This window comes from Platalea leucorodia, assembly GCF_965183815.1.
Source record: "Platalea leucorodia genome assembly, contig: HAP1_HAP1_SCAFFOLD_305, whole genome shotgun sequence".
NCBI lineage: Eukaryota > Metazoa > Chordata > Aves > Pelecaniformes > Threskiornithidae > Platalea > Platalea leucorodia.
In genome coordinates, this window is record NW_028121269.1 from 12,356 (window position 1) to 83,361 (window position 71,006).

The window sequence follows — 71,006 nt, forward strand, 5'->3', positions numbered from 1 at the left end:
TATTTCCTCCCATAGTTTATCAGTTCCTGAGCTATCTCCCCCCAAGTCCACATCTTCCTCCCCCGCTGCCGCTGTTCCGGTGTTACTGTTCCCTCCAGGGCAGATGCAATTCGCTCTTCGTGAGGCACATTTTGGATTCTCCCCTGTAATTGGATCCCGATAGGTTTTAACGAGTCGGGGAGTCCTCTTATTAGCGGTGTCAGCCGCTCGGGGTCTACCGGTAACAACATCGGAGAGCTTAAGTTTGGTTTAAGTTCCCGGTCATACATCATTTGCAGGCATGCTGCCTTTTGTACGTTTTCTAGTAGTTGCTCAACCGAACCAGTTATAGCTAGGGGATCCCCCCTTTCTAATGGGTTCAGCCCCCCCGCCCAATATGCTGCCCTCTGGGTCAGAGACCATGGGGCCCGGCGATCGCCCGTGGTGAGGAAGACGCCGGGGCCCCAATACCCCTCTGCTTCTTTTTCTGATAGCATGATCCCGTCCCCCCCCGACAGGGATACCCTCCACACATATTCGGTTTCGGACTCCCTTGCCGTCCTAGCAAAATCCTTTCGGAGTTTAGCCAGTTCCGTGGCAGTAAAAGGGATTTCTTTCGTTACAACTTGGGGACGGTTGTCGCTATCGTCCTCATATATATATTCCGTTTTTACCAGCGGGCACATATGGGGGGGGTTATCCACCGTCTCCCTTAATTGCTTTAGGTCTTTCTGGGGGTAGATTTGGCGTACCCCTTTCTCCTCCAACATTACCTCCGCCTCAGCGAGGGTGTCTGCCTCCCTCAGGAGCTGAACCCTCAGCTCCTCCTTCAAAATCATATTTTGGCGCTTCTCCTCCTCTAGCGCCCGTTTGGTCTCTAGTAGTTGCTCTCGCAGCGGCGCTATCGCTGCTTGCAACGCAGCGGCCACAGCCTCCGATTGGCAGGGCGCTCGTTTCTTGTCCTCCACCGCCGCTGCCAGACACGCTCCTAACACAGCACAAACAACAGCCTTCCCTTTTCCCTTCTTCACCCTAGCTTCTTTATGCAAAACCGCTATTCGGTCCATAACACTTTGCAGTTGGAACCAGTGGTCCCGTGCCCAATCTCGTCCCGGGGGCGAGGGGCGAGAGCGGTACGTTTCTAAAAACTCATATAATTTCTCTGTCTCTTCACAAAAATCGCCTGCCTTTTGGGCAGCCATATCCTACAAAGGGGAGTTCGTCCCGGGAGGGTTAAACCTTAAAAAAAACCCACGTTTCCCCTATACGCTCCCAGGAGGCCAATCCACACACTACTACAAGACAAAGACGAGCCTACAAAGGGGATATCGTCCTGAGGGGGTCACACCGTACAATCCAAACTTCCCCTATACTCCCCCAGGAGGCCAGACCATAAACTACTGTAAGACAGAGCAGAGCCTACAAAGGGGATATCCTCCTGAGGGGGTCACACTATAAAATTCAAGTTTCCCCTGTACGCCCTCAGGAGCTCAAATCACAAACTGCTACGCGCGTTTCAGTACAAAGCTCTCAACATCCACTCCGTCCTTGCGCTTCGTTCGTCTCCGGCTGCTTCCCTCGCGGGAGAGCAGAACCGCGGATCGGAACTCCGCACTCGCTTCGTACTTGCTCGTACGTCTCGTTCACACACACTTGCTCAGCACACCGTAAGGTTGTATGACACTCTCGTCTCAAGGGATCCTGTCCGTGACGCCAATTAAAATGTCCCGATCCAATATCGGGAGAGGTTTCGATACGATCCCAAGGACGAGATTAAGACGCAAACGAGGTCAAATGCCGTACAACCTTTTTCTTTTATTAGAGGGGAGAAGAGAACGGAGGGAGGGGGGAGGGCAAGGGAGGAGAGGAAAAGAATTGGAGAGAGAGAGAGAGAGAAAGAGAAGGAGAAGGAGTTTGTCACCACCACTTCGAGTCCGGTGATCTTCCGCAGGGTCTTCGGTGGCCTCAGGTTCCGGCGGGGATCGAAGCGGGGGGGGGGTGAGCCTTGAGGGTGCAGGAACGGAAGGAGGAGTCTCGCGCGCGCCGCTGCCGCCCCCGCCGAGGGGCACGTGCGCTCCTTATATAGGGGCTCCCACGCATGCGCAGATCACAAATGTGTACGTGCAGCTCGCCACGGCCGTGCTGCCCCCGCCTCTGCTCTTTTCGCGCCCTTTTGTCCCCGCCTCAGCTCTTTTCGCGCCTTTAGTCCCTGCGCAGGCGCACGAGGTTGTTTTTCTCAAAGCTGGGGAGAAGAGGGTCTTCTCGAAGCGCTACGCTGGATGGCGCTACAGCGGCAATGTCGAGACAAAACCGCATTTGGTACCGGTTCTCTACACCCCCACATCCTCAAGCTCTCCTGCTCAGATGCCTACCTCAGGAAGTTTGGGTTATTGCGGTTAGTCTCTTTGTGGAATTTGGGTGTTTTGTTTTCATTGTGGTGTCCTATGTGCAGATCTTCAGGGCTGTGCTGAAGATCCCTTCTGAGCAGGGACGGCACAAAGCCTTTTCCACGTGCCTCCCTCACCTGGCCGTGGTCTCCCTGTTTATCAGCACTGCCATGTTTGCCTACCTGAAGCCTCCCTCCATCTCGTCCCCATCACTGGATCTGGTGGTGGCAGTGCTGAACTCAGTGGTGCCTCCAGCAGTGAACCCCCTCATCTACAGCATGAGGAACCAGGAGCTTAAAGACACATTGAAGAAGCTGATTCAATCAGCTCTTTTCAGCAGCATTAACCTGCTCGTGTCTCTTCAGAAGTGATTTCAAATTCATCTCAGGAACCTCCTGCACTTTGGGCAATTTATCTGTGATAACCGTGTCTGTCCATGCCTGCATCCACTCCACCAGAGGCCTGAACGCAGCCTGTCTGACCCAGAGGCCTGTTCACATGTGGCTGGCACAATGGTACAGCTCGCCTCCCATGTCGCATCTCTGGAATAAAAGGGGATTTCCTCAATGCTGGTGTCTGGAGGTTGGGCTCTTCTGCCAAAGCTGAGGTCAAGCTGAAGAAATTGCCCCCACAGTGCCATGCTGCTTTGCTTGGCTTCTCCATGGGATGAGGGGAGGAGGGCATGGGGCAATGTGTTAGAGAATGGGCCTGGGCTGAGCCTTCTCCTGTGGGTGCCCAGTTCCCCTGGAGATGGTGAATGATCAACAGGGATCTGCCTGGGGCATCGCCCCATGGCTTTCAGGCACCACGGCCCGGTCGCTCTGCAGAGCAGTACCAATAGCTCGGGGCCCTGTGGAGAGCACAGGGAGGGGGTAGGAGCAGCACGCCAGGCCAGCATGGACAAACTTCCCTGGTGAAAGGCTCTCTGGGGGCAGGGACATGCCTGGAGAAGAGCAAAGAAGCACCTCTGTGCTTCCAGGGGGTTATAAATGACAAAGAGAAATCTATTTCTGAATGCACCAGCTCGGGCAGGCTTTTCTATTTCTTAGGCAGCCGGAGCAGCCTGAGGATCCCCTGGGCCAGGAGTCTTTTGCTGGGAGAGGGGCTGGCACACAGGGGCTTGCTGGCAGTGGACAATAAGGATGTCTTGGAGACAGGAGCAGCCACTGGCTTCCATCTCCTCATGCCATGGCTGGCCCTCAGCCCTGGGGCTGACGGGTGGCTGAGACACCTCTCTGCCTCCCAGGAGCTACTGTGACCTTCAGGGTGGCGGGGGCTGTGGGGTTGAGTGTGCAGAGCTCTGCAGTACCCATCAATGGGCACTGCCATGGGGTCAGCCCAAAATGGGCTGCTTTTCTGGGCTGGACAGGGGGGAGAGTGGTAGGGGGTGAGAAGTGATGGGGAGAGCCAGAGAGAGACTGGGCTGGGCTGGAAAGTGCTCGGGAGAGGAAGATACTGAAGTTAGCTGAGCTGTCTGACCTTGCAGGGTGAGGTCTCACACCAGGGGTTGGTGCTGCAGAGCCAGGGCTCGTGGAAGGGAGCTGAGACTTGCAGACACAGGAGAGACGAGGCTGCTCTGTGCCTTTGGTGCCATGGAGAGTTGGGGCAGGTGCCCCAGGGCATTTGTAACCCCCCAGCCTTTCTCCCTGGCCATTTCCAGCACTGGTAGCACACCCCGAGTTCATGGGTGAATTGTCCTGTTTGGCCATTTCCAGCCTCCTGCTGGGCTCAGTGCTTGAATCCCTCTGCTTGAAGCAAAGGACCTCCAAGGTGGTCAGGGACTGGAGCACCTTTCCCCTGAGGAGAGGCTGAGGGAGATGAGCCTGTCCAGCCTGGGGAAATGAAGGCTGAGAGGGCCTCACTGTGGCCTGCCAGTACCTACAAGGACTTGATGGAGAAGAGAGAGACAGGCTTTTCACCATGGGGCATGGCGGGAGGACAAAAGACAGGGGGTGGGAGGTGAAAGAGATTAAGATTAAGCCTGGAGATAAGGAAAGTCTGTTTCAGTGTGAGCTGAGCCAAGCGTTGGAGCAGGTCACCCAGAGATGCTGTGCAGACTCCGTCCTTGGAGGTTTCCAGACTCAGACTGGATCAAGCCATGAACAACCTGGTCTGACCCTTTTTTTTCTGGCAGGTTGGACTGCAGGACTCCCGAGGTCCCCTCCAACTTGAACTGATCCTATGGTGTCAGCCCGCTTCTCTGATAACCACAGAGTAAATGTTTATGGGGCAAGAATCTTCCTGTGCTGTATGTGACCACCTAAACTAACATCTTAGCCAGTGAAAAGAGGCCGATACCCCAGTGTGACTCTCTCTCAGCAAAGACTGAGGGGTATCGCTGACAGTCCTGGGCAGGAACTGTCTTGGGGGCACAGGGCTCTGGGCAAGACACAAAATGACCTTTTTTTGAAATGCTGCTAGCCTGAAAAGAAAAATGTTTAGAAAATGTCAATAAACATAAAACAAAGAATTAAACAGAAAGCTGCAAAGCAAAGAAAATGTTTAAAACCACTTTTCAGCTTTTAAATTTTATTGTGGTTGGATGTAGGACCCAAATGCCTTCAGCTACAGGGACACAGACACCTCCTGCCAGTGCAGATGCCCTGGGAACCCCCTGCCCAGCTTCTGCCTGCAGATCCCGAGGGGCTCTGCTCTCCCACACGTCCTGCCTGAGAGCTGCCAGCCCCAGGCAAACACCTCAGGTACACCGAGGCCTCTAAAAGCCGCCCTGGATGTTTTATGGTCAGGCAAACAAGGTCTGCCCGGAAAGGTGAACAAATCTGCCACACTGAGAAAAAAATAGGAGCCCATTTTCACCAGCTGAAACAATTGAGTACTTTTAATATAATGGCAGGGTTCTCCCATCATGCCAGAGTGGGAAGCTGCAGGGAGTGCATTAATCATAGGAGAAAAAATATTGATCTCCTGTACTTGCATTATGGCTGCTCTATCTATTACGCTGCGTATTCAATCTCCCTTATCTTTCAGGTCTTCCCACTTCTCTTGATTAAATGGCCATGTCTAAGGGCATCTTCTCAGCAGAGGTAGCGGGACATTTGCCCTTCCCATTGCTCTCCCCCTCCCCCTGCTTTTTGTTCATTCAGATACCTCCCAATTATATCGTCGCTGCTTTGAGCTTCAGGGACTTAGAAACTCGCCCCATCTTTCAGAAGTCAAATTCACTCTCTAATCAGCTCCTTCATGGCATTTATATCTATCCCTTCCTATCTCTCTGTCAAAAACAGTTCTTGTATGGCTGTTGTCGTTGGCCATCTCCACCCCAGGACGTCCTACACTGTCCCACGCCTGTGCCTGTTTCCCTGCAGGCTGTAGACACACGATCCACTTCCCCACCTTGCTCTCATCCTCCCATGTCCCTGCCTGTACCAATATCTCTCTCTGAAACAGAAAGCCACGGGCTGATCACAGACAAACACCGCCACCACCAGTGACCAGTTGCACCACACCACTACCCTTCAAGTGACATTTCATCTTCCTCATGCCCAGGCTCAGGCTCCAAAGCCTTTCCTTCCTCATGCTGTTTCCTCTACAAAGGAAATCTTCATCCTCCCTGAAACCACCTCTCAGGTGACTGCAGGCTACTACAACCTTGCCCTTGGCCTCTATGCCATGAGGCTAAAGCAGCCCAGGTCCCTCGGTCTCTCCACACAAGCCATGTGATTCAGCCCCTTCAGCCCAGCTTGGCAGGCCACCTCTGGACCTTCTCCAGTTCCTCCCCACTCCTGCAGAACATGGAGCCCCACACCAGGACAGATTACTTCAGATGTGCCCACAACAGCGCTGAGTCAAGGTAACTCCCCTTCTCTGGGTGGTCACCCTCATCCTAATTCAGCCCTGTGTGCAGCTGGCCTTATTCATGGCCAGCATGCTCCACTGGCTCCTATAGCATCCCTTGTAGCGACCACGGCCTTCTCCTCAGGCTCACTCCTCAGCTGGTCAGCTCCAAGCTTGCCCTGATACATGGGGTTATTCTGCCCTGGATGCAGGACTGGCCACTTCTCCTTGCCAAACTTGATGAGCTTTCTGTTGGCCAAATCCCAGAGTTTCCCAGGGTCCCCATGAACTGAATCTTCCTTGTGTCAGCTGTTCATGTGTGCATGTAGGTGGCTCACCCTGTCCTGTGGTGCCTCTAACAAGATGACAGCATGAAGAATTGAAGGCCATGATGGATAATAAAAGGAGGTAGCAGTTTAACGGCCTTGCTGACCAAGGTAGGAATTCCCAATGCAGCCAGCCCAGAAACACCAAAGGAGGGCAACAGGCAAGCAAAGCCAGGGCCAGCGGGTAAAGGGAAAACAGAGGTGGGCTTCTTGAATGAGAGGGATTGAGGATGACCAAAGGGAAGAACTCAGGAGGGGGGAAACAGGGAATCAGAAAGCTGGAGGTGAAGCAAAGGGTACAACCAGGGCTGTTTGTGGGCACCTGTCAAGTAGCCCTCAGTCTCAGCGGGGAATCAGCATGGCTGGGCACACCTCTGATGGGCCTGCACAGGAATGCAGATGGCTTGGGGCGCAAACAGGAGGAATTAGGAGTCTGTGGGCAGTTCTTGAGCTGTAATCTCACTTAGGTATCAGGGACGTGGTCAGATAGCTCACAGCACTGGAGCGGGGCCATGGATGGAAGCTGCCTCTTTAGGAAGGATGGGGCAGGTCAGTGAGGAGGGGAAGGTGCCCTGTCTGTGGGCGAGCAGAAGGAAAGCATGGAGCTCTGCTAGTGACAGGTGAGGAGCCAGATGAGAGCCGATGGATCAGGATTAGTGGGCAGAGCAACATTACCACGGGTAATGTAGTTGGTGTCTGCTGTGGACCAACTGTATTAGGAAGAAGCAACAGATGAGGCCTTCTTCAGACAAGTAGAAGCAGCTTCTCATTTGCAGGCCCTGGTCCTTGTGGGGGACATTACCCAGCTGGACATCTGCTGGAGGGGCAGCACAGCAGGGCACAAGGCACTCAGGAGGTTTCTGGAGGGCACCAAGAACCTCCCGAGCATTCAGAGAGGGTGTTAGGAAAGCCAAAGCCCATCTCAATCTCAATCTGGTGATTCCATCTGGACATGAAGGGCATCAAGAAAGGATTTAACAATGATGCCAGCAGCAAAAGGAAGGCTCGGGAAAATGTGGGCCTGCTGCTAGATGGGGTGGGACCCTGGTGACAGAGAACACAGAGAGGGCTAAGGTACTCCATGCCTTCTTCCTCTCTGCGTTTACTGGTAAGACCAACCTTCAGGAATCGCAGGCCCCCAAGACCAGAGGCAAGGAGCAAGGAAGACTTACCCTTGGTGCAGGAGTCTCAGCTTAGGGAACATTGAAACAAACCGCACATGCATAAGTCCGTGGGACCTGAGGAGATGCACTCATGAGTGCTGAGGAAGATGGCTGATGTCCTTGTAAGGCCACTTGAAATCATGTTTGAAAGGTCAAGGGGATTTGGTGAGGTTCCTGATGACTGGAAGACAGCAAATGGAAACCTTATCTTGAAGCAGGGCAAGAAAGAGGATGCAGGGAGCTGTCAGCCTGTCTCCCATTCTACCCCTATACACAAGCTGAGCAAGTATGGACTGGCTAAGTGGAAAATGAGAGGGACTGAAAACTGACTGAGTCCCAGAGGGTTGTGTCCAGTGGCACAAAGTCCAGCTGGAGGATAATCACCAGTGGGGTAGCCCAAGGGTTGATACTGGGTCCCATTTTGTTCAGCCTTTCATTATAGTTCTCTATGGTGGGACCAAGGGCATCCTGAGCAAGTTTGTGGATGATCTAAAACTGGGAGGAGTGGCTGATACACCGGCTGGTTGCACTGCTGCTCAGAAGGACCTGGGCAGGCTGGAGAACTGGGCAGAGAGGAACCTCATGAAGTTCAACAAAGGGAAACACAGAGTCCTGCCCCTGGGCAGGAAGGACCCCATGGACCAGGACAGGCTGGGGGATGGCTGGCTGGAAAGCAGGTTTCTAGAGAAGGATCAGGGGGTCCTGGTGGACAGCAAGCTGACCACAAGCCAGCAGTGTGGCTGTGTGGCAAAGCAGGCTGACAGCCTCCTGGGCCGCATTCAGGAGAGGTTTGCCAGCAGGTCAGGAGAGGTGATCCTGCCCCTCTAGTCAGCACTGGTGAGGCCACATCTGGAGCGCTACATCCAGTGCTGGGCTGCCCCGTACAAGAGAGACATCGACTTACTGGAGCGAGTCCAGCAAAGGGCCACAAAGATGATGAAGGCACACAAGCATCCTTCAGGAGGAGAGGCTGAGAGAGCTGGGACTTCTTAGCCTGGAGAAGGGAAGGCTCATGGAGATCTTATCAATGTGTATCAACACCTGATGGGAGAGAATGAAGAAGAGGGAGCCAGACTTTTCTCCGTGGTGCCCAGTGACAGACAATGGGTAGAAACGGAAGCACAGGAGCTTCCATCTCAACACAAGAAAACACTTTTCTCCTGTGAGGGTGGTGCATTGTGGGATATCTGAAAAGCCAAGGACATGGAGTGAGCAAGCCAGACTCAGACTATGTGGACTTAATCTGCATTTAACGCAAGAGGAATTCAAGGATGCTGCGAAGGTCGACTGCGGTTTGGAAGACATGAAACAAGCAGATTAAGAGGAAGAAACTATTGGCTTGCAATGTTGAAAGCAAGATATGGGAGAAGCGGGCAGTGCATATGAACTATTGTTATGAACGAATCAGAATATTGCTAGTAGCGCATGAACAGCATATTGCCAAACATAGTTAACCAATTAGCGATAAGTTTATGCATGATCAGGAAGGCAAGAAACTATATCAACTAAGCTGTGTATGTAATAAACCGACATTTTGCTTGATCCTATTGATCGTGTGCTGTGTCCATGACTTCCGCGTCAGCAGTGCATCACTGGAACAGATTGTCCAGAGAGGTTGTGGAGCCTCTATCCATGGAGATATTCCAAACCCAGCTGCAGCCTGTATTGGGCAACCCCAGGAGGTGCCCTAGTCTAGACTAGACTAGGCAATCTCCACAGATACCACGAAGAAGAGTCAGAAGGAACCAATGGAGGTCTCTAGTGCCACAATCTGCTCTGAGCAGGGAGAGCTTGTCCCTTAGATCAGGCTGGTCAGTGTTTTCTCCACTTGAGTTTTGGAAATCTCTGGGCCCCAGACCCAACACTAAGCAACTATAAAGGTGTGGGTTTTTTTCCTTAAACCTCATTTGAAAATTCCCCTCCTGCTTCTTGTCCTTGTTGTGTCTTGCCCTCCTCTTTCCCTCCTGACTGCTAGACAGATCCTGATGCCTACTCTGACCAAGGACAATCACAACCTTCTCTCCAAGCGTGGCAACACCGGGATCCCCTGCGGCTGCACTGCCAGGCATTGGTGGACAGCTCCAAGGAGAGAGACACCCTGGGGATCCCTGCATGAGCTCAGAGGAGGGCATGTGGAGACACCCAGCACCTAACAGAGAGGGAATGTGGCAGTGCCTGTGGGCTGACACTGAGGCAGAGCTGGAGGCAGAATGGGGGAGCCGAGAAGACCTCCAGCAGCTCCTCTGCATACCTGCTCAAGGAGTAATGCCCTTGGTGGTGCTTCTGAGAGAGGATGGTGGCATGGGAGGGGAGGTACTAAGAGCTGTGGTGCAGGGCACCGGGGCTCAGAACTAGGTCTGGGCTTCCCAGCAGGCAGTGCCAGTGGCTACAGCCCCCAAAGAGCCCTGACCATGGAGAAAGCAGCAGCGCGTCTCCTCCCAGCTGTGGAGAGCTGCTCTGGCTACAGAGAGGCTACTGGGAGTGCTGTGGTCAATCCTGGCTGCCCTGCATCTCCCAAGCCAGCGTGTCTCTTGGGTCCCCAGAGCAATTGCACTGACTGGGGTGACAGCCCTGCCTGGCTAGGGACTGAGGGGAACTCTGGGTTGAGTCATGCTTCCTTCAGGGCAAGCCCTGACGCAGGGTCCCAGCCTCCCTTTCGATGCCACCCTTGAGGAGGGGTGATGGCACGAAGGGATGCGCAGTTGTGAGCACCAGTCCTTCTTCATCCGCTTCCCAGGCCTGGTGGAGCTCCCGGACAGCAAGGACTTCTGGCTCTGCACCATGACCATGCTTTAGGGGACCCACACCCTGGGCATTGTCTTGGATTAGGTGAACACTGGTGTTTTTGACTCTGAGGCAATTTCCAGCCCAGGTCATCTCTGCTCTGATCTCTCCTTAATCCTCCTCCCATCTACCTGGCCGTTCCTCGCCCCCTCCCCACCACCCCTGCAGGGTCCCGAGCTGGCGATGCTGCTCTGCAGAGTGATTTGGCTGTGGTGCCTGGGGTCACAGGGCAACTCCATAGTGGCCTTGCTGCTCAGGGTGTGGGGCAGCTGCAGCTGGATGGGGATGGCTGCTGCTCATCTCCCCACTGCACGGGGGAGATCCCGTTTTATTACAGAGAGGCTATGGGGCAGTCAGCTCTGCCCCGGTGTTAGACACGCTCTTACCCAGGCTCCAGGTGAGACAGAGCAGGTTCATGCCTCTGGGGAAGTGAGACAAATCCAAACATTTCTCTAGGAACACAATAACCACAAGTAACAATAATGGTAAAGTTAAATGATAATGACAAAAATAATGATAATACACCAAAGCACCAGTTTTGGATGGGATATCCTGGGAGTCGTTTGCGGAGAGAGATGGAGAGTTGATCACTATTGCAGAAACTTTTATGTAATCCTAATTCCACCCTTGAGCTCGTGGTTCCTCATGCTGTAGATGAGGGGGTCACTGCTGGAGGCACCACTGAGTACAGAGCTGCCATCACCAGACCCAGGGATGGGGAGGAGATGGAGGGGGGCTTCAGGTGCTGATAAAGAGGGAGACCACGGCCAGAGGAGGAGGCACGCGGAAAAGGCTTTGTGCTGTCCCTGCTCCCAAGGGATCCTCAGCACAGTTGTGCACATTTTCCCACAAGACCCAGGAGGGTCCCGCAGCAGTTTTTTGGAGAAGGGTTGTGCAGCCTGGAAGCACGTGGAGGTGGGAAAGTTCTCACGTCAGGCACAGACACTGAAGCTCTGACACCACAGTGACCCGTTCTCTGACAGCGGTTCCAAAGGAGCATTTTTACCTCACCACGAGCCTTCCTTGTGCTCATTTGGGTCACGGCCCTGGAACACGCCAGGAGCACAGGCACCACCGCCCCTGTCATTACGTACAGGGAGGCTGCCACTTGTGACAGCCTGATTCCCCACGTATTCTCGTACTGCACTGTGGTTGGCTGGCAGCCATTTCTTTGACACCGTCAGACCCATGTGTTCCTATGCAGCCCTTTGATTGGCTGCCTGCCTCCTTTGGACAAGGAAGTGCTGGGATAGAAAAAAATGTACATTTATGTACAATAGATACATTTTTAGAAAGATACCTAAAACTGAGTCTACAAATAAGTATAACTATATTTTTATTTATTTATGATTAGAGACAGTATTTTAAATACATATACTTCTATACACAGACATGTGTATGCATTTATATATAGATATATGTAAAAAATTATAAATGCAGAGAAATTGAATCTATATAGCAATTGCAACATAGGTATCAAATGGATAAAACCTTCTTTAATAAGAGCTACTGGAATAATCAGAGTTTAAATGTGAGTAGAAAGCAAAGTACAAGGGTGGGTCAAGGTCCCCCACTTTACCAGGCTGCAGAAGCAGCCCAGACATGTCTGGGGTGGGGGGAACCTCAAGAGGGTGGGGAGGACACAGCCAAGCTGGAACATGCCCGAGGGCTATGGCCCCCTCCCAGGAGGCCACCAAGGGGACCTTGGCACAAATCCTGTCAGCATACAAAGAAGAGCCCAGTGTTGTGAACCAGCCTAGGAGGCTCCCACATCCCAGCCCGGCCCAGCAGGATGGCCACACGGGGTGAACTGGGGAAGACTCTCAGATTTTCTCTCTGCTGCAAGACACAGGCAACGCTGTCTGCGAACATGAAAAAAACAGGACAAAATGCCAACTTCAGAAGAATATGTGCATGGGGACCATATGGAGAAGACTCACAGAGGATCTGAGAAAAGACCATGTGAACGAGAGGAACGAGCCAATGAGCCCATAAACAGCAAACTGGATTTTGAGGTGCCAAAGAGAGGGGAAGGGTGCTGGTGGGGAACTCCCTTTCCCCAGGGTTGGGGGGGATCTGATAGCTACCTGTAAGACCAGTGTGGGGTGTGGGCTGGTGATACATGTGTTTCCTTGTCCTGAGGTTGATAACCTGGTTGAACGTTTCAAAAAGCTCTGGCTGACTGAGTGAGGGGAGAAGTCAGGAGTGTGCTGGGACTTGTCCAGGTCCACCTGAGCCAGACCAGGCAAACCCAGTACGCTGTGTCTATGTCATGTCAAAGGATGGGGAAGGGAGTGGTGGTGGTGGATGGAAATGTATTGAATACTGTAGGGCCTGAGCGGGATGCACACGGTATGGAATAAGGGGTGGAGATTGTACTGGGTCTGGCTGGGATGAAGTTAATTTTCTTCTTAGCAGCCCCTGTGGTGCTGTGCTTTGCCTTGGTGGCCAAAACAGGTTTGACAGCAAGCTGACATTGTAGCTATTGCTGAGCAGTGCTTGCACAGCATCAAGGCCTTCTCTGTTTCTCGCTCTGCCCCAACAGCGAGGAGGCTGGCTGTGGCAAGAGGCTGGGAGGGGACAAAGCCAGGATAGCTGACCCCAACTGACCAAGTCGATATTCCATGCCATATGATGTCATGGTCAGCAATAAAACTAGGGAGGAGGGTGTGTTCTCCATAGTATTCTTTACTCAGAGACTGTCCGGGCATCGATCTCCTGCTGTGAGTGCTTACTCCTCCACATATTAAACTGTCTTTATCTCGACCCATGAGATGTGTTTTCTTGCTTTTGCCCTTCCCGTTCCCTCCTCCATCCCGTTGATGGGGAGTGAGCAAGTGACGGGGTGGGGGCTGCCGCATGAGGTCACTCCACCATGTCAGCACATAGCAAATAGGTTGGTATGTGCTTGAGCAGATGATTGATAGGCTGAGAGCTGGCACGTGGCTTGTGTAAGTGGTTGTGAGATTACTGATGCCTTAGTAGCTGATAGGCCAAAAGCATGCACGTGGCTTGTGTTGGAGCTTGCGAGGTCACTTGTGCCTTTGCATCTCATAGGCAAGTAGATAGCAAGTAGTTGGATACGTGGTGGTCAGGTCACTGGTGCCTGAGTAGCTGATAGGGCAGGAGCAGGCCCACAGTTTCTGTAGGTGGTTTTGAGGTCATTGGTGCCCAAATAGCCGATAGGCCAGGAGCAGGCCAACATCAGAGGTAGATGCTATGACATCATCTGTGGCTGAGTAGCAGATAGGCCAGGGGCTGTGTATGAGCTTGTGATGTCACTGGTACCTGAGTAGCTGATAGGTCAGGAGCTGGCACATAGCTCGTGTAGGTGCTTCTGATGTCACCAAAATAATGTTTAGACCACGCCCAAATACGACTTTTTGAAAGAAACATCATCAGCAGAAGTCCATACACCGCACACACATGTGACAGTGTAACTCATGCACACGCAGCATTGGCAGGAGCAGGGTGTGAGGTCACCGTCAGTATAACCCATGAGCGCACAGAGGTGGCAGTAGGAGGGTGGCAGTGGTCACATCACCAATGGCACCCCATGGCTGTGGGGCTCGGTGCAGCGCGGCCGTGTGCTGTCCCAAGGGCATCACGGGGGCCGGGAGCTGCCGGGCCCCATGTCTGTGAGGCCGAAGGAGCAGCCCCTGCAGCCCTGGCTGGAGCAGTCGGGGTGGGGGTGGCTCTGGGGCACCGCCGGGATGTGCCTGGGCACGGTGCCAGGAGGAAACCACAGACTTCCTGCCCGGGCGCTGCGGGGGGAGCGCGGCGAGCGCTGCGAGGCCACGGGGGCTGTGGTTTGTGCACCTGCAGGCTGGAGCTCCTGATCCGCCTGTGGGGAATAACGGCCCCTTGGTGACAGGCTGAGAGTCAGGGACATGTCTGAGCCTCTGGGCTGTGGGTCTGCTGCCAGGGCAGGGACATGAGGAACCTTCCTTGGGGCTCTCCAGGGAAGGATGGGTGAGCCAGCACTCCTGGGATGGGGCTCTGGCCTGGGCCCTTTCCCAGCTGCTGCTCCCAGCACAGCGGGGTCTGTGGCAGGGTCAGGGGCTCCTTCCTTCCCTTCCTGACACAGCCTCTGGTGCAGTCCCAGCCCTGTGGTTCCCATGGCACGGGCGTGGCTGGACACTCTCACCTTGGGCTCTTGGATGTGCCTGGCATAGGAGATGCTCAGTGCTCCTGGTCAACACAGCAGGGCTCAAGGGATGAAAAACCCATTTTCCCCCCCCACAACCAGCCCTGTCCTGTGACAGCCCCCCACCACAGTGACGTGACACCTGCAGCAGAGCCGTCTCTCATATATGGTCATGAATGGCACTGGAGAAGTTCATTGGAGGGCTGGGCTGTGTCGGAGGGGAGATAGCTCCCGATAATGTCTAAAAAGGTCCTGCTGCTTTGATTGGCTCGTCCTGTAGCTGGGCTGGGATCTGCAGAGATATATTGCCCTCCCGTCATCATTGTCCCCGTGAGTCCCCAGGAGCTGTGGCAGGGAGTCTGGCACGGCAGAGATGTGCTGGCAGGGCAGGAGGCTCCGGATGGGCACAGAGGGACTCCTGTCCCCTCAGATGCTGTGGCTGCTCCTCTGGGTAGAGCTGTGCAGGGGTAAGTGCCAGTTCCATTGTCCCACAGCCCAGGGCCAGCGGGTACCAGCATGGTCATCGGGATCTGTCTGGGAATGAGGTTGCTTTGCAGGTGCTACTGAGATGAGGGTCAGAAGGTGCTCAAGTCCATGGACCCTGTGCCTGCCTGCCTGGGTGGGAGAGTACCTCCTTTTCCAGGGCTCCGGTCTTGAAGGCAGCCTGTGCCTGCCTGGATTCATAGACGCCCTGTCCTGAGGCACCCTTTTGGGACCCCCTGTTGCCCAGCACTGTGCCTCTGGAGGCGGTGGTGGCCTAGCTGGTGACAGCAGCACCCAGAGATGCCCAGGGCACTGCCAGCCTCTGGGGTACCCCGGAGGGTTTGTGTGCTGCTGACTGCCCCCTTGTTGCAGGGGAGCCCTGACCCCATGAGGGCAGTTTGTGCCCCGCAGAGAGAAGGGGACAGGGACATCTGCGTAGAGAGACATCCTTCCTGGGGGGCCAGGCCCAGTGCAGAGGCCGGGCTGACACCGGGGGCGAGGAGGGGATGTGGGTGGGGGCATCATCGGAATCGTCTCGGTGGGAACACAGAAAGCCCTGGGGGTGGGGGTGGGTATGGATGGTGCCGGGGCAGGCGGTTTGCATGGGAAGCTGCAGGCCTGGGTAGAAGGGGCTGTCCAAGGGGTGCTGGGCTGGGGAAGAGAGGGTGCCCTGTGCAGGGCTGGGCACAGTGTGCAGGTGTGTGTGGGCAGGGGGCAGGTGGCCGTTGGGGTGGGAAAAGGTGCCTTGTGCGGTGGGATGGCGAATGACCCAGCAGGGCCAGAACTGCCCACAGCCAGCCTTGCGCAGCCCATGGGGATAGAAGGGACCCCCACAGTGCCCTGGGGGCAGCCTGGAGGGGAGAGGGCTCCCACCCTGGCACCTCTGACATGGCCTGGGCAGGGGCTTCCCCCAGACCCACAGTGCTGGGGCTTGGTGCTGTGCCTGACTGGTCCCATGTTTGTGTTTGAAGGTGCTGCGGAGGTGAGGCTGGTGAATGGCAGCAGGCACTGTGCTGGGAGAGTGGAGGTGAGACACGAAGGCCAGTGGGGGACCGTGTGTGGTGACTACTGGAGCATGAACGATGCGGCAGTGGTTTGCAAGCAGCTGGACTGTGGGTCTGCTGTCGGAGCTCCTCAGTATGGACACTTTGGGCAAGGATCTGGCCCCATTTGGATGGATGATGTTGGCTGTAATGGCACTGAATCTGCCCTCTCTGACTGCCCACACAGAGGATGGAGTAAACATGACTGTGATCATAGGTGGGACGCTGGAGTGATGTGTTCAGGTAAAGGGACAGCTTGTTCCTCCCCTTTGGGGATGTGATGGGGGAAGGGACCTTGGGTGTGCCCTCAGGAAGTAACAAATGGGCACCAGAGCACTGCTCTGGGACCATGCTGGGCAGCACAGGGTGCCTTGTGCAGCAGCAGGTTGTCTGGGCGGTGCCTGGTGCTGCAACAGACACATACCCTCTAGTGCTGTAATGCTGTGGAGAAGGGGTGCAGGGGGGCCTGGATGTGTTTGTGTCACCAACACTCCACCAATAGCTTCCCCTGGGATGTGCAATGGGCCATTTGGTCAGGGCTTGCTTGGAGGTGATGCAGGATGTGGCCGTGTATCTGCCAGAGGGCTCTGGGAACTCCCAGTTATTTTGGTTTTTTCCAGGATTTGTCCGGCTGGTGGAAGGGAAGAGCCGCTGCTCAGGACGGGTGGAGATCCATGACGGGGACCAGTGGAAAACTGTCTGTGATTCCCACTTTGGTCCCAAAGCTGCTGACGTGGTCTGCAGGGAGTTGCAGTGTGGCGCGGCCCTGCCTGTGGCTGGGGCAGCTCACGTTGGAGAAGGGATGAGTCCTATCTGGGATGGAGAGCTGCAGTGTGTGGGGAATGAATCCCTCCTCGCCTCCTGCCCCAGGGGGTCCCCCAGGGACCAGCCCTGCACCCATGCGAACAGCGCTATAGTCACCTGTACACGTAAGGACTCAGGGTGGGGTGCTGAGCACTGGGGAGAGCTCCAGCCTGAAGGGGGGCAGGTTGTGCCTGTGGAGACAAGGGAACTGGGGTGTCTGTTCCCGCAGGCTGGCAGAGAGGTGACCTTCCTGGGGGATCCTAGACAAGGGCAGGGCTGGGCTGGTGCCCAAGGACAAGGAGGGGGCATGGGTTGGGAGGGCTCACTGGGATCATCATGTTGCACCAGAGGGGACACAGAAAGGACTGCGGGTGGAGGATGAGCTGGCAGATGCCCAGGGCAGGCTCTGGTGCAGGGGATCTCAGGGCCCTGGGGAGAAGCAGCAGTGTGGGCTTGGGGGAGCCCTGGTGGGGGCAGGTCTCTTCTCAGGGTGCTGTCTGGGGAGGGGTGGGTGCCCTGGGTGGTCATGGGCCAGGGGCAGGTTGCAGGGGGCCATTGTGATGGAAGGAGGTGCCAAAGTCTGTGGGGCCACAAATGACCCAGCAGGGCAGGAGCTGGGCATCCCCAGCCTTGCACAGCTCGTGGGGATAGAAGGGGCCCCTGCAGTACCCCAGGGATATCCTGGAGGGGAGAGGGCTCCCATCCTGGCACCTCTGACTGCACCCGGGCAGGGGTTCCCCCAGACTCACAGTGCCGGGGCTCGGTGCTGTCCTGACTGGTCCTGTGTCAGTGTTTGAAGGTGCTGCGGAGGTGAGGCTGGTGAACGGCAGCAGGCACTGTGCTGGGAGAGTGGAGGTGAAACACGGGGGCCAGTGGGGGACCGTGTGTGGTGACTACTGGGACATGAACGATGTGGCAGTGGTTTGTAAGCAGCTGGGCTGTGGGTCTGCTGTCGGAGCTCCTCAGTATGGACACTTTGGGCAAGGATCTGGCCCCATTTGGATGGATGATGTTGGCTGTAATGGCACTGAATCTGCCCTCTCTGACTGCCCACACGGAGGATGGGGTGAAAATAATTGCCTTCATGCTAGTGACGCTGGAGTGATGTGTTCAGGTAAGAGGACAGCCTATTCCCCACCTCTGGGGCTGGGATGGAAAAGAGACCTGGCTGTGCCCTCAGGGAGTAACAAGTAGGCACCAGAGCATTGCCCAGTGTGGCCAGTCGCACTGCCGAGCTGAGGCTGTCATTGCTGGTGTTCCCAGTCCCTGGGAAAAGCCCTTAGGGAGCCTAACCTAAGGTGCCCACACTCTGCCTAGCCCCTGAGCTGGCCCAGATGAATCCCCCACCCTGCCCTACATAGTCTGTTGATTCCCATCTTTCTCCTCATATTCACCCAGGACCTGCCTGGCAGTGCCAAATGCCAGGTCCCCCCATGCCAGGGGCACCAAGAGCGACTCATGTGGCCACCCACGGTACCGGGGAAGGGCATGGGATGGTAGCTGCTTTGGGGTTTTCCTCCCTGGCAGGCACAAGTCCCTTGGCTGAAGCAAAGGGGTTGCTCGGAGAGGAGGAGCACTTGGCCTGGTCTGCGGAGCAGGGTGGCATGTGGCACCTCATTCCTCTCCCAGGGTCACCCCATGAGACCCTGCCCGTGGGGATACGGTCCCATCCAGGAGCGCTGACCTGCTGCCCAGCCTCTTATGTCTGTCCCAGCCCCTGCCTGCCTTGCACTTCTGGATTTGCCAGCATTGACTGGCTCTCCTCTGTGCCTGCCCTTGCACTGGGAGCTTGTGTAAGCCCAGGGCTGCTCTTCTGTCCACTCTCCTGCCCTCTGCCCGGCTGTTGGCCAGGGACATGAGCATCCAGCAGTGCACTCTGGCCATGACTGGGGACCTTTTTCCTGGGCAGGTGCTGGAGCAGGGGGCTGGCACAGACACCGACTGCAGGTTCAGCCTCACTATGCTTGTGCCCAGTGACATGTCCCATCTAACAGCAGTGCCCAACAGCCCAAGACCCCCTTGGGAACAGGGCATGTTTCTGGTGGCACCAAGAGGTTCCTCATGCTCCTCTGGCCCTGAGCTCAGCGGGGCAGAGAGCGCTTCAGAAACCAAGAGTGCCTGGGCTCATTTCCCTGGACCCCAAGTGCTCTGGGTGCTGCAGTGCCCAGGGACCAGTGCCAGGCAGCCCAAGGTCTGTGGGGTAGCAGCAGTTTGTCTGAGCAGTGCCTGTGGCAGTGGGTTTGGGAGGGAAGCAAGCCCACAAGGGCTGGGCTGATTTCTGAGGAGCGGCAGGCGGGCACTGCTGTCTTTGTGCCATCAGCACCCTGTGAGAGCAGCTGGGGTGGTCATGGGGCTTTTTGCCTTTGACCACCTTGGAGATCAGGTGGGACATGGTCAGGGGACTGTCAGAGGGCTGTGGGAACTCTCAGGGGTCTTTGGTTGCTGAGGGATCTGGCTGGCTGGTCAGAGGGAATAGCTCCTTCTAAGGACATATAGCGATCCATGATGGGGACCCTTGGAAAACTGCCTGTGACTCATGCTTTGCTCTCAAAGGTGGCAACATGGTCGGCAGGGTCTGCTGTGGGTCTGGGACAGACACATAGCCTTTAGTGCTGTGATGGTGTAGAGAAGGGGTGCAGGGGGGCCTGGATGTGTTTGTGTCACCAACACTCCCCCAACAGCTTCCCCTGGGATGTGCACTGGGCCATTTGGTCAGGGCTTGCTTGGAGGTGTTGTGGGAACTGCCAGAGCGCTTTCAGTTGGTTGTTTTGTTTTTTTTTCCCCCAGGAATTGTCCGGCTGGTGGAAGGGAAGAGCCACTGCTCAGGACGTGTGGAGATCCATGACGGGGACCAGTGGAAAACTGTCTGTGATTCCCACTTTGGTCCCAAAGCTGCTGACGTGGTCTGCAGGGAGTTGCAGTGCGGCATGGCCCTGCCTGTGGCTGGGGCCGCTCACGTTGGAGAAGGGATGAGTCCTATCTGGGATGGAGAGCTGCAGTGTGTGGGGAATGAATCCCTCCTCGCCTCCTGCCCCAGGGGGTCCCCCAGGGACCAGCCCTGCACCCATGCGAACAGCGCTATAGTCACCTGTACACGTAAGGACTCAGGGTAGGGTGTTGAACACCTGAGCTGTGCTGGGGGTCAGGGATCAGAGCAAGGACCATGATGGGCTGGGCGTGAGGACAGGAGGGGTGATGGGTTGTCAGCAGCATGAAAATAGTGCAGAAGGAGAAGAAAGGCATGCTCTCCCTCTGGCCTCTGTACTGAGGGTACAAGAGCACCAATCCACCCTGAGTCCTCCTTCTCTGTCCCCAGAGTACACAGGGGTCAGGCTGGTGAACGGCAGCACGGCGTGTGCAGGGAGGGTGGAGGTCCAGGTGCTGGGGACCTGGGGGACCCTCTGTGCCTCCCGCTGGGACCTCTCGGATGCCCACGTTCTCTGTCGTCAACTCAACTGCGGGTTTGCTGAGTCCATTCCTGGAGGAGAGCGTTTTGGGAGAGAGACTGGCCCTGTCTGGAGAGACTCATTCCACTGTGACGGGACTGAAGCCCACCTGGGACAGTGCCCAGTGATCACCCTGGGGGCCTCACCGTGCTCCCATGGGAACAACGCCGCTGTCATTTGCTCAGGTGAGTGCTGGGAAAATGCTGCATTAACTCCATTTGCCCTTTGTGTGCAACACAGCCACCTGAAGCAGGGGTCCCATGGCAGTACCGGGCTGAATTTCTCCCTGGAGAAACCCTTGCTTCCCCAGGAGCCTTCTGGAGGGCTTTGCCTGCTCAGAGTGACTGCTCTGCTGTGGGAGAGGAGGGGACTGAACGGAGGCAGGCATCTGCCCCCAGGGCAGTGGCTTAGGCCCTGGTGCCACTGCCAGGCCTGGGCTCCTGTGTTTTTCTGCTGTGGGATGAGCCCAGGACAGGGCTGCAGGGCTCTGCTCCATCCCTCGAGCTGCAGACAACCCCATCCCATGCCCACAGAGCGCCCTGCAGAGCCTCCTCCCACCACCCAGGCAGGAGCTGCCTGGGTGCCCCCAGCAGCAGCAGACCTGGGTGTGAGCTGAAGAGTGGGCCTGGGCTCTGCCCTTGCTTCTCATCAGCACAAGGCTCAATCTTGTCCTGTTTGGTTGGAGAATTCCCCCTTGCCCTCCTCCCTGAAGGGTGCCATGTTCCCCGGTGCCTCCAGTGGCTGTGGCATCTCTGCTCTCCCCAGGCTCAGCCGGCTTTGCACCCCTGCGGCTGGTGGGTGGAGGGAGCCGGTGCAACGGGCGAGTGGAGATCTTCCAGCGTGGGACGTGGGGCAGAGTCCTGGATGACCAGTGGGACGTGCGGGAGGCCAACGTGGTGTGCCGGCAGCTGCAGTGCGGAGAGGCAGAGACAGCCTACAACCCCCCAAAGCCTGAGCGAGGGATGGGCCCTGTAGGGCTGCGAGGGGTCCGGTGCGCAGGGCAGGAGACCAACCTGACCCAATGCAACACCTCCCTGCCCGAGAGTGCACTGGCGGCAGGGGTTGCGGAGGACGTGGGAGTCATTTGCTGGGGTGAGCGGCACTGCACAGGCCCCCCAGATGATGAGGTGGGTGGGCAGCCAGCCCCTGACAGCAACTGGAGTTTCTGCCCACTGCAGGGAGCCGGCAGGTCCGGCTGGTGAATGGGGCTGGGCGCTGCGCCGGGAGAGTGGAGATCTACTACCAGGGCAGCTGGGGGACCGTCTGCGACGATGGCTGGGACCTGTCTGATGCTGCCGTCGTTTGCCACCAGCTGGGCTGTGGAGGGGCAGTGGAGGCGACTGGCTCCGCTCGGTTCGGGGAAGGCTCTGGGCAGATCTGGCTGGATGGCATGAACTGCTCCGGGGATGAAGCTGCTCTCTGGGACTGCCCTGCCAGGCCCTGGGGGCAGCACGACTGCAGGCACAAAGAGGACGCAGGAGTCATCTGCTCAGGTCTGTGGTGGGACCCTGGTTCCTGGGGAGGCTGGGATGTGGGGAGAGCCTGGCACGTCCAAAGTGTCCCTGGCTGCCTCTGAACTCCTGCCTGAGCCCATGATGCCAACACCCATGCACGAGCACCCTCAGTCCCACTGGGGGTCCCTGGAGAGCTCAGCTGTTCCCCAGTGTTAGCGGGAAGGGCAGGGGTGTCTGTGCATCAGGGACTTCTCTCTGCCCCTGGGTGCAAGAGGGATGTGCTGGCCATGCCCCTGCCTGGCTGAGGGCCTGGGGGTGCAGAGGCGTCCCCTCTCCCACAGCCCCAGATCAGCCTGTTCCCCCTTGGTGCCTTTCCTTCCAGAGTTCGTGGCCCTGAGGCTGGAGAACAGCGATGGCTGCTCTGGGCGCCTGCAGGTTTTCTACAATGGGACGTGGGGGAGCATTTGCTCCAACTCGATGCCTCTCGACACGGTGTCGCTGGCATGCAAGGAGCTGGGCTGCGGGGATGGAGGATCCCTGGAAACACGGCTGCCCTATGGCAGGCTGTCTGGCCCTGCGTGGCTGGATAACGTGCAGTGTGGGGAGAAAACCAGCTCCTTCTGGCAGTGTCCCTCCACTCCCTGGGACGCGCAGTCATGTGAAGACCTGCGAGACGAGATCCACATCACCTGCAATGGTAACTCTGAGCCACTCGGGCACCAGTGTCACCTCAGCTCCTTCTCCCCGCTGGGCACAGCCAAATGCGAAAAAGAGCTTGGAGGGGCTTTTCTTTCCGTGTCAGACCCTACTCCTGCCGGTGGCACAAACGTGACCACAGCCACACATGTCCAGCAGCAGTTGCCACCCAGGTTGCCAGCCGAGCCTGGGGAAGGCAGAGGCATCTCCAGGTGAGGTCTCAGAAGAGACCAGACAGGGTTCAGAAGAGCCTCCCCTCCACAGACACACTACTGCTGCTCTGTGAACCAGGGACCTTTAGGGGCTGAGCAGTCAGGGTCCCCCTAGACCTGCGGGTGTCCCCTGACTGACTGGGATTCAGATGCTGCCATGACCAAGATGGTACAGGGAGGCACAAGTAGAGCTCAGCCTTGCTGTGTTCTGCACGATCCCCTGAACCAGCCCCCTTCACTACAGGGTTTCTTTCTTCAGGGCGACACCCAGAAATGTCCCCGGCCCCGTTGGCCCCATGCCCCAACGCCACGAGCTGCACAGGTATTGAGCTGCTCCTCTGTGTACCCTTCTTGTCTGGCAGGGCTCTGCCTGCTGTCTGGGTGCCATGGGAGGTCTTTGCCTTCTCCAGACAGGGAGAAGATTCGTGCCGTGGGAGGCGAGGACGGGTGCTCGGGCAGAGTGGAGGTCTGGCACCATGGCTCCTGGGGGACGGTGTGTGACGACTCCTGGGACATGCAGGATGCCGAGGTGGCGTGCAGGCAGCTGGGCTGTGGCCCTGCGGTGTCTGCCCTGAATGAGTCCGCATTTGGGATGGGGCAAGGCCCCATCTGGCTGGAGCAGGTGGAGTGCCGGGGGACGGAGCTGTCCCTGCAGCACTGCTGGGCCCGGCCCGGGGATGGCGGTGCTTGCCGGCATAAGGAAGACGCTGCTGTGCGCTGCTCAGGTGAGTGGCAGGGCCGGGACCTCTTGTTCAGGTGTTGGCAGGAAGCTAGAGAAGGCCGTTCGCCCACTTGGTCCTAGCGTTGCCCCTGACCTCCCAGGAGCGAGACCATTCCTGCAGACTGCAGGAGCCTGGCGCCAGGTGGGGAGCAGCCTCAGTGGAGCTGGGTGTCCTCAGGCCACTGCCTGTGGGGCCCTGCAGCCCCAGGGCTGTCCCCTGGGCTGCCTGTGCCATCCTGCCTGCCGCCCAGAGCAGAGGCCGTGGGCCCTGTCCCGGCCTGCCTTTCTAGCACTACTGGAGGGGCAATTCGGGTGGGGTGTGTCAAGGACATCTCCAGACACACCCAGGGCGTGTTGGGAAGGAGGCTCCCCAGTACCCACACACCTGTCCTCTCAGCCCAGCTCTCCTTTTCCTCCTCTGCAGCTCCAACCAGGACAGCAGTATCCCCACCCCGAGCAGGTAACTTGTCCTCCCGCCCGAGGCTGGGTATCCCCAGCACCAGGCTGTGACCCACAGCTGGATGGAAGGGGCTCCTTGCTGGGGTGTGAAGCTCCCAGGAGGAGGCACTGGGGTGGTGGTGGGAGAGTTGGAGAGGGCTGTAATTTCCTCAGCAGGGTGGAAGCTTCCCCATTACTCACCTCTGGGGTCTTCCACCCTCTGCTGCCTTGAGTGATGGGAGTCAGGACTGGTGCTGCCCCCACCTCTCCCAGGCCTGGTGTTGCCCCTTCCATGTTCTTGCCCATGCAGATCCTTCCCAGGGTCGTTTGACCAGCAGCAGGAGAGTCTCAGTGCCCGTCATCATCTGCATCATCCTGGGGGCCCTTCTCTGCCTGCTCCTGGCCCTCCTGGCTGGGCAAGTGCTAAGCGCCAGGGCTGGGCGCAGAGGTGGGTCCTTCCATAGCAGTCCCCGGGACCATGCCTCCTGGAAGGGCTGTGGGGTGCTACGGGGTGTCACTGAGGGGTACAGGCAGAGCTGGGGGGATGAGACTGTGTGCTGCCACCTGTCCTATGCACCGCCCCATTGACTGCCTGGTCATGGGGCACCAGCAGCAAGGGGTGGAGAGAGCCCAGAGGCGGGGGGAGGTAGTGATGGGGCGAGGAGAGAGATGGCAGAGTGGAGATGGCCAAGGCTGGCAGTGCTCTGGGTAGTGCTGGAGGGGGCTCTGGGGCGAGGCAGATGGCAGGAGGAGCATGGGGCAGTAGAGTCCATCTCCATGGTGTCAGGTCCCCAAGCTGTCCCTCTGCCCAGCCCTGCCCATCCTCGCCCATCCCCCGGCAGGGCAGGGGCCCTGCTATAGACCCATGGGGCAGATAAGGGGCAGCTCCAGGTGGCGAGGAAACATGGGAGCTGCTCCAAGGTCAGACAAGGCAGAGAATGGCCCAGGGGCCAGAGGGGCATGAGCTCTGTCTCCAAAAGGATGATGCGAGGGTGACGCTGCCCCAGATAATCTCCACAGCAATGTTGCCCTCATTGGGGATGTGGCGGCCGTGCCTGGACAGTGCAATGGGGCTGTGCTGTCAGACCAGTCCTGGGCTGGCCAAAGGAACAGGTTTGGGGGAGCACAGTGGGGTCCCATTGCCCCTCTCTCTGCCTGTCCCTGTGCCAGCCCTGCCTCTGTTCCCAGGCTCCAGGAGGGCTCAGGAGCTCTTCCCTGAGGCCGTGTATGAGGAGATTGGTTACAGCCCAGTGTGGGAGAAGCAGGCAAGGTTTGGTCGCTCAGGTGGGTGTGGGTCCTCCCTGCAGGCCCATCTGCAGGATCCTTTCCCCTGGCCCCAACACAGGGCTGATCCCCTGAAGCCTCCCAGCCCATGGTCCCTGCAGCGCTGGGGCCGTGTGGTCTGTGGGGAGAGCATCCAGGTCCTGAGCCCAGGAGAGGAGCTTCCTCCCAGCCAGCTTGGCCCATCCCACCTGGACAGCCCCTCTCTTCCTGCCCCTGCACCCCATGTGACACCCGAGGAATGAGGGAAGGGGCTGCGCTAGGGCAGCTCTGGGAGCACCTTTGAGACAGTGTTTGTCCCGGGGGAGCAGGGTAGATTCCCAGCCCTTCTCCCCATGCAGCCCCAGCTCTGTGGGTCCCCTTTCCCCAGCAGCGCTGACCAGGAGACAGGTCCGTGGGGCTCACTCCCTAACACCCGCTGTGCTTCTCTCCAGGCTCCTATTCAGAGGAGTCCCTGACCCAGCTGCAGCCCTCCCCTGCGGACAGCGAGGAGGAGGATGGTGTGGGATCAGCACCAGGTAACGGAGGCAGGAAGGGGCTGATCTCCCTGCAGCCATGTGGTGGACTAAAGGTGTCACCATCAGAGATGGGGAGGACATGGGGGTCTCCTGTGGTGCTGCCACCACCAGTGTGTCAGCCCTGTGTCCCTGCGCATCCTCCCATCCTCTGCTCTGGGGGACGTGTCTTCTCACTGTCACCAGCTCCCCTCTCCTTTCAGATGTTCTTGTCCTGCCTGGAGGTGACCCAGTGGATGGTTATGATGATGCCAGGGAGGTTTCTGACCCTGGGGATGATGCTGCCCCCAGGCAGGGAGCTTGGGAAATGCCCAGGGCACCAGCGGAGGGAGCGGGGCCCAGGGATGCACTCGGAGGTGAGAGGGAAAGATAGCGCTGCCGGTTCCTGGGGTGCCATCCCTGGTGCCACCCAAGTCACTACCGTACTGACACCCAAAGCTCCTGGGAAGGGGGAACCTAACCCAGGAGTTGTCTTTGGAGGGACTGGGGGTGGGAGAAGGAGCTGAATATGGTGAGGAGTGGGGAGGAAGGTGATGTACAGACCCCATGGGGCAAACTGCAATGCCCTGCCTTGCTGTTTGCAGGGGGCAGCCTGTGCTCCCGGAGAAGTGCTGGGGTCCCTGGAGCTGAAGGAGACACCTCGTCCGTGTCCATGGGGAGCATGGGCTATGATGATGCTGAAGAGGCGTCTCTGGCACATCCCCGTGAGGACACAAAGGCTGTGACAGCAGAGCTTGTTGCCCAACAGTCCCTGAGCCCCAGGCCAGGAGAGCCCATCCCTGCTGTGCAGCTGGGTGCAGGCAGGAGGGAGGAGAGGCCTGTGCAGCTGGGAGAGCTGTGAGCACCAGGGAACCGTCTCCCTTTACCACGGGCAGCAGAAATGGCTGGGAGTTTCCTCTATTTTTATTCCCATTTTCACACTGTGCATCCATATTGGTTCTTATTAAAAGTCTCTGGGGGCTTTGACCCAGAGCTGCTGCTTGCCTGCCCAGGTGTCGGGTCATCTCCCTGAGGCTGCTCAGGGGGAGCAGAGAACAAAGACACAGTGGTAGGGAAGGGGCGCGTCTCAGGGACAGCAGGCTCGTGGTCAGGCTGTGGGGCTGCAAGAGCCCCTGGTGCCTGGGGAATGATCCTGCTGACAGAGCCATTTCCATCCTGCTGGCCACAGGCAGTTTCTAGTCAAACTGGCTCTCTGATAGGTGCCATGATGCCCCCCAGCAGGAGCACCCATTTCCTCACCCTGGGGTTTCCAGCTGCTCTTTCCCCCAGGCCCTGCCTGGGCCACGCTGGCCCCACAGTGCAGAGGCCATGACAGAGCTGCCATGTCAGGGTAAGCCCTGGGTTGTTGCCCCACAGAAGTGAGCCCTAAGGTGGCCACAGTGCCCTGAACACCCCAGCCAGCCCCAACAGGGATCATGGCCCATGGCTTACCTCCCACAAAGGTTAGGAGGCAGCTGTGCTCCACACTGCCCCAGCACAGGGTGCAGAGCCACTTTCTGGGACACGAGGGGCTGGAATTCCCTCTCCTCATGCTCTGCCAGGACCCCAGTCTCCATGGGCTATTCCTGCTCTCTTGGGCCCTCACAGACCCCCGAGCACTCTTGTCACAGCCACAGAGCTGCCTTCTTCCTGAGCAGGGGCTGTAAGGCCCCACGGCAGCCCTGGGACCCCCTCCTCCTGCTCCCCTCCAGCCCCGACCCCTGCCCTCCTGCTGCCTCGCCAGGGGTGTCAGTTTGGGTTTGTGTCGGAGCAGTACTTGTGTGCAGGTACAGGGGGGATGGGGGCATCTTTCCCTCAGCGCTGTTGGAGGGCTGGGGGATGGAGAAAGGATCCCCATGAGATGTGTGCTGCAGCCAAAAGCCGTGGTCTAGCCCCTGGCCTGGAGAAGGACCCATGCAGGAGGATGCTCATGTGGGCATGTTTCCATGGCAGAGGAGATTTTGTGTCCCTCCCCTAAAACAGGTGCTGCTGGGAGCTGAGCCCGGTTCCCTCTCCCTTGGCTGGGGCTTTCACCAGCCCCTGCGCCCATGGACAGAAAAACCTCTTACACAGGAGACAGGCGGGGAGAAGGTTTGACACTTGGGCAGGACCTGGAGCCTAGACTGCCTTCCCTGCTCCCACTGGTGGGTCTCCACACCCCTCCAGCTCTTCCCTGAAAGGCTCCTCTGCTGCAGGCTGGAAGGTGTGTTGGCTCCCTGTGGGGAGTTGCTGCAGCTCAGTACTGCTGCCAACAGCAGGGTCTGGCCCTAGAGGAGAAGAGGGCAGGGGGCGGCTCTCGCCAGCATCCTCTCCCACTTCCGCATTGCCCCATTCCCTGCTGGGAGCTCCTCCACCCCTGGGGGGACCCTGGAGGGATCTGGAGGAAGCCCAGGCTCACACATCCCTCTGCTCCATACTCTGGAGCCTTCCTGCTGGCAGCCCCCATGGGAGAGCAGCGTTCCCAGGGCGAGACTCCCACGGTAATGGGTGACATAACATGGGCATTGCAAGCACAGCCTCCATCCCCTGGAAAACTCCCACTGGGATAAGCTCCAGCCCTGGCATTCTTGGACGTGAACAGTCTGGCCCTGTGGGCTGGGTCCATTCTATGCAGCAAAGCAGGATTGTCACTGTGCCCCAGATCTGTGCTTGCTCCTGCAGCTCCTGAGGACCTACCTGAGGGGGGTCACAGTCAGACCCCCGACTCTCAGCACTGCTGCCCCACACTGGGCAGAGCACGGCTGTGGAAAGCCCCTGGGAGAGCAGCCTTATTTCTCTAAGTTTGGGCTCACTGTTCCCGGGGCTGAGCACCCTGCAGTGAAAGGCCGTGTCTCACATTCTGTTTTGGTTGCGGGTGTTTTAGCTGCGGGACCAGCCAAGGCACCATCTGCCCCTTCCCACCTGTGCACAGCTGTGGACAGGCCTGTGCCTCCCTGATCCCACCAGCGCAGCATCGACAGAGACACCAAACACCCCAGGAACAAGAGGTGGGCACCAGCCCCATGTCTGTGGGCTGTGTCTGACCTCAGGAGCTCCACATGCCCTGAGCTGAGGCTCTGCTTAAGCCAGTGGGGATGGTGGAAGCAGAAGCACTTGGAGACAGGGTCAGGATAAGAAATGTCAAAGCTGGGAGTCCCACAGCCCTGCCCAGGCTCGTCCAACTCAGACAGCCCTCCCTGCTGGCACAGAGGAGTGCTTCCCATGTGGTATGGGATCTCCAGCTGGAGACATGACAATGTCAGACCCTTATCCCTGGAAAGCCACCAGGGCAGTGTGGCCCTGGCTGGACCAGCACCCTCACACCACATCTCTCAGTGTAGCCAGAAATGATTCCTAGTGTGCTGCTGACACCTCTCCCCTCCCTGAGGTCCCCCCACACTCTGCTGCCAAGCATTGTCCCTGGGCGGTGGGGTGGGTCTGTGGTGCAGGGCAGTGACCTGAGCTCAGGTCCAGCACAGCTGCCTGCTTCTCCTCCAAGAGGGGGCTCAGCAGAGGCAGCGCACACAGCCCTCCCACAGCCCTCCTCACCTCACAGGCAAGCCCTGGGTGGGCAGGGCGGACCCACAGGGCCTGGAGAGGACCAGTGCCCGAGATCCAGCCTGCACCTGCCTGAGGCTGGGGAGTCAGGGCAAAAGTACCCCTGGAGATGCTGGGGATTGAACCCAGGACCTCCCCCATGCAAAGCAGGTGCTCTGCCACTGAGCTACATCCCCTTGACACCTGCCAGCACGGGAGGCACTCTCCTCCTGTGATGTGCCCATGACAAGTCCTGTATTCCCCTGGGTGCCCAGGGACCCTCTGCAGTAAACAGCACTTGAATCCTTCTGAGATGGGGGAAGTTGGGGCCTGATCCTGGCACAGGGCTGCACTGCAGAGCGCTGCCCTTCAAGGTCTCTGCAGGGCAACGGGGAAGAAGGAGGCTCTTGCTGCAGGTGCTGCTCCCACACTCTGGCCCACTCCGGGATGAGTCAATGGAGAGGAGCCTCCTCTGCCACCCAGAGCAACAGCCGTCTATGCCACATCTGTCCCCAACTCTGCAGCAGCAGATGTGCAACAGGGTGAGGGAAATGCCCTCCCTGGACTGGTGTGCCCCCAGCCTCCAATGGCATCCCAGGGCATGCCATGGAGGGCACATGGAGGCAGAAATCTTATACCCCCTCCTTCAGGCACCGGGCCTCCCCATGCACCCCTCTGTTCCCCAGCAGCCCTGCAGGCGAGGTGAACAGCAGGCTTCCATCTCCATGGGGCTGGGGAAGGGGGCTGGGCTCAGGGACCTTCCCATTCCTTCAGCACTGATGTCTGTCCTGACAGCGAAGCCGTGTCCGGGGACAGCCCTGGCTGGGGTGCCTGTGGCAGGGTGGGTGAGCGTGCTCAGCTCTTAACCCAGAGGTTGATGGCTCGACCACACGCAGGGATAGTGTCCTCAGGGTGGTACAGCTGGGGCACTTGTGTTGCCCAGTGCCATAGATTTTTCCCTGCTGAGCCCCTGCCTAGCAGAGAGGGTTTAGGGGAATCAAAACCAGAGCACAGTCACTGTGACCTTCTGCAGTAGTTGAGTGGAGTTAAGGGGATGGGCTGCTCATCTGTTCTGCTTTGCCCACATGGCCCCAAAGCCCATCCTCAGTAATGACTCTCCCGTTCTTGCTCAAGAAAGACCTGGAAGGAGTGCTCTTTTGGAGCACTGATAATCCCGCAGGCACTACCCTTGCAGCCAAGCATTTTCAAGCTCACGCTCAAAGCTGACAAGACAGTAACTGTGCTTGGACAGAGAGTCTCTCCCAGGTGGCATGGATGCTGCTGATTCCCCACTCCAGAGTGGCAGAGGCTGGATCCCCTTCTCAGGACAGACTTCTTGCCAGGAAGCCACAGCCAGGGGGGTGCCTCACCTGGTTCTTACTGGCACTTCACTCAGCATCCGTTTTGGTGGATATTTCTTCCTTTTCTGTGGCTACTCTTTCCACACACAGGAATGACAGAAAAGCAAACATTTCATAAAAGCTTGTCAGAAATCCCTTGTTATAGACAGGAAGTCCATCAAATCTGGAGGGAGCCAGGAACATTGTCATAAGCACCAAGAAGATCCAAGAAGCTCAATGCATCTTCTCACTTCTTCACTCACTCTCACTTCTCAGTTCTTCAAGTGCATCAAATTCTTGCAACCATGATTTGAGCCTGGAAGTGGGAAGGGATTTATGTCTGTGGGTGGAGGAGGAATAAGTGTGTTGTGGGAGTATGTCAGGGCTGAAGGCCCTTGCGCAAATCAGGGACGATGGAGACGTTTCCATCTTGTGCGCATGCCTCAGCCTAGGAAATGGGGAAAGCCCACTGCTCGGGGTGGATGTTCTCAATCATGCCCCGTGAGCATGACCTTGCTCTCTTTTGCAAGAAAGAAGAAATCAGGAGGACTCAGGTTGCAATATCTAAGTCAGCCAGTGGGAAACAAATCAGTAATTTCAATGGGGGAGGGGGCCTGGAGGGGGGGTCAGATTAGGAGAAGGAAAGAAGTGGGAAGTAATGATTTCTGTGTTAAAAAATTTGGGAAGCTGAGACCCAGCTCAGGTATCCTTCTTCTGAAGAAGGATCTACTTTTTTTTTTTTTTTTCCAGAGGGGCTGGCCCTATCAGACTAGCTTTCACAGTTCTCCTCTGCTAGACAGCGCAGAGAACAGGAGGGATGGGATTCATCTACTCAGATTTAGACATGTCCAGTGGAAGGGCTTGATTCAACTTCCCCCTTCTCACTGTCAATATGAAGATGTCCTGAGGAATCCCAGACACGCAGGAACCCCACCCTCAGCTTGACTGGGTAATGGAAGAGAAAACAGCTTGTTTAGAGTAAGTTTTCTGCCACTCCTGGGCAGGTGTGGCATTTCAACAGCTCCCACTTGCAGGACCACAATTGTGCTTACTTTAAAGAAAGAAGAAAGGCAGGGAAGTTTTTTACACTCTTCAGCACCAGACCTGTATTTCCTTAAGACACAAGTTCTCTTTTCCCGCTTCTCATTCCCCAAACAGTCCCCAGATTCTGCACTTCTAAAGATATACCTGGTACACAAAATATGCACTTCTGAGTTGTCCACACTTGACACAACCACAACCTGTTTATTCTTGGTGGATCACAACTAGTAGGAGCTCTCGATGCAGGCCACAGTCTTTCTGAGGGCATTTCCAAGAGCCCCCTTGACTTGCCTGTTCCGCAGGCTGTAGAGGAGTGGATTGGCCATGGGCGTGAGGATGGTGTAGAAAAAGAATAGCGCTCTATTGAGCTGCCTCAGTGAGGCTGTTCTGGGTATCATACAGACAACAATGAGGGTACCATAGAAAACAGTGACCATGCTGAGGTGAGAGGAGCAGGTGGAGAAGGCCTTCTGCCTCCCCGTGGTGGCTGGGATCCTCAGGATCGCAGCTATGATGCAGATATAGGATACCAAGGTGAACACAAAGGGGAAGACCACATCCAGAAAGCAGATGATGAAAGTAACCAGTCTAAGCACCGTGGTGTCACTGCAGGCGAGCTCCAGCAATGGGGCAAAATCACAGAAGAAGTGATCAATTGCATTGGGACCACAGAAGTGTAACTTGGAAAGTAGCCTGGTGACTCTGGTAGACATTAGTAATCCTGCTAGCCAAGACCCAGCCGCCAGCTGGAGACAGAGCTTCTGCTGCATGAGGCTGGCATAGAGCAGGGGGTGGCATATGGCCAAGTACCAATCCTAGGACATGGTGGCCAGCAGATGACACTCGGTACCTGCACAACAGGCAAAGAAAAAGAATTGTGTCATGCAGCCTTGAGCAGAAACGGTTCTGTCCCTGGTTAGGAAGCTGGCCAGCAGCCTGGGCAGGATAGTGGAGGTATAGCAGATTGCCATGCTGGAGAAATTATGCATCTGATCTGAGGCCCACGAAAGAAGGACGAGGAAAACTAAGAAAAGGTAAAGGAAGGTTGACAAAGGTAACAAGACAAATTTCACCAAGCACGATATTAGTTACCCTTGCCACACATTCAGCTGACCGGGTACCAAAATGGATTCTCACAACCATACCAGAGCAAGAATATTTTTCCTGAAGGCCTTTTCAGTCCTTTACGAGTTGAAAACCCTCCTTTTCACACTGCTGCTGGTGATTTCTCTGCTCGCTGTCATGGGGAATGCAGTCACCATTGCCATCCTTTGGCTCCACCACTAGTGCCACACCCCCAGGCATCCCTTCCGCAGCACCTTGTCCTTCTTGGATATTTGGTTCACTCTGGTCATTCCCCCTAACATGTTTGTCAGTCTCATGCTGGAGATCAAGATATCTCTGAAGCTGCTTACAAGTCCCTTCTCCATCAGCACAGCTGAGTTTAACCTATGTGTTGTGATGTGTTTCGACTGCTGCAGGGCCATTTGCAGCCCCTCACACGACTCTGTCCTTACCAACTCCTGGCTGTGCCCCATGCTCATCTTTAGCTGCTGGGGAATGGCATCTCTCTCCATGCTCAGCCCCACCATCCTGTATGCCATTAGACCCTCTGTGCCCACTGTAGAGACTGCTGCTTCTGTGGCATCATCCCTTTGCTGAGAGCAGCCCGCGTGGGCACCAGCTACTATGAAACATGAGCATTGCTCTCTTCTCCACTGTGTTGCTGAGCTCCTTCACACTGACTACTGTGGTTTATGCCTACATTATATGCACTGTCCTGAGGATAACCTCTGTGCAAAGCCACACTAAGGCCTTCTTCACCTGGATACCCTTCACCTGCATACCCTATCTTTCTTCACTCACTATGGCATATGCTGGCTGCATGCTTGACAATGCAGGGCCTGAAGAGAAGCTGCTTTGTTTGAAGATCTGTTTCACTGCTTCAAACCCACCATCTCTTCCTCTCCCTCTCCTCCCCTTGCACTTGGAATCATCCTTCTTTTGGAGTCATCTGCTCTGCTCCTTTCCATGTCTAAAAACAAATACAAAGATGAAGGGAAAAACGTCAGTCTTTATTGCAAACTATAGTTTTCTTGTGCTTCCTTCTGTTAGATGTCTATTTTGATTAAAAAAAACCAAACAAACAACAAACCCTTAATAAATCAGTGATTTGAGACTTGAATAGCGAGTTTCATCTACTTGGCTGCAGGTGCCTGTGAGAACTGGTTTTCCCCAGGCTCCCTCTAGAGTCAATGGAAACAAGAGAAAACGCTAGAGGCTCGTTCCTCCCAGCCTATAACTGGCATGCAAAAGAAAGGTTACAAATCTCTTCCAGACGCTCGTCTCTTGCTCTGCATTTAGGTAAGGATATTTGATGGCAATAGCAATGAGTAACTGTTTGGAAGCAACCGTGTTTCGGTGCAGACGGATGTCAGATGAGATTGTGTGACAGACCGTGTGGAGTCATCGTACCTTTCAGTCATTATTTAGAGTACGAAAGAAGACAAGTTATACTTAGTCCCTATTCCACCCCCTCCCCCTCTCCTGAAGAAACAGAGAGCAAGAAGGTGTGGAAGGAAGCAGGGGATTACAAAAGAGATACTAGATATTACTTATTTTGAAAACAAGAGACTCTCAGGGATTCCTAGCGCAAAAAGGCAAGTACCTCTGAAAAGCAGAAAGAATAGCTTTCAACATATATATTTGATTTTATTTGATATCATTTATTTGATGGTTTAGCATTTGTACAACAGAAGAGATGAGTTTGGCACATAGGTGTGACAGATGTTTGCAATAGGTCTGAGTGACTGTGGAATTTGCCAGGAATGGGGTGAAATAGCTCGCAGCCTCTTTAAAATCTTCTGTTCTGGAGAAAGAATCCTTTGGGAGAGTTTGAGAAAGGTAGAAAGACGACAACAAATTCTCTGAGGACTTGAACTGAAATGTAAAACAGAAAAATCAGGGCGTGAGAAAGGCTTGAAGGTCTCTCTCTCTCTCTCTGTGCTATATAGGAGGAAGACCGCAAGAAAGGAAAGAAGCAGAGAAGGAAGGATTCCTTTCATCCAGACTGTGAAAAGATCACACTTGGGTTTTGCCATCTTCCTGTCTCGGCAGGGTGAACTGAAATTCAGCATGGGAGCAGAAAATGACACTGCAGTTACCGAGTTCATCCTAGAGGGTTTCTCAGGGCTTCATCAAAGCCTACAGCTATTTCTCTCTCTGCTCCTTCTGCTCATATACCTGACAACAGTGATGGGGAACGCAACCATCATTTTCCTCTTGTGTGTGGATCACCGCCTGCAAACCCCCATGTACTTTTTCATCAGCAATCTGGCCTTCCTGGAAATCTGGTTCACATCCTCCACAAGCGTCAAATTGTTTGTGATCCTGAGTTCTGGTAGGAGAACGATCTCACTAAGCAGCTGCTTTGCCCAGTCCTGTTTCTATTTTGCCCTGGGCTGTACAGAGTTGGTTCTACTTGTTGTCATGTCCTTTGACCGCTACATTGCCATCTGCCAGCCTTTGCGTTATGTTGCCATCATGAAGCCTCAGCTCTGCATCCACCTGGTTGTTGCTGTTTGGATCATTGGCATCACAGTCTTGAGTTACCACCTGGTCCTCCTCTACAAGCTGACTTTCTGTGGCTCAAACAAGATCTACCATTTTTTTTGTGACAACTCCCTATTGTTCACATTGTCCTGCTCTGACACCAGCCTGCTTTGGAAAACAGACTCTGTTTTATCCTCAGTTGTCATACTGGGTTCCTTATGTTTAACTGTGGCATTTTACATGGGCATCCTTTTCTGTATTCTACACCTGCCAGCAGCTGCTGGGAGGAAAAAAGCTTTTACTACATGTTCTTCCCACCTCACCACCTTGGCCATTGTATACGGGAGCTGCATTGCTCTCTATGTGCATCCTTCCAGAGGTGTTTCCCTTGAGACAAACAGAATTGTGGCTTTGCTGAACACTGTCCTGTACCCAGTCTTAACTCCATTCATCTACAGTCTTAGAAACAAGACTGTGATACTGGCCCCGAACAAAGCCATTGCCGGTGCAACAACATAGCTTTTCCCCTAATCCTGATGCATTTCTGGACAGCAATTCCAATGAGCTGCTATGTTAAATATGCTAAATAATACCAGTGCATAGGTATGTAACCTGCAAATACCGATGCCTCAGGAGATGCGTGTTCTTGTTGGGTTGTCTTAGGTTAAGTGAGAAGAAGCTCATCTGCACACACAAAGAAGGCACTACCGATGGCAGGAGGAGTAACTCAGTCAACACCCTGCCCCAGCTGCTCCCAGAGCCATCACGGGAGAGCCACCAGCTCATCAAGAGCCCATCTCCACAAAGCGAGAAGAGCACAGAGGCACAGTGGCAGGTGGGAACCCAAAGGACAGGCTCCTGAGGAAGGAACATCTTGTCCCAGCTCCTTCCAGGGCTGCCCTGGGAGAGCCGTCAGCCCCGTTGTCCAGGTGTGAAACCCACCAAGAGGAGTCACTGCGAGCAGCTCTCTGGATCACCATTTGGACTAAGGGAATTGTCGCCTAGGGGCGTAGGACACATTATGGGATGCAGGGGAAGAGCATTTTTGGATTGCACAGGACTTATTACGGGAAGTGTAGGGGAGGACCCCGACCAGTGCAGTCTGTCCTGTCTTCTCATTAAACTTAATTTCTGGCTCATTCCTGTGGGGGGGAATCTCTCTTCTGCGTGAACATGTGAGCACAGGGGGGTGAGTGCAGCAACTGGAGAAGGACCAGGGGGTCAGACAGCCCGTATGTCATTAGTGCCAGCAACTGAGAGACCAGAGTGACTGGACTTAAGAGTTTGTGTGTGTGCGTGCGTGCGTGCGTGCGTGTGTGTGTGAGTGGGGTGGTCTGTAGCAGCATCTGGAATGGGGTTGGAGCCTCAGGGGACTCATATGTCCAGGTGCGTGCACCTGGGGAGGCTGGTATCGGGGGCAGCTACTGAGGAGACTGAGCGTCTGAGCCCAGCTGCTGGAGGGATCCACCCTGTACAGGTACATATATAGAATAGAATAGAAGAGAATAGAATAGTCCATTTGGAAGGGACCTACAATGATCGCTTTGTCCAATACCTGGCCACTTCAGGTCTGACCAAAAGATAAATCATGTTATTAAGGGCATTGTCCAAATGCCTCTTAAACACTGACACGCATGGGGCATCAACCACTTCTCTAGGAAGTCTGTTCCAGTGTTTGATCACCCTCTTGGTAAAGCAATGCTTCCTAATGTCCTGTCTAAACCTCCCCTGGTGCAGCTTTGAACCATTTCCCCGCTTCCTGTCGCTGGATCCCAGGGAGAAGCAATCAACACCTCCCGCTCCACTTCCCCTCCTCAGGAAGCTGTAGAGGGCAATGAGGGCACCCCTCCGCCTCCCTTTCTCCAAACTAGACAAGCCCAGTGTCCTCAGCAGCTCCTCGGAGGACATTTCTTCCAGCCCTTTCACCAGCTTTGGTGCCCTCCTCTGGACACATTCAAGTACCTTACATCCTTCTTCAGTTGTGGGGCCCAGAACTGCACACAGTACTCCAAGTGAGTCTGCACCAAAGCTAAATACCGCGGGATAATCCCCTGTCCTGGTTTCAGCTGGGATAGAATTAATTTTCTTCCTAGTAGCTGGTATAGTTCGGTGTTTTGGATTTAAGATGAGAACAATGTTGATAAAACACTGATGTTTTACTTGTTGCTAAGTAGTGCTTCCACTAGTCAAGTGCTTTTCAGCTTCCCATGCTCTGCCAGGTGCACAAGAATCCGGGAGGGAGCACAGCCAAGACAGATGACCCAAACTGGCCCAAGGGCTATTCCATACCATATGATGTCATGCTCAGTATAGAAACTGGAGGGAGTTGGCCAGGGGTAGGAATCGCTGCTCAGGGACGGGCTGGGCATTGGTCAGCAGGTGATGATTGTGCATCACTTGTTTTGTATATTCTTTTTTAATTATTATTATTATTATTATTATTATTACTACTACTACTACTATTATTGCTGTTGTTGTTGTTGTTATTATTATTATTACTACTACTACCATTATTATTGTTGTTGTTGTTGTTGTTGTTGTTATTATTATTATTATTATTATTATTTCCCCTTCCTCTGCGGTCATATTAAACTGTCTTTACCTCAACCCATGGGTTTTACTTTCTTTTTCTGATTCTCTCCCCCATCCCACTGTAGGAGGGAGGGTGAGCAAGCGGCTGGGTGGTGCTTAGTTGCCGACTGGGGTTAAACCACAACATCCTCTCTTTTCAGCACCTCGTTATATTACACCCCAGGGTGCGGTTTGCCCTCTTGGCTGCCAGGGCACACTGCTGACTCCTGTTGAGCCCCCTGCCAGCCAGCACCCCCAGATCCCTCTCTGCAGGGCTGCTCTCCAGCCACTCCTCTCCCAGTCTATACTTGTGCCCAGCATTATTTCATCCAAGGTGCAGAATCCGGCATTTGTTCTTGCTGAACATGGTGAGAGTTGCCTCCTCTGGGTCATGGATACAGCTGTTAGACTGCACAGGGCCCAGGAGTGTTCCCTGTGCTGCCCCACGATGCCCCAGTATGTCCCACTGGCCTTCAGGTAAGGTATGACCCCTTCACCACTGCTTTCTCAGCCCGATCATCCAACTGGTGTTTCACCCATCTGTTTGTCTGCCCTTCCAGAACGTAATGTCCTAACCTGGGTACAAGAATAGTGAGGGAGAACAAGTCACAAATCTTGCTGAAGTTGAGGTGACCAACATCCACTCTTGTCCCCTCATGCACAAATGCAGTTACTTCCTCATGAAGGCAGTCAGCCTGGTGAGGCATGCTTTACCCTTTGAAAGTCCGTGCTGACTGCTTTTGGACACATTCTTCTCTTTAAAGATCCCAGAAATACCACCCAAGAGATATTGATGGCTTACTCCTCACCAAAGTGAGCTTGTACAGCCTGGGGTTCCCTGGGTTGCTCCTTTGGCTTCTTTCAGAGATGGGTGCAGCATTGCTTTGTCCTCGCTCACAAGAGACCTCTACCAATCCCATGACCTTTCAAAAGGGATATTCCACAGAAATATCAGTCTTCCCCTGTAACTTCATTACCACTATTCTGCCTGTTATATGCTGTATTTAATTTCTCTAATTGTTCGTGTATTTTCACCTGTCCTGATACAGTAAATAAGTCATCTTATTTACAATTTCCTGATACAATAAAGTCATCTTACCGGTAGACTGTCTAGACAAAGGCCCTTTCCATTCTTCTCCAGTTTTCTCCTCCCCTTACTCTTTGTTCATTCAGATACCTCTCACGTATGCTGCTGCTTTGGGTTTCAGGGAGTTAAAGCTTCCCTGTCCTTCAGTAGGACAAGTGGCTGTTTAGCCAATTCTTTAATTATGTTTATCTCTAACTTTCTGTAACTATGTATCTAAAACATTTCTCATAAGATTATCCCTTGTAGAAAGGCAACCTCATTACAGGTAGCTTGTAAGTAGCATATGCTTGAGGAGTGTATTGTATTGTTTCTGAAACTTTATCATGCTTTACTTTGCTTGCAAATAGGAAAAAGCCTTCTCTGCCTGTGTGCAGCCAGTTGTCTAAGGAGATCAGGTGGGAGATGGTGCAATGGAGCTGTAACATCCAGTTGCAGACTTCAGTGCAGAAGTCTGATGTAAGGAAAAGTGATGTTCTTGCAGCCTTTCAGTACTTAAAGGTAAAGTACCAAAGCTCAAAGCTCAAGGACAATAAAAAGGGCTTTTTTAAATATCTAAATAGCAAAAGGCAGGCAGGAAATAACATTGGCCCATTACTTGATGAGCAGGGTCACCTCACAAACAGGGACATAGACAAAGCAGAGACGTTTAATGCTTCCTTCGCCTCCGTCTTCAACACCGATGAAGTGTTCTCTGGGCTAGAGAACCATGACTGCAAGAACGACAAACTCCCAACCAACCCCGAACTTGTGTGGGATTTGCTGCTCCAGCTGGATAAGTCAATGGGGCCGGACGGGGTTCATCCGAGGGTACTTCAAGAGCTGGCTGATGTCATAGCGAGACCTCTCTCAATGATTTGTCAATGCTTTTGGGAATCTGGGGAGGTCTCAGTTGACTGGAAGCTGGCAAATGTTGTCCCAGTCTTCAAGAAGGGCAACAGGGATGACCCTGGTAACCACAGGCCTGTCAGTCTCACCTCTGTGCCTGGCAAAATGAGGGAGAAAATTCTTCTGGGAGTTATTGAAAAACACCTGAAAGACAACGCAGTCATTGGTCCCAGCCAGCATGGGTTCACGAGGAGAAAGCCCTGCTTGACAAACTTGATTTCCTTCTATGACAAGGTTACCCACCTAGCTGACCAAGGGAAGCCAGTTGATGTCGTCTTTTTGGACTTCAGTAAAGCCTTCGATACTGTCTCTCACAGTATCCTCCTGGACAAAATGTCCAGCATACAGCTGGATAAACACCTAATGCAATGGGTGAGCAATTGGCTGATGGGTCGGGCTCAAAGGTTTATAGTAAATGGGGTTACATCGGGCTGGTGACCAGCCACTAGCGGGGTTCCCCAGGGATCCATGTTGCGGCCAGTGCTTTTTAATGTCTTCATAAATTATTTGGATGCAGGACTTGAAGGACTACTATCTAAGTTTGCCAATGACACAAAATTGGGAGGAGCCGTTGACATTCTCGAGGGCAGAGAGGCCCTGCAGAGGGATCTGGACAAATTAGAGAGCTGGGCAAGCACCAACTGTATGAAATTTATCAAGGGCAAGTGCTGGATTTTGCACCTGGGACATGGCAATCCTGGATGCACATATAGACTGGGGAACGAGAGGCTGGACAGCAGCCCCGCGGAGAGGGATCTGGGGGTTTGGGTCAACGGCAAGTTGAACATGAGCCAACAGTGTGCCTTGGCAGCCAGGAGGGCCAACCGTGTCCTGGGGTGCATCAAGCACTGTATTGCCAGCCGGGCGAGGGAGGTGATTGTCCCGCTCTACTCTGCACTGGTGCGGCCTCACCTTGAGTACTGTGTGCAGTGTTGGTTGCCACAGTACAAAAAAAAATACAAAGCTACTGGAGAGTGTCCAGAGGAGAGCCACAAAGATGGTAAAGGGTTTAGAGGGGAAGCCATATGAGGAGCGGCTGAAGTCACTTGGTCTGTTCAGCCTGGAGAAGAGGAGACTGAGGGGAGACCTCATCACGGTCTACAGCTTCCTCACAAGGGAAGGAGGAGGGGCAGGTACTGATCTCTTCTCCCTGACGACCAATGATAGAACCCGAGGGAACGGCAGGAAGATATGCCAGGGGAGGTTTAGGTTGGACATTAGGAAAAGGTTCTTCACCCAAAGGGTAGCGGAGCATTGGAACAAGCTCCCCCGGGAGGTAGTCACGTCGCCGCCAAGCCTGACAATATGCAGGTGAGAGCTACAGCTTTCTTTGCTGAGGTAAGGTGGGGTGGGGAAGGAAGGGTTCAGAGGAGTTTTGCTGAGATACTGCTGCTTGGGATGTCTAGCTCACGAGACTCACCAGTGCAAGCGGCAGAGGAGCACAATTCTGCCATCAGAACGAACGTCCGTCTTCAAAGCCAGTTGGAAGAGGCAAAGCACGAACTGAAAGCCATGAGAGAAAAGGCAGAAAGAAGTCAAAAGCTGGAGAAGGAAGACAAGGAGGCAAAGGCAGCACTCCAGAGGAAAGAAGAGGAAGGTGAATATTTGCAGAGGGCTCTGTCGCGGCTGGAGTGAGAGTGCACTTGTAAGAGCAATATGTTTATTGATAAGAAAGTTTGATAATAAATGCGACAGTGGTTTAACAAGATTCGATGGGAAGATACACTTGATTATTTACTGCCTAGAGGACAGGGTCAGACAAGACTGTCAGGGAGACCCTCCCATTGAGTCATGAGGTTGAGAGAGGACCCCCTTGCTTTCTAAACTCCTTCTCAAAGAGGAGTCTAGGTGCGGCTGGATCCAGTCCTAGTCCCAGATTGGTCAACGGTTTATGTCTAAAGGATTATATATGTGCAATCAATCCTTTATATCACTTAGCTAAGATTTCGAAGTTTAGCATGCTGTTAGTCACTTACCGAGGATCTGTTGCGGCAAGGAATCTCTCAACCTCAAGGAGTAACCTTGAGAGGCGTCCCTGCTCAAGGGGAGATCCTGGCATGCAGCCTGCTGCCATGCAGGAGAGCTCAAAGGGCTCTTGGGCTGCTCACTATTTATGGGGGTAAGATGACTAACTCCTAGTCCTATTCACATACCAACTCCGTATGTTAGTTTCTTCCAAATCTAGCTTGAGCTGGACACTGACCAGCACTGTGGTGAGGTAGACACATTGCCATAAATTAGCCCTTGGCTGTTGTGTTATCTGTCTCCCTGGAGGATTCGTCCCCTCCAATCTTGACGGTCAGCCTGATGACATCAGAGTCTCTCTGGAGACAAGCAATTGGTAGCAGGACACAGATGATGTCTGTCCTGTCTTCTTATATCTTATTAAATCTTTTCTTAATGATCTCTCTGTGTGATCTCACTCTGTCCTCTGTGTATGTGAAGTGGAAGGACTATGTGCCAGCTACTGGGGGGCTGACGTGGGTGGGGTGGGTGCGAGCTACTGGAGTCAACCAGGGGGTGTAGGCACTGGTGTGGGTCCTAGTGCAGCTACTGGAGTGAGTGAGGGTTCTCAGTGCAGGTACTAGAGCAAGCAGGGGTCTTGGCCACCAGGCACCAGCAAGGTTTTGGTAGCAGGGGGGCTACAGAGGTGGCTTCTGTGAGAACCATGTCCAACAGAGGCAGTGCCAGCTGGCTCCAAGACTGACCCGCCGCTGGCCAAGGCCGAGCCCAGCAGTGACGGTGGTAGCGCCTCTGGGATAACAGATTTAAGAAGGGGGAAAAAAAAAAAAAAAACAAACTGCATAACTGCAGCCAGAGAGAGGAGTGAGAAAATGTGAGGGGAACAACCCTGAAGACACCAAGGTCAGTGAAGAAGGAGGGGAGGAGGTGCTCCAGGCACCAGAGCAGAGATTCCTCTGTGGCGAAGACCATGGTGAGGCAGGCTGTCCTCCTGCAGCCCATGGAGGTCCACGCTGGAGCAGATACTCACCTGCAGCCCATGGAGGTCCATGGTGATGCAGATATCCGCCTGCAGCCCATGGAGGACACCACGCCAGAGCAGGGGGATGTCCAAAGGAGGCCGTGACCCCATGGGAAGCCCACGCTGGAGCAGTTCATGAAGAACTGTAGCCTGTGGGAAGAACCCACGTTGGAGAAGTTCATGGAGGACTGTCTGCCATGGGAGGGACCCCACGCTGGAGCAGGGGAGGAGTGTGAGGAGTCCTCCCCCTGAGGAGGAAGGAGTGGCAGAGACAATGTGTGATGAACTAAAAACAACCCCCATTCCCCGTGCCCCTGCGCCGCTGGTGGGAGGAGGTGGAGAAATTGTGAGTGAAGTTGAGCCTGGGAAGAAGGGAGGGGTGGGGGTAAGTTGTTTCTAGATTTCTCCTTATTTCCCATTATCCTACTCTGATTTGATTGTCAAAGTCAATAAATTAAATTATTTTTTCCAAGACAAGCCTGTTTTGCCCGTGATGGTAGTTGCTGACTGATCTCCCTGTCCTTAGCTCAATCCATGCGCCTCTCGTCACATTTTCTCTCCCCCGTTCAGCTGAGGAGGGGCAGTGATCGAGCAGCTTGGTGGGGACTGACATCCAGCCAAGGTCAACCCACCACAGCTGGCCATCTGGTAAATCCTTCCATGCATGTCTCGTGGGTCCCCAAAGTCATCGCTGTGATGGAGGGGTGGGGAAAAGTCCAGGGTCTGCCGGGGTCTGGGCATGTGTAAACCCAGCCAGGCTTGAGGAGAGAGCCCATGTGAACCTCATGAAGTTCAACAAGGCCAAGTGTGAGGTCAGGGCAATCCCCAACACCAATAAAGACTAAGGGATAAATGGATGGAGAGCAGCCCTGCCAACCAGCGCTTGGGGATATTGGTGGATGAAAAATTGGACAATGAGCCAGTAATGTGCACTTGCGGCCCAGGAAGCCAAGCGTCGCCTGGGCTGCATCACAAGAAGCGTGGCCAGCAGGTTGAGGGAGGGGATTCTGCCCCTGTACTCTGCTCTGGTGAGACCTCATCTGGAGCACTGCTTCCAACTGTGGGGCCCCCTGTGCAAGAAGGACGTGGACCTGTTGGAGCGGGTCCAGCGGAGGCCATGGAAATGATCCGAGGGCTGGAGCACCTCTGCTAGGAAGAAAGGCTGAGAGAGTTGGGGTTGCTCAGCCTGGAGAAGAGAAGGCTCCGGGAAGACCATTTTGCGACCTTTCAATATATAAAGGGGGCTTACAAAGGAGATGGCAAGAGACTTTTTGCCAAGGCCTGTAGCAACAGGGGCAATGTTTTTAAACTGAAAGAGGGTAAATTTAGATTGAACATAAGGAAGACTTTTTTTATAATGGAGGTACTGAGACACTGGAACAGCTTACCCAGAGAAGCTGTGGCTGCCCCATCACTGGAAGCATTCAAGGTCAGGTTGGACAGGACTTGGAGCAAGCTGATCATGTGGATGATGTCCCTGGTCGGTGTTGGACTCCCAGCAGGAGTGCTGGAGCTCGACGATCTTTCAAGGTCCCTTCCAACCCAATCCATTCTATAATTCTATGATTCCCCCAGGACAGACACAGATTCCGGCAGGAGGATGGGGCTGGGCAGATTTCAAAGCTCAGCTCACCCCTGGACGGTGGTGAATGGCCCTCCTCGTGCTCCCCACTGGCCCCGAGCTGCTGGTGTTGCTCTGCGGAGCAAGTGGGCCGTGGTGCCCGTGGGGCGACTCCACATGGCCATACTGGTCAAGGTGGGAAGCAGACCCAGCCAGCTGGGGATGACTGCTGCTAATCCCCCTCCCTGGGGTCTGTGGATGTGTCGGGTGTTTGTAGGGACGATGGTTCATTTCCAGTGACTGTAGATGTGTCCTGGTGTACCTCTAGATCCTGCTAAGTTTACTAACGGTGACTTGAATCCCTCCCCAGCTTCCCTTCCCTGTGCCTGGCGGGTTCCCACTGCCTCTCCTGGGAATACAGAGTCCTTGTTTGCCTGAAGATACCTGCATTTAATGCTTTTCTCTTGGGGGATTCCATCCTAGGAGATCTCCCACTTTGTGGGGCTCCAGTCACTTCACGCCCCAAGCACGTGCTGTCCCTGGAGATCCCTCAGGCTCTCCAGTCAGCTTGAGATGCATCTCCTTAAGGACAGCATCTGCATGTCACCTGTGGGACAGCCTGGGTATGTAATGCCGTGCCCATTGACCATCCAGGCCTTGGTCTCTGACAGGGCGCAATGTCACAATGAGCTTTTTGCTCCTGAAACCAAAGAGAAACAGTCCCTTTTGGGAAGAAAATCTCTGGGGCTATTCTTTGCACCAGATTTAGAAGAGGCAGTGCACTAGGGTGATCCCATTTTATTACAGAGATGCTATAAGAGCATCCACGCTAACCCACTCTTAGACGGCCATTTATAGGGGCTCTGTGAGAGAGAAGAGGTTCATTCCTCATTAGCAGTGGGAGGAATCCAAATATTTCTGTAGGCACATGAGAAGCGCAAACAGTAAAAATAATTACACTGTCGTGGTTTAACCCCAGCCTGCAGCTAAGCACCACACAGCCGCTCGCTCACTCCCCCCCACCGGTGGGATGGGGGAGAGAATCGGAAGGGTAAAAGGGAGAAAACTCGTGGGTTGAGATAAGAACAGTTTAATAATTGAAGTAAAATAAATTAGAACAGTTTAATAGGTAAAGCAAAAGCCGCGCACACAAGCAAAGCAAAGCAAAGCAAGGAATTCATTCACTACTTCCCATTGGCAGGCAGGTGTTCAGCCATCTCCAGGAAAGCAGGGCTCCATCACGCGTAACGGTCACTTGGGAAGACAAATGCCATCATGCTGAACGTCCCCCCTTTCCTTCTTCTTCCCCCAGTTTCTATACTGAGCATGACGTCATACGGTATGGAATAGCCCTTTGGCCAGCCTGGGTCAGTCGTCCTGGCTGTGCCCCCTCCCAGCTTCTTGTGCACTGGGCAGAGCATGGGAAGCTGAAAAGTCCTTGACCAGTGTGAGAGCCACTTAGCAATTACTTAGCAACAACTTAGCACTACTTAGCAAGAACCAAAACACGAGTGTGTTATGAACATTGTTCTCATCCTAAACCCAAAACACAGCACTCTACCAGCTACTAAGAAGAAAATTAACTCTATCCCAGCTGAAACAAGGACACTCTGCAGGGCTGCTCTCAATCCATTCACCTCCCAGTCTTTACTGACAGCAGGGATTGCCCTGACCCAGGTGAATGGCCTTGCACTTGGCCTTGTTGAACTTCATGAGGTTTGCACGGACCTCCTACTCATGCCTGTCCAGGTCCCTCTGGATGGCATCCCTCTCAAGTGAATCAACTAACCAACAATACCAAGTTGGGCAGGAGTGTTGATCTGATGGAGGGTAGGAAGGCCCTACAGAGGGATCTGGACAGGCTGGATTGATGGCCCGTGGCTAGTTGTATGAGGTTCAACAAGGCTCAGTGCCGGGTCCTGCACTTGGGTCACAACAACCCCTAGCAACGCTACAGGCTGGGGGAAGAGTGGCTGGAGAGCTGCCTGATGGAAAAGGACCCGGGTGTGTTGGTCAACAGCCAGCTGAAGATGAGCCAGCTGTGTGCCCAGGTGGCCAAGAAGGCCAGCAGCTTCCTGGCTTGCATCAGAAATAGTATGGCCAGCAGTGATCGTTCCCCTGTACTTGGCACTGGTGAGGCCGCACCTCAAATCCTGTGTTCAGTTTTGGGCCTGTCACTAAAAGAAGGACATGGAGGTGCTGGAGCTTGTCCAAAGAAGGGCAACGAGGTTGGTGAAGGGTCTGGAGCACAAGTCCTGTGAGGAGCAGCTGAGGGAGCTGGGGTTGTTCAGCCTGGAGAAAAGGAGGCTGAGGGTAGACCTTATCACTCTTTACATCTACCTGAAAGGCAGTTGTAGTGAGGTGGGTGTCAGTCTCTTCTCCCAAGTAACAAGTGATAGGACAAGAGGAAATGACCTCAAGTTGAGGAGGGGATGTTTAGAACGGATAACAGGAAAAATTTCTTCCCTGGAAGAGTAATCAGGCACTGGAACAGGCTGCCCGGGGAAGTGGTTGAGCCTCCATCCCTGGAGGTATTTAAAAGATGGGTAAATGTGGTGCTTAGGGACATGGTTTAGTGGTGGGCTTCACAGTATTAGGTTAACAGCTGGACTTGATGATCTTAAAGGTCTTTTCCCACCTAAACAATTCTATGATTCTATGCTTCTATGATTTCAGGGTAATGACAGCCAAGACTTACAATGATCTTCACATCTCTGATGAGCTCTTCCTTGCTGGCAAGTACCAGATCCAGCTTTGCATTACCTTTGTTGGCCCATCTGGCGGCTGTGCTCAGAAGTTGTGCCAAGAAACTCCAGAAACTGCCTGGACTGTTTGCATGCTGCTGTGTTCCCCTTCCAGAAATTGCCAGGGTCATTAAAATCCCCAGTGAGGCCCAGGCTTCTCCATCCAGAGACTTCCTTGGGGTGCTTAGAAAAGACTATGCCCACTTCTTCACCTTGACCATAGGTTCCTCATCTCCCACCACAATGTCACTTTTACTGGCCCCTCCTCTGATCCTCACTCACAAGGACTCACCAGAGTTTTCACTTGCCCCATAGAGGATCCCCATACATCCAAGTAGCTTCTTCACTTTGAGAGAAACCCCACTCCTGATCCTTCCAGCCTGTCTGTCATGAAAAGCCTGTACCCTTCCATTGCAGCACCCCAAGCTGTGTGACTTGTTCTACCACGCCTTGGCAGTTACTCCATCGATGTCAAAAAGCACAGGCTCCAGCTCGTCCTGGCTATGCCTCTGGCTGAGGGCATCGGTGCACCTTTGGGCTGTAGCACCTCAGGTGCAGCACCAGGCCAAGCTCTGACTTGTCTTAGGGAAACCTGGTACCAAGCGTCCAAGACCGCGTGTGTGCAAAGGCTTTGCATCAGAGCAGAGACATGCCAGAGTGGACAGCAGATGGAAAAATAAAGCTGAAACTGGATGCCAAGAGAGTGAGCAAACCCTGCTGTCGCAGGGACATACAGGGCTGGGAAATGCAGCCCTGGAAAGAAACAGGTTTACTTCAGTGGTGCCTCTGCTGCCCCTGAGGGCCTTCAGTGGACGTGAAGGTGATCTCCGTGAATGACAAGGTGCTGCTGACAGGCCCACTATGAAAGCTGTTGGTCTGTTCCTTGGCTGTATCATCAAGGGGGGGAGTAACGGTTGGTGCAGAGGAAAACCAGCAGCCTGAGAATGTAGGCGCCCAAGTGGAGAGCCCAGTGTGATGTGCCCTGTATTCCTGGACTGCCCTACATTTACTAGATAGAGAAGGGACAGACCTTGCCACAGTGCAGTGGTGGCAGTCAGTGGCTTGCACAAAGGCACCGAACCTGTCTGCAGTGCTGTCCGGAATGTGATTGGGCAATGTGGGGATGAAAACCATCATTATAGACAATGGAGATCTAGTCAAGCCAGCTGATGGAAAAGAGAGAAACGTAGCTCTCCCTGTGATACAGGACAGTATTTGGTCAGATGGCAGCGCAGGCTGCCAAGGAAATAGTAAATAGGGACAGGTGCAGCTGTGTTGCACATGCCTCGGACAACCTCTGGTACCTCAAACATCACCAGCTATTTCACCTGAACAGCCAACTCCTGACCTACATCTTCATCAATTACCATGGGAGCTGAGACAAGGAACTCACATGCAGGTGCCTATTTAACCCACGCCTGAACTGAGGCAAGAGGAATCCCACGTCCTGTGGGTTTGTGACAGGCAAGGGAGGGAGCTCAGTCCCCTTCCAGCGCTAACAATAGAAACGCAGGATGAGATGCCTCGATTGACTCAGCTGAATCCCTTCCCTCAGCAGGAGTAAAGAAGATCCCTGCCTGTCTTTGTCTGGGTGTCCTGCCTAATAATAAGACAACAAAGGTGATTTTTAGACCTAACTCTGCCTCAGATAGGAGAAACGACACTGCAGGAAAGAAGTGTCTCTCCCCAGCTGAGGGAGGGAACATTCAGCCTGTCTCACAGCAGGTTCCCCTGGAGCCCCAGGGACACCTGCAGGGAGCCCAGAGCGTGGAGACAAAGTGCCGCCTTGGGCTGGTCCTCTGTTGCTCAGGTGGCCCAGGCTCCTGGGATGCAGGGAGCTCATGACAAGTGGGCAGCACTGCTGAGAGACAGCTCTGCCCAGGAGCAGCTCCTCTGCAAAGTGCAGCAGGGCTGAGGGCACTGCCCGCAGGCACCGAGGGGAGATGAGTGAGGCGGAGAGAGGTTCAAGGCAGTCTGGGGTGGGAGGACAGAGCTGAGCTTGTTCCCAGAGAAATCTTCACAGCATCTGACACGGTAAGTCTCTGGCAGCAGGGCAATGCAGATGAGTATCCTGGACAGGTCTTCCAGAGCTGGCACATCCCATGACTGCTAGGACCTGTCAGGATGTCTGTCTTGGCTTCCCCGGTGTGAAGACGGAGGACATACTCCAGGGCAGGGCTTCCCTGCTGCACGGTCAGAGAGACAGGGCACGATGGCTGCCTTCTCCTGGGGATGGCTGCAGGGCTGTGAAGCCAGTTGTGCAGCCAGGGTGCCCAGGTCTGTCGTTCAGAGGAGGGTCCCTGCACCCCAGGGGGCTGTGTGCCAGGGCAGGGACTCGGCCGCCTGCCAGGATCAGCACTCAGCCTGCCCAGGGAGCTCCCCATGGCGCTGTGGGGGGAAGCTCTGTGTGGAAGGAGCGACTCCTGGCAGGGCAGGCAGGGTCCTGCTGCTGAGAGGGTGCTGCATGGACCAGGGCTGCTCACAGCTCCAGATTACCCCCAGGGCATTTCCAAGGGGACTTTTCAAGAGGAAGGTCAAAATGGGGATTACATTAAATGGAAGGAGTCGGTGCTTTGAATTTTCTCCTCTTGGGTGAGTGGGTGGGCAGTGGGAGATGGAAATTTATGTCTCCGCTCTGGAGAAGACACTCAGACCCCAGTTCTAATGAGGACTTCCCTGAGTTTCTCCTGAGTCCCTGCACATACAGAGATGCCCCTGGGCAGTGCCTTGCTGCCAGGAGGTGTCTGCGGGGCAGAGAGGAGAACACGGCGAGTGGGATGGGGTCTGTGAGCACAGACAGGGAGGACACATGGGGATAGAGAAGCGGCTCCTGGCAGAGCCAGCTCCAGGCAGCAGAGGCATGGGCAGGGAGGGAGAGGGAGCTGCTGCCAGAACTGTTGTGGGAGGGGGGATTTGGGCACTTCCCTGACCTCCCCTGCAGCGCAAACACTTTCCCAGAGCAATCCCCTGGTTTCCTGTCCCATCCAGCACAGCCTCTGCCCCAGGAGATGAGTCATCTTCTTGGCGGCCTGACCCCCAATAGGGAGAAAGACCTGAGGGCCTGTCTGTCCCTGTCCTTCCTCTCTTGGCAGGAGCATTGGGGCATTTCCCTGTGTTTCCTCTCCTGTCCTTGCTGCCTTTGTCCCCACCTTATCTGGGGGCTCTGGGCACTGCAATGTGTGGGGCTGGCGATGAGCTGACCCTCACTTCAGGACACCCATCTTTAGGATTTTCAACTGTTTCCCAGGGGGTCCTACTGGGCTGCAGGCTGCCTCCCACAAGGGCACAGCTCTCGCCTGGCATCTCTGATGGCCCCAGAGAGGATCTCCATGGAGAAGAAAATTTGGCGCTAAGGCCATGGCAATGCTGCTCATCATCTCTGCATGGGCAGCTGCAGTGAGCCCCACATGTCCCTGGCTGGGAGGGGGAGCTGAGATCCTCCTCTGGTATGATGAGATGGCAGGGAGGGGTTTGGAGAGCTGCACTTGGAAACTGGATTCCTCTGCTCTCAGCAGTGTCCAGTTTCCTCTCAGGGGAACATGGGGGCGTGATCATGCTCCAGCTCAAAGAGCTGCAAGGAAAGGGCAGCTGAGACCAGTGCTTATGGACGGACCAGCTCTCCATCCCCTGCACTGAGGGACACTCCCTTTGCCTGTCAGCACCCACAAGGTTTCACCTGGAGTGCAACAGGAATGCCAAAGCTTTCTGCCTAAAAACACTCCTCAGTTGCGGTGAGGCAACTAGAACAAAATACACAAACCAAAATCCCCACAGCTCTGCTCTGCTGTCGGGTGAAATGGGAACAACAATGCTGAAAAGCTCATTGGCATCAGAGGTGGGTTTAATCTGAGATCATCCTGTGTTCCTATTTACCTATTGCTGTAGGGCAGGAGTGACACTTCAAGAGTCCACAGCAGAGCTCCCTGCTCCCAGTGGCACCCTCTGCCAACACAATGCAGAGCTCATAAAAGGGACATGACAAAGGTCTACCTGAAAGGGGCAAGGAAGCCTGGGGAGTTTCCATGAGAACTGGAGTCGGTTTTGCTCAGAGAACTCCGCCTTAACTTCTCACTGCCTTTTCCTCCTTGGACAGGTTCCCATGCCCAGAAGCAGCAAATGTCCAACGCCAGCACCATCACTGAATTCCTCCTCCTGGCATTTGCAGATATGCGGGAGGTGCAGCTCGTGTGCTTCTGGCTCTTCCTGGGCATCTACCTGGCTGCCCTCCTGGGCAATGGCCTCATCATCACCACCGTGGCCTGCAACCACCATCTCCACACCCCCATGTACTTCTTCCTCCTCAACCTCTCCCTCCTCGACCTGGGCTCCATCTCCATCATTCTCCGCAAAGCCATGGCCAATTCGCTCTGGGACATCAGGGCCATCTCCTACCTGGGATGTGCTGCACAGGTTTTTCTATTTGTCTTTTTCATTTCAGCAGAATATTTTCTCCTCACTGTCATGGCCTATGACCGCTACGTTGCCATCTGCAAACCCCTGCACTATGGGACCCTCCTGGGCAGCAGAGCTTGTGTCCACATGGCAGCAGCTGCCTGGGGCAGTGGGTTCCTCTATGTTCTGCTGCACACTGCCAATACATTTTCACTACCAATCTGCCAAGGCAATGCCATGGACCAGTTCTTCTGTGAAATCCCCCACATCCTCAAGCTCTCCTGCTCAGATGCCTACCTCAGGGAAGTGGGGCTTATTGTGGTTAGTCTCTTAGCAGCATTTGCATGTTTTGTTTTCATTGTGGTGTCCTATGTGCAGATCTTCAGGGCCGTGCTGAGGATCCCCTCTGAGCAGGGACAGCACAAGGCCTTTTCCACATGCCTCCCTCACCTGGCCATGGTATACCTGTTTCTCAGCACTGCCATGTTTGCCTACCTGAAGCCCCTCTCTATCTCCTCCCTATCCCTTGATCTGATGATGGCAGTTCTGTCATCTGAGCATCAACTTTCAAAAAAAAATAAATGAAATGGCAGAGATGGAGAAAATCAGTAATGAAGTGAGGAGGAGGAGATGGAACTGGATCGGTCATGTCTTGAGGAAGAAACCAACAGAAGACTGCGCTGTGGCCCTTGGGACTCCAGAGCACGCAGCCGCAGACCGATCGAAGTGGAAGAACGATGTTCGCGCCTTGTGTGCCTCCTGGCACTGAGAGAATTCAGATCAGATCAGACAGCATGAGGAACCAGGAGCTCAAGGATGCAGTGTGGAAACTGATGACTGGACGGTTTTCTGAAGCAATAAACTGTCCATTATCTTATGCATATCGGTCATAGTGTAGCTCATTACAGGCTCAGCCTGTCTTCTGGAGGTTTTAGTGGTGGTGGTGGAGGTTTTTTTGCTCTGTTTTACATGTGATAATCATAGAATCATAGAATTGTCAAGGTTGGAAAAGACCCTTAAGATCTTCGAGTCCAACCGTTAACCTAGCACTGCCAAGTCCATCTATACCATGTCTTCGAGCACCGTATCTATCCGTTCTTTAAATACCTCCAGGGATGGAGACTCAACCACTTCCCTGGGCAGCCTGTTCCAGTGCCTGATTACCCTTACAGGGAAGAAATATTTCCTAATATCCAACCTAAACTTCCCCTGGCACAGCTTGAGCCCGTTTCCTCTCGTCCTATCACTTGTTACTGGTGAGAAGAGACCGATCCCCACCTCGCTACAACCTCCTTTCAGGTAGTTGTAGAGAGCAATAAGGTCTCCCCTCAGCCTCCTCTTCTCCAGACTAAACAACCCCAGCTCCCTCAGCCGCTCCTTGTAAGACTTGTTCTCTAGACCCTTCACCAACTTCATTGCCTTCCTCTGGACACGCTCCAGCACCTCGATGTCCTTCTGGCCACACTATTCCTGATACAGGCCAGGATGCCATTGGCCCTCTTGGCCACCTGGGCACACTGCTGGCTCACGTTCAGGCGGCTGTCAACCAACAACCCCAGGTCCTTTTCCGCCAGGCAGCTCTCCAGCCATTCCTCCCCAAGCCTGTAGCATTGCATGGGGTTGTTGTGACCCAAGTGCAGGACCCAGCACTGAGCCTGGTTGAATCTCACACAGTTGGCCCCAGCCAATGATCCAGCCTGGCCAGGTCCCTCTGCAGGGCCTTCCTACCCTCCAGCAGATCCACACTTCCACCCAGCTTGGTGTCATCTGCAAACTTACTGAGGGTGCACTCAATCCCCTCATCCAGATCATTGATAAAGATATTAAACAGAAATGGTCTCAGTACTGAGCCCTTGGGAACACCACTCGTGACCGGCCGCCAACTGGATTTGACTCCATTCACCATCACTCTCTGGGCTCGGCCGTCCAGCCAGTTTTTAACCCAATGTAGAGTGCAATGTTGTGCAGAAAGAAATGCCATTATTCATACCATTTCTAATTCCTTATCTACCTTTCTAGTGTTACCCAGAGAGTGTTGAAAACACTGTTGAAAAAAGAGCCATGTTCTCTGTGCAATAAAAAAAAAAAAAAAAAAAGCCTGCCGCGACTTCTTTATCTGAGATCCTTTTTCTGAGACTTCTTCTGGTGCCGCAGTGGCAGTGCCTCTGTGCAGAGGTGGAGGGGAAAAGACTCCTGGCACAGCAGCACTGCCAGGGAGCACCAGCGCTTGGTCTTTCTGGAGCCGTTCTCTCTTAAATTCCACACTCTCTCTCTGAGCCCCTGCATTGGTGTAAGGAAGGATTGTTCTCGCATCTTGGTCACAGGCCTTTTGTGTGGCAGTCCTGTGATTGCACGCAGTGACAGGCAATGGGCACTTCTTTGGCAGAGCTAACCTAAGTCATTTGATATGGTCCCCCACAACATTCTTGCTGCTACATTGGAGAGATACAGGTTTGATGGATGGACTGTTAGATGGATAAGGAACTGGCTAGATGACCGCATGCAAATAGTTACAGTCAATGGCTAATGCCCAAGTGGAAACCAATAACGGTCCCTCAAGGGTCCATACTGGGACCAGTACTATTTAGTATCTTCATCAATGACAGAGAGAGTGGGATTGAGTGCACCCTCAGCAAGATTGCAGAGGGCACCAAGCTGCATGGGACAGTTGATTCACTTCAGGGGAGGGATGCCTGGACAGGCTTGAGTAGGAGGTCCGTGCAAACCTCATGAAGTTCAACAAGGCCAAGTGCAAGCCCATTCACCTGGGCCGGGGCAATCCCCGCTGTCAGTAAAGACTGGGAGGTGAATGGATTGAGAGCAGCCCTGCAGAGAAAGACTTCGGGATACTGGTGGGTGAAAAGTTGGACACGGGCCAGTAATGTGTTCTTGCAGCCCAGAAAGCCAGCTGTATGCTGGGCGACCTAAATAAAAGCATGGCCAACAGGTTGAGGGAGGTGATTCTCCCCCTCTATTCTACTCTTCTGAGACCCCACCTGGAGCACTGCGTCCAGCTCTGAGTTCCCCAGTACAAGAAAGACATGGACCTGTTGGAGTGAGTCCAGAGGAGAGCCACGAAAATGATCTGAGGGCTGAAACACCTCTCCTATGAAGAGAAGCTGAGAGAGTTGGTGTTGTTCAGCCTGGAGAAGAGAAGGGTCTGGGGAGACCTCCTTGTGGCCTTTCAATATATAAAAAGGGCTTATAGGAAAAATGGAGAGAGAATTTATATGAAGGCCTGTAGTGAGAGGCCACGGGGCAATGGTTTTAAACTGAAGTATGTTAGATTTAGATTGGACATGGGGAAGAAATTTACTTATGATGAGGGTGGTGAGACACTGGAAGAGGTTGCCTGAAGAAGCTGTGGCTGCCCCATCCCTGGAAGTGTGCAAAGTCAGGCTGGATGACGCTTTGAGCTATTAGTGGAAGATGTCTCGGCCCATGGAAGTCTGTTTGGACTAGATGATCTTTAAAGGTGCCTTCTAGCCCAAATTGTTTTTTGATTCTATGGGATGAGTCTGAAGACATGGTGTGCATGTGGTGAGATGAACCTGAGCGAGCACAAGTGTCATCAGCTATTCTTGGGGTTGCTGTGGAGGCTTGTGGGAAAGACAGTGTCTTGAGGTCACTTCACATTGAGAGGAATGTCCCCTGGGAAACCACCTGATTGCAGCACTGGGATGCGCTGCCTTGGCCCGAGGTTCCTGTGTCCATTCCTCATGCCTTGGGGCGTCTCTAAGGCGTGCAAAGCAGGGTGATGCACTGCAGTGCTTAGGTGCTTCCCAGCCTCTGGGAGTGGCAACAGGAGGCCAGGGAGGCACTACCACTGTTGCAATTCACTGCCTCTACGTCTGCAAAGGAAGGACTCCTGTCTCTGAACACCCGTGTGTGTATGAGGAGTGCACGAGGCCAGCTCAGATGTGGACACCTGACAGACCCCTGAACTTTCTGTGTGTTACTCCAGGAACAACTCCCACCGTCCCAGTGAGATCCATCTCACCTGCCTCGGATAGGTTCATTGCTAATGTTCCTGGTCTTCTACATTACCCTCCCTGGCCTTTCTGGCCTGTGCCTTCAAACACACAGCATGAAAGAAGCTCGCCTGTGGAGTATCTCACCTGTGCAGTCAGAAGTATTCTTGCTAGCATGAGCAGCATTGCCATCTAGACGGCGGCATTTCTCACCTTTCAGAAGGCACAGAGCACATCTGGGGAGTACGAATACACTCAGAGGCACACACACCTTCATGTTTCACCTCTCCGAAGTTCCTTCACAATTCCTTTAAGCAACTAGCATAGAAAAAGGAATTTTCTTCCTCCTAGGTGTCCTGCCAGGAGAGAGGGGACAGGAAGGACTGTAAGAGACTGAAGTGTTAAGAACAATTGTCTCAAAGCTTGCTTGTGTGTTTATCTGATAAGACCAGAACAGTAGACCACTCTTTTGTCTGACAAGACCCAAGGGCAGACCACTCTTTGGCTTATCAAGTACCACCATCTGGCAAGGAAACCTGTGCAAACTTGCTGAAGCAGCAGGCCATTCTTTGGCTTCTCAGGTAGCACCATCTGGCAAGGAAGCCTGTGCAAACTTGCTGAAGCAGCAGGCCATTCTTTGGCTTATCAGGCACCACCAAGAATAGGACACCAACTGGTATCCGGTCAGGCCGCTTGCCCCACCAGTAGATGTGCATGTGTTGGGTACGTGATGTTGCCCTGGGTAACCAGACGGAAACGAGAGGGCAAACTCCCTCTCCAACACCAGATAAAAGACGGCACAACGAAACCTGAGTGTGGCCATCCACCACCGAAAAAACTGAAGACAGGACCAACGGGACGCCGCTGGATCCATGGTGGTGACTATCCTTTGCTTCTCTCTCTCTGGATGCTTGCTTAATTTCCTCCTAATATTTCCTGCCTTTCCTATCGCTTTAGTCTTTCATATTTACCCAATGAAATGTCTGATTGGCAGCATATGACCTCGTTTGTGTCTTAATTTCACCCTTGGGATCATTACAAACCTTCCCCGAGCCTGACAATCAGACCGGGACTTAACATTTTATTGGCGTCACGGACAGGATCCCTTGGAGTGAAAGTGCCGCACCTCTTATTTGTCTTACCTTTAAACTTACTTGTCTTACATGTGCACCTCTCAGGGAAGTAGAGGGTGAAACCTTTGTGAAAATTAACACTTACGTGTTGCCTCCCTGAGACAACCACCCTCACTTGTTGAATACTAAACCTGCTTGAAGTGTGCTGTTGTAGAAAATGGGTGATGATAACACTATCCCTGTGGACAGGGAGGTGCTGTATAACTTTTTGGAAAAACATAATGCATGCCCTTCAGTACAAGGGGCACGAGAAAATTGGTATAATCTGCAGAGTATTACCGACCGAATCAGCACCCTGCAAAAGGACGGTAAACTTCGGGCCGGAAAAGGCAAATCAATTATATGCGCCGTTTTGGGTGCCAGTTTAGTTGTAGCTGTGGAAGCAAGAGACCGGCAGTGTAGTGCCGAGTCTCAGATCATGCAGTGCTCTACAAGCCCTTGTCCAATCTTTGCAAGGACAAGTTGAAAACTTAAAAGAGCAATTAGAGCAGGAGAGAGCCCAGGCAGACTATCTGCAATCTGCTCTTAAAGATCAACTCCTCACGGGCAAGAGTGGTGACAGCCATTTGCCCCCCAAAAAGAAAATTGTATATCCTTGCGAGGAGTTAGAAAAGATGAAATTAAGATTAGACAAATTAGAGATGCCTCCTTACTCTCTCCGACCTTTGGTTAAGACTGAATTCACGTATGACAATGACCAGGATGACTCCCCTCAAATTACTACAAAAGAACTGCTGTATACCGCTACAGAATTAGCTAAATTAAAAAGGGACTTTGGCCGTACCCTTAAGGAATCAGAAACAGAATATGTATGGAGGGTGTCATTGTCAGGTGGGGACCAAATATTACTAAGTGAAAAAGAAGCTGAAGGATATTGGGGGCCCGGAGTGTTTTTAACTACCGGTGATCACCGCGCTCCCTGGTCCCTAACCCAAAGGGCAGCTTACTGGGCTGGAGGCCTCAATCCCTTGGAACGAGGAGACCCTCTTGCTATCACAGGATCAATTGATCAATTGGTAGAAAATATACAGAAAGCGGCGTGTTTGCAAATGATGTATGATCGTGAGCTAAAGCTCAAACAGGAGTCCCCGATGATGATGCCGGGGGACCCTGAACGAATGACCCCCCTGATAAGGGGCCTCCCTGAATCTTTAAAACCTCTGGGCATACAATTACAAAGTACAATTAACGCAATGCCCCAGGGCGAAAAGGTCTCAACCGCACTAGCTGGACTGGCGACTTCTGATCGCAGGAACCAAAATTTTAAAGTATGGACTTGGGGTGAGGTTGCTCAGGAATTAATCAATTATGGGCGAAAATATGGCCCAATTAGCACGCCGTCCCCAAAATCAGACCTGAAGGGTTTAAGACGTACTGGAATAAAGACTCCCTCACATCTTGAAAATGAAAAAAGAGCGTCCTTCGTTAAACTTTCTGGCGGAAGAAACATCTCAAACAAGCGTGTTAGCTTATGGACCATAGGGTGTCAGAAAGGTGTTTCTCCAGATCTTATGGATGGGTTACCAACTGATAGGCTTGAAAAATTAGTTTTAGAGTGGCCGGAAAAGCCAGCAGCCAAAGTAAAAATGTTTGAGAGTCCGGTTCCTAGTGCACCCCCACCCCAATTAATTTGACTGACTCGACTGCCCCCCAAAGGTTGATGGGAAACTAATTCCTTCGCCCCTTTGTAGTGAGCGGGGGTGCGAAGGGTGGGTGTATATTCGACAGCTCACTATAGGTCATCGAGGTGATTTATTAATCACCTGCCTTGTAGGATTTAGACGAGTACCCATTACATTTTTAGTGGATACTGGTGCTCAAATTTCAGCCATCAAGACAGAAGACGCAGCGCGCGGAGGTATATCATTGTCTAAGCGACGTTTGTTTGTGGCAGATGCGTTCGGTAATGTTCAAGCACAGGCACTGGCTACGGTCAACTTACAGCTACCAGGGGAGGAGACAGCCACTCCAGTGGAAATGGTTGTGGGGCCGCTCCCGCTTAATCTTTTCCGGCTTGACGTCCTGAAGGGTAAAGTGTGGACAGACAATAAAGGGGGAAGCTGGTCTTTTGGTGTGCCACTGATAAACATACGGCTTTTACAAGCTGCACCTTTACTTCCCCCTTCAAGATTAACAAATGTTAAACCCTATCCCTTGCCCCTGGGGGCACGAGAGGGGATTTCCCCAGTACTGGAGGAATTAAAGGAACAGGGGGTTGTAGTTTCTACTCACTCTCCCTTTAATTCTCCTGTATGGCCAGTCCGAAAACCAAATGGGAAGTGGAGACTAACAGTCGATTACCGAAGGCTCAATGCAAACACGGGCCCGTTAACAGCTGCTGTACCAAACATTGCCGAACTCATAGCCACTATTCAGGAACAAGCACATCCTATTATGGCAACTATTGATGTTAAAGATATGTTCTTTATGGTCCCTCTGCAACCGCAGGACCAAGATCGTTTTGCTTTTACCTGGGAGGGGCAACAGTTTACTTTTACAGGGCTCCCTCAAGGATATAAACATTCCCCCACGTTAGCCCACCACGCTTTAGCACGAGAATTAGAACTAATCCCATCAGAGGAAGGAGTTAAAGGTTATCAGTACATTGATGATGTGCTAATTGCAGGGAGTCAAACGGAAAAGGTCCAGACAACACAGGATAACATTATCATTCATTTAGAAAGCCTAGGGTTAAAGATCCCGCCTGAGAAAATTCATACTCCTGCAAATAAAGTTGAATTTCTAGGGATTTGGTGGAAAGGAGGAATGACATGTATTCCTCAGGATACCCTCTCCACACTAGATCAGACAAAAATGCCCGAGTCAAAGAAGGAATTGCAGTATGTGCTAGGAATCCTTGTATTTTGGAGAAAACACATTCCAAACTTTTCTATTACATGCTGGCAAATCAGCAAAAGAATGGAAAAGACCTTTTGCTAATGGCCATCGAGCCTTAAAGGGTCACTACTGGGTGTGTGGTCACCATGCATACAAAGTGTGACCAGCAAAGTGGTCTGGAATATGTTATGTTGGAATAATTCGTCCCCTGTTTTTTCTGCTTCCCAAGAATGATGATGATAATTTGGGTGTTAAGTTGTATGATGATCTTACACGAAGCAAACGATCTATTAATACTGCTATAGCAGGTGGTAGTAGCCAATTGTGGGGAAAGGATGAATGGCCCCCAGAACGAATTATCCAACACTATGGGCCTGCCACCTGGAACCCCAATGAACTGATTAACGGTGCTCGAGAACCTGTTTGTAATTTAAATCGCATTATTTGACTACAAGCCATTTTAGAAATTATTACCAATGAAACCGCTCATGCCTTGGACCTATTGGCAGATCAAACCACACAAATGCAAACGGCAATTTTGCAACATCGTATGGTTCTCAACTAACTGCTAGCTGAAGAAGGAGGTGTTTGTGGTAAATTAAATGATTCTAATTGCTGTTTAAAAATTGATGATAACGGTCAAGTCGTTAAATGAATAACCTCTGGAATAAGAAAATTAGCCCATGTTCCTGTTCAGACCTGGAAAGGTTGGGAATTTTGATCCCTTTTCATGGCTTCCAGGTACCCCTTGGGTTAAGCATATCTTGTTCTATATGTTGTGTGGATTAGCAATGCTATTATTTTTACCATGTATCATTCCATGTTTTGTTCAATTAATTCAACATGTTGTGACTAACATGCAATTCGTTGCTGCCCCATCACCAGACAATGTTAAATATATCCGTGCAGTGTACCAACCAAATCCTTTAGTTGTAAAATTTGTGTAAACAAATGCTCTCTTCTTACCTTACTATCCTCTCCCTCTATCACCACCATGGGCCATGAAGGCAGAGATCTGCGAGTCAAGACAGCAACGGGGTGGTGTAAGAGACTGAAGTGTTAAAGAACAATTGTCTCAAAGCTTGCTTGTGTGTTTATCTGATAAGACCAGAACAGTAGACTAATCTTTTGTCTGACAAGACCCAAGGGCAGACCACTCTTTGGCTTATCAAGTACCACCATCTGGCAAGGAAGCCTGTGCAAACTTGCTGAAGCAGCAGGCCATTCTTTGGCTTATCAGGCACCACCAAGAATAGGACACCAACTGGTATCTGGTCAGGCCGCTTGCCCCACCAGTGGATGTGCATGTGTTGGGTACGTGATGTTGCCCTGGGTAACCAGACGGAAACGAGAGGGCAAACTCCCTCTCCAACACCAGATAAAAGACGGCACAACGAAACCTGAGTGTGGCCATCCACCACCGAAAAAACTGAAGACAGGACCAACGGGACGCCGCTGGATCCATGGTGGTGACTATCCTTTGCTTCTCTCTCTCTGGATGCTTGCTTAATTTCCTCCTAATATTTCCTGCCTTTCCTATCGCTTTACTCTTTTATATTTACCCAATAAAACGTCTGATTGGCGGCATATAACCTCGTTTGTGTCTTAATTTCACCCTTGGGATCATTACAAACCTTCCCTGAGCCTGACAATCAGACCGGGACTTAACATGGACATAAAACCTTCAATGGAGAAAGGGGAAGGGGACAATCAAAGCTCATCAACGGAGTTACCTGTACTGCAAATAGGGAATATCCCTAAGCCTTAGAGAAGTCCTCCTCTCCCTCATGACCTGCCCTGTGACTGGTGTTGGGAACACCCTCATCATTGTGCTGGTGGTGGACAACTTGAAGACTTGCTATAGCTCCACCACCACGCCCCTGACCTGACCACACTGCTGACTGGAATGGACACACCACCATCTCTGCTGACAGCGGTGTTAGTAGTACTTGCTGCACCTTTTGCATGTACTGAGTGCTTCATGCTGGTGGCCACATCCTACGACCAGTACTGGGCTGTGTGCCACCTGCTTCTCTCTGCAAGACTCATGGCCTGGAAGGTCTGTTTTGAGAAGGCAGCTACAGCTTGGCTAGGGGCATTTCTCTCATCTACAATAGTCACTTCATTCCTGTCCCAGATACAGGTCTGTGGCCCCAGTGCAGTGCGCCACTTCTTCTGTGATTTCACTGGAGCTCTCCTGCAGTGACACCGTGACACTTACACTCTTTGCTCTCATAACCTGCTTTTTAGGTCTGGGCCTCCCCTTCCTCTTCACAGGAGCATCCTGTGCATGCACCAGAGCTGCCACCCTGGGGCAGCTCTCCCACCCAGCATGGACAGGCAGGAGGCCTTCTCCACCTGCTGCTCTCACCTCACTCGTGAAACTGTTGTCTACAGCATCCTCATCCTTGTCTCTGTGATGCCCAGAAAAGCCCTCCTGAGACAGCTGGACAAAGCCCTTTTGCTACACCGTCCTCAGGCCCCTGCTCAATCCCCTCATCTGCAGCCTGAGGATCAGAAAGTTTGGAGGGGAGTGGGACACGGAGAGAAGTGCTCAGAAAAGCTGTGGGCTGCACAAAGAGCCAATTGGAGTTGTGGGCCTGCTGGGAGAAATGACTTCTGGTTCTCTTCTGAACAGGCCCAGAAAACCCAGACAGGTGTGTGCTGTGTCCTGGGCACTCTCATGGAAGTGTGAGATGTGGAGAAGGTTTCTGGTGCAGAGAGGTGCTAGTGGGGCTGGCTGGTTTCATTGTGAGACCTCTGTAAAAGGCCTTGTAAAGGCAAGAGGCATCAGAGAGGTTGCATAGCTGGACTTTAGCAAAGCCTTAACATGGTCTCCCATAGTCTCCTTCTAGCCAGATTGGTGACATCTGGACTAAAGAAGCAGACGATGAGGTGGATGGGAGGATGACTGCACGATCAGGCTCAGATGTCACCACTGGCCCAGAGTCCTCCTTGCAGCCAGTCATTATCGGCATCTGTTACCAGCATTTGGGCCAACACTTTTAACACCTTTATTATCTCCCTGTACGATGGGATGGAGCTCACCTTCAGCTCCCTTGGCAAGCTGAGCGGAGCTCTGGAGCTACCTCATCTAGTTCACCCTGCCTCGAGCAGGAGAGTCAGACAAGACAACATTCAGGGCTCTTCTAACCTGAGTTATTCTAGGATTCAGTCAATCTTCCCCTTGGAGAGCTCTCTGAAGAGAGAAGAAGCAGAGGAAGGAGAAAAGATAGAAAGGAAGAAGCAGAGAGATAAAGGGTGCCAACAGAAATAGAGTAGTTCTTCTGAGCAATGTTTCTCCATTTGAATGATTGGTAAGAAAATTTATTTTGATAAGTGGCTGCATAAAACTGCCTGCACACAGCAAGGGAGCGTAATCAGCTTGCCAGTACATGCCCTTCCTGCTGTTAATAAAAATAGATGAAAAAAATATTGAAAATTCATAAAAAGCTAGCCATGCTGGAAATGAAGACTTTCTCAGCTATTACATTGAGTTCTTTTCTGCAGAAGTTTCAACTTTTTCCTAAGAAATTACATTCAGGGCTCGATTAAGTCGTCCACAAAGAGGTGGCCACTGCCCTATGTAGCTGAAGCATGCATGTGGGAAATGTGTCACAGGACATATAGGAGGCTTCTGCAGCATGAGCTGGTAGGCAAGCGGGTACCTTGGGGTGGTGGAAGGCATCACCTGCCTTCAGCGCTGCTGGGTAGGCTGTGAAGAGGCCTCTCCAGCACAGCAGCACACTGTGTCCCTTTGGATGCTGGCTGTGAGGTCATTTCTGACCAGGCAGCAGTGGGGAGAGAGATACTCTGAGGTCTTGAAAGCCATCACAATGGCTCCCCCCAACAAGACGAAAGATGTGGGGAGGTCAGGGTTAGCTGGGACAAGATTTGGTGGAGGGAAGAGAGGTTTGGCCAATAGAGATGAAAGATTTTGAAGAGGAAAGATGTGTTTGGGTAATTTTGATGCCACCGTGATACTGACTGAGAAAACATTCATGTTAGGCATCTACCCTATTTCTAACCAGTAAGCTTAAGCCCTAACTCTACCCCTAAATGGCACCCTTCACCCTAACAGGAATCCACTACTCCAATCCCTAACCTCAAACCTTACCTCTAAACCAAAGCCCCAAACCATAAACGCTTACTCTCACCCTATTACTCACTCTTAATTCCTAGCCTTTATCCAGAACACTAAAATGCTAGCCTTGACCCTAACCCTCACAAGAGCCCTACACAAAACCCTAATCCACAAAGCGAGCCCATGCCCTGTGTCGTGGTTTAACCCCAGCCAGCAACTAAGCACCACGCAGCCGCTCGCTCACTCCCCACCAGTGGGATGGGGAGAGAATCAGAAGGGTAAAAGGGAGGAAACTCGTGGGTTGAGATAAGAACAGTTTAATAATTGAAGCAAAATAAATTAGAACAGTTAAATAGGCAAAACAAAAAAAACCGTGCACGCAAACAAAACAAAACAAGGAATTCATTCACTACTTCCCATCGGCAGGCAGGTGTTCAGCCATCCCCAGGAAAGCAGGGCTCCATCACGCGTAACGGTTACTTGGGAAGACAAACGCCATCACGCCCAATGTCCCCCCTTCCTTCTTCTTCCCCCAGCTTATATATACTGAGCATGATGTCATATGGTATGGAATAGCCCTTGGGCCAGTCTGGGCCAGCCCTCCCCCCGGCTGTGCCCCCTCCCAGCTTCTTGTGCACCCGGCAGAGCATGGGCAGTTGAAAAGTCCTTTACCACTGTGAGCGCCACTTAGCAACTACTTAGCAAGAACAAAACGTCAGTGTATCCTCGACATTGTTCTCATCCTAAACCCAAAACACAGCCCCCATACCGGCTACCAAGACGAAAATTAACTCTATCCCAGCTGAAACCAGGACAGTATCCACCCCTTATTCCATACCATTTACATCATGCTCAGGTCCCACATTATCCAATACATCCTTTTTAACCACCACCCCTGTTGTCCCAAAAATGTCCATTGAGCTCGTTTAGTCCATGACTTTGGGCTCCATCTGTGATAGTGGTCACTCAGGACAGGAGAGGTGGTGTGTTGCGTGGAGTTCTTGGGCACCAAAGCCAGCTCAGGTCAGGTCACTGCTGCACTTGCACTGCTTCTTGTAAGGCTTCTCCTCCATTGGTTCAGGCGGTTCCTGCTATGGTAGTTCCTATAACATGCAACTCAGATCATGGGTTACAACAATTTAAAGGTATTTCCATCACAATCTCCACCCCTGGCCCCTTTGGGCCAGGTTTAACATTGCAATGAACTCCTCCCCTTACTCCTAGCCTGGCTAGCAACAAGGGGTTCCTGCTATAGGAATTCCCATAACATGCAACTCAAATCCCGGGTCACAACAATTTAAAGGTATTTCCATTACAGTCTCCACCCCTGGCCCCTTTGGGCCAGGTTATAGGGTTTAACACTGCAATGGAGTCCTCCCCTTGCCCCTGCTCCGGCGTGGGGTCCCTCCGACAGCACAGTCCATGAACTTCTCTAATGTGAGTCCTTCCCACGGGCTGCAGTTCTTCACTAACTGCTCCAGCGTGGGTCCCCCACAGGGTCACAAGTCCTGCCAGCAAACCTGCTCCAGCGTGGGCTCTTCTCTCCACGGGTCCACAGGTCCTTCCAGGAGCCTGCTCCAGCACAGGCTTCCCACGGGGTCACAGCCTCCTTCGGGCATCCACCTGCTCCAGCATGGGGTCCTCCATGGGCTGCAGGTGGATCTCTGCTCCACTCTTAACTTCCATGGGCTGCTCTGCCATGGGATTATCCACGTCCACAGGCGCTTTGGGGTGTCGTGCTCCCGCAGGAACTCGTCCACAGGTCACAGTCCCTTCGACTCGAGTTGACACTGGAGTTCCAGCCTGTCCAGTACAGCAGCACAGAAAAACAGCGATGCCCTGGCCATCTGCCAGCCCGGGTACGTGGCCATTGCTGTTATCAAAATGTTCCCAGGCACAACACAGTAAGATGACTCTAACATACAGTAAGGCAAGCAAGCCCCATGGCAAGCACAGAAGCCTGCCGATTAACAGCTAAACAGCACTAACAGCTATAAATTCGATCTAGCGCATTCCAATTAAAACTGTTATTATCTCGAACCCTTCGAGCCCCACGTTGGGCGCCAAAAAGGACCGTCGTGGTTTAACCCCAGCCAGCAACTAAGCACCACGCAGCCGCTCGCTCACTCCCCACCAGTGGGATGGGGAGAGAATCAGAAGGGTAAAAGGGAGGAAACTCGTGGGTTGAGATAAGAACAGTTTAATAATTGAAGCAAAATAAATTAGAACAGTTAAATAGGCAAAACAAAAAAAACCGTGCACGCAAACAAAACAAAACAAGGAATTCATTCACTACTTCCCATCGGCAGGCAGGTGTTCAGCCATCCCCAGGAAAGCAGGGCTCCATCACGCGTAACGGTTACTTGGGAAGACAAACGCCATCACGCCCAATGTCCCCCCTTCCTTCTTCTTCCCCCAGCTTATATATACTGAGCATGATGTCATATGGTATGGAATAGCCCTTGGGCCAGTCTGGGCCAGCCCTCCCCCCGGCTGTGCCCCCTCCCAGCTTCTTGTGCACCCGGCAGAGCATGGGCAGTTGAAAAGTCCTTTACCACTGTGAGCGCCACTTAGCAACTACTTAGCAAGAACAAAACGTCAGTGTATCCTCGACATTGTTCTCATCCTAAACCCAAAACACAGCCCCATACCGGCTACCAAGACGAAAATTAACTCTATCCCAGCTGAAACCAGGACACCCTGACACTAGCTAGACACCCTCCCCCTGAGCCCAACAGGACTGAGGTCTTTGTCCTCTTGACTATGGCAGCAGCCTCTGCCACTGATGCCTGCCGCAAAATTTCATTTTGAGGCTCTGGACTTTGTTTCTTCCTCATCCCTGCTTGGGGAGGCCGGGAGGTGTTGCACAGTTTTTCTGCACTTGGCATTGCTCATCCTCACATCCCACTGCCCCCAGGAAGAGCCCTGAGCCAGATGTGAGGGACAGGATCTGCCGTCCCAGGGCCTGCAGGCTAGGACTTGGCCTTGCTTCTTCATCAAACCAGCCAAGGGTTTTCTCAGCATTACAGCCCCCTGCACAGGGCCTTTGCCTACCTGCAATCACAGCCTCCAGTTAGCTGCTCTAACGAGCCCTTGGGGAGGCTTTGTCAGTAATGGCCCTCAGGGGGGCCAATTAATGCTTCAAGGTTTTGCTTCTGCCTTTGACTTCTTGAGAGGTTTGTTCAGTCTGCTCTCAGTATCTGAGGTTCACGGACACAGGGCCAACTACAGCATGGGGGCTCATGAAAATACAGAAAGCCCTAACGAGCTATTTCTCTTCCTGTAATTTTCTTCAACTCTTCAAGACTTGTCCAGCTAATTGTAGAGTCATTTCATAGTGTAGTTAAGGAGGAAGATTCCCAAGTGCACCCAATAAAAATCCTTTTTTTAAAGGTTATATTTTATTCATTTCAGTTGAGAGCAGAGGTAACAGCAGCATTCTCCAATTGATATTGATGCAGAGGGTCTCCTCGGGAGGTCTGCACAGCTAGGAAAAGCAGTCCCTTGAGGTCTGGCACTGTAGTGACAACCTTGCCCCTTGCTTCCTGCCTTCCTCAACCTCACCATTTCTCTCATTGGCCACCTGGGATTTACATCAGTTTCCTGACATCAGACTTCACTGACCTCTGGGAGCTGAATGTTACAGTTCCATCGCACCATCTCCCACCTCATCTCCTTAGACAACTGGCTGCACACAGGCACAGAAGGATTCTTCCTGTTGGCAAGCAAAGAAAATTAAGCATGATAAAGCTTTATAAACAATAAAATACACTCCTTGAGCATATGCTCCTTACAAGCTACCTCTAATGAGGTTGCCTTTCTACAAGGGATGATCTTATGAGAAATGTTTTAGATACATAGTTACAGAAAGTTAGAGATAAACATAATTAAAGAATTGGCTAAACAGACACTTGTCCTACTGAAGGACAGGCAAGCTTTTAGTCCCTGAAGCTCAAAGCAGCAGCATAGGTGAGAAGGATCTGAATGAACAAAGAGTAAGGGCAGGAGAAAACTGGAGAATAATGGAAAAGGGCTGTTGTCTGCACAACCTGCTGAAAAGATGACTTTAGAAAGGGTCGTTGTATCCGGACAGGTGAAAATACAGGAAAGATTAGAGAAATTAAAGACAGAACATCATCCAGCATTTATCCACTCGATCCAGTGCGACCAGGCAGCAAAGGCGGCCAGCAGTGTCCTGAAGTGCATAAAGAGAACCCTTGCCAAAAGTGTGAGGGAAGAGATTGTCTCCCCTGCTCGTCACTCGTTAGGCCACCTGTAAGCGACTGCGTCCATTTTTGGGCCTCCATTTCAAGTGGACTGGGTCTGGCTGGGATGGGGTTAACTTCCTTCATAGCAGCCCACATGGTGCTATGTTTTGCATTTGTGCCTAAACCAGTGTTGATAACACACTTGTGTTTTGGCTATTGCTGAGCCGTGTTTGCACAGCATCAAGGTCTTCTCTGGTTAAACCCAAGAGGCAGTTAAACCCCACACAGCCGTTCGCTCACTCCCCCGCAGTGGGATGAGGGAGAGAATCAAAAACAAAAGGTAAAACTCATGGGTTGAGATAAAGGCAATTTAATGGGACAGAAAAGAAAGGGAAAAGAATAACAATGATAAAAGAATATACAAAATAATTGATGTCCAGTGCAATTGCTCATCACCTGCTGAGTGATGCCCAGCCAGTTCCTGAGCAGCAGACCCCTGGCCAGCTTTTCCCCCAGCTTTATATGCTGAGCATAATGTCATAGAGTATGGAATATCCCTTTGGTGAGTTGGGGTCAGCTGGCGGTTGGTGCAAAATCGCCTCCGGTGCACCGTTGTGGCAGCAATTGGCACCTGTTGTTCTTTGACCTTCAGCAACCCCACAACAGAAAGGTCCTTCAAGAGACTGGGCAAGGTGGACAGCTGTTTAATTTCCTCCCTTGCCAAGGCAGCTATGCCAAAAGCCCACCGGTACCCTTTTGCGTCCTTGAAATACCCTCTCCTGAGGTAGTCTATGCCAAGGATGCACAGAGCCTCTGGGCCAGACACAATGGAGTCCTTTGCCGCTCATTCCCAGTTCGACTCACTTCAGCCTCCAATATAGTCAGCTGTTGGGATCCCCCTGTCACTCCAGAAATCCAGATGGGTTCTGCCTCTTTATGGCTTGATGGCATTAGGATACACTGTGCACCAGTGTCCACTAGAGCCTTATTCTCCTGTGGGTCTGATGTGCCAGGCCATCGAATCCATGCAGTCCAGTACACCCGGCTGTCCCTTTCCTCCACCTGGATGGAGGCAGGGCCTCTCTAGTCCTGGTCATAGCATTCGTTACTCACTTCTAAATGTGAAGGTAGTACTCGAAGTACAGTAATGGTTTCAGTACAAAGCTTAAATAGCAGATAAAGCTCAAGGCTAGTGTTTCAATAACAAATATCTGAGGTAAAACATCACTAATCACTGCAGAGCACAGCAAGCTGCAAAACCCAACACCAATCTTTAACATGTACACAAAAAAAAGAGCATGGTGCAGATCAGATAAACTAAGATCGGGAACAGATGAATCAATGATGTCATGACCTGCAGCCGTTAACAGATATAAATTCCCTAGTAAACTCTGGTTAATCTGTTATAATCTCAAACCCTTCATGCCCCGTGTTGGGTGCCAGAAAGGACTGTCATGGTTTAGCCCCAGTCAGCAAGCAAGCACCACACAGCCACTCGCTCACCCTCCCCACCCTGGTGGGCTAGGGCAGAGAATTGGAGGAGCAAAAGTAAGAAAACCCATGGGTTGAGATAAGAACAGTTTAATAATTGAAATATTATAATAATAATATTAGTAATAATAGTAATAATAGTAATAATAGTAATAGTAATAGTAGTAGTAGTAGTAGTAGTAGTAATAATAATAATAATAATAATAATAATAAATTTGCAATTACAAGGAAAACAATAAGAGAGAGTGAGAAACAAAAGCCAGGAAAAACAAGTGATGAAATTGCTCGCCACCCACTGACCAATGCCCAGCCAGTCCCTGAGCAGAAATCCCTGCCCCTGGCCAACTCCCCCCAGTTTCTATACTGAGCATGATGTCACATGGTATGGAATAGCCCTTTGGCCGGTTTGGATCAGCAGCGATCGCTGCTCGGGGACAGGCTGGGCATCATTGGCAGGTGGTGAGCAGAACTGTCTTTATCTCAACCCTCAAGTTTTACTTTTTTTTCCCTCTTCTCTCCCCGGTCCAACTGGGGAGGGACGAGGGTGAGCTAGCGGCTGTGTAGTGCTTAGTTGCCGACTGGGGTTAAACCACGACACCAGGAAAAGACTCCTGGCCCAGGGGATCCTCAGGCTGCTCCGGCTGCCTAAGAAATAGAAAAGCCTGCCCGAGCTGGTGCATTCAGAAATAGATTTCTCTTCGTCATTTATAACCCCCTGGAAGCACAGAGCTGCTTCTTTGCTCTTCTCCAGGCATGTCCCTGCCCCCAGAGAGCCTTTCACCAGGGAAGTTTGTCCATGCTGGCCTGGCGTGCTGCTCCTACCCCCTCCCTGTGCTCTCCACAGGGCCCCGAGCTGTTGGTACTGCTCTGCAGAGCGACTGGGCCGTGGTGCCTGAAAGCCATGGGGTGATGCCCCAGGCAGATCCCTGTTGATCATTCACCATCTCCAGAGGAACTGGGCACCCACAGGTGAAGGCTCAGCCCAGGCCCATTCTCTAACACATTGCCCCATGCCCTCCTCCCCTCATCCCATGGAGAAGCCAAGCAAAGCAGCACGGCACTGTGGGGGCAATTTCTTCAGCCTGACCTCAGCTTTGGCAGAAGAGCCCAACCTCCAGACACCAGCATTGAGGAAATCCCCTTTTATTCCAGAGATGCGACATGGGAGGCGAGCTGTACCATTGTGCCAGCCACATGTGAACAGGCCTCTGGGTCAGACAGGCTGCGTTCAGGCCTCTGGTGGAGTGGAGTGGATGCAGGCATGGACAGACACGGTTATCACAGATAAATTGCCCAAAGCGCAGGAGGTTCCTGAGATGAATTTGAAATCACTTCTGAAGAGACACGAGCAGGTTAATGCTGCTGAAAAGAGCTGATTGAATCAGCTGCTTCAATGTGTCTTTAAGCTCCTGGTTCCTCATGCTGTAGATGAGGGGCTTCACTGCTGGAGGCACCACTGAGTTCAGCACTGCCACCACCAGATCCAGTGATGGGGACGAGATGGAGGGAGGCTTCAGGTAGGCAAACATGGCAGTGCTGATAAACAGGGAGACCACAGCCAGGTGAGGGAGGCACGTGGAAAAGGCTTTGTGCCGTCCCTGCTCAGAAGGGATCTTTAGCACAGCCCTGAAGATCTGCACATAGGACACCACAATGAAAACAAAACACCCCAAATCCACAAACATACTAACCACAATAGCCCAAACTTCCCATAGAAAGAGGTAGGCATCTGAGCAGGAGAGCTTGAGGATGTGGGGGATTTCATGGAAGAACTGGTCGAAAGCATTGCCTTGGCAGAGGGTAGTGAAAATGTATTGGTAGTGTGCAAGAGAGCACGGAGAAACCCAGTGCCCCAGGCAGCTGCTGCCATGTGGACACAAGCTCTGCTGCCCAGGAGGGTCCCGTAGTGCAGGGGTTTGCAGATGGCAATGTAGCGGTCGTAGGACATGATGCTGA

The 71,006-nt window shown here is 53.1% G+C and overlaps 1 protein-coding gene across 1 annotated transcript; it reads left to right on the plus strand.

Annotated features, from left to right (window-relative positions):
* Window positions 1-20,227: 20,227 nt before the first annotated feature.
* LOC309604022 (scavenger receptor cysteine-rich type 1 protein M130-like) lies at window positions 20,228-23,900 on the plus strand (the record flags this gene model as incomplete). Its single annotated transcript, XM_082338901.1, has 6 exons — window positions 20,228-20,542; window positions 21,129-21,449; window positions 21,536-21,850; window positions 22,194-22,279; window positions 23,174-23,341; window positions 23,865-23,900. Coding segments are annotated over 6 exons (1,241 nt in total), but the record flags the coding sequence as incomplete, so codon positions are not given.
* Window positions 23,901-71,006: the final 47,106 nt, after the last annotated feature.